We start from the raw sequence: 71,455 nt of genomic DNA, 5'->3' as shown, positions 1-71,455 counted from the left end.
TCACATTTAAGGCAGCGGCTCTAACGGATACGCCATCTGCTGTCGTCGAACTTGTTTACGTCCGTCGTCTTCGCCTTTTTGGATCAAGTGGTCAATGGAAGGTGACTCAGAGCTCCCTGCCCTCCCTCTTCCGTGGTTGCAGAGCAGAGTGAAATTCACGAGTTCCCCAGAGCTGAAGCAGGACACTGGCTTGGGGGGGGGTAAATTCCAAAGATGGAGTTTGTGGTGGGGGTGGCGGAGCTGGACGGACCACAGTCACACGAAAGTGACTAATATGATTCCATGGTTCGTCTTCCTTTATCCCGCGAAAACTTTACCTACAGGAAAGACCTCCGAGAATTAAAACGTGGCTGTTCTGGACTCTTCTCTGGACGCAGGACACCGCGTCCCATCTGGAGTCAATTGCCTGCACGTGTTTTTGTGCGTGTGTGTATTTAATGGGTTGCGCGTGTTTCCGATGGTGTGGGTATTGACCACGTTCGTGTGTCAGTGTGTGCTCCGATGTCCCGTGCGAGGACTGCAGCTGGACGCCAGGTGCCCAGGTTCTGTTGTCCTGTCCTGCCGCAACCCCCACCCCGATTCCCTTGCTGAGTCAGCGCAGTATTATCACACCCCTAGTGGTGGGCCGGGGCACGGCGGGGCAGGGGGCCGCTCAATGCCAAGCTGAGGGTCTTCAGCTGCCACTTTGGGGGAGGGGGTGTCCAGCCTTCACAGCACATTGTTGAGAGCACTGAACACACAGACCAGGAGGACGCCAACGTGTCCCTTCACATTACAGACGGCCCTCCCGTGTCCCGTGTTACACTGGGCACTGGTGGTAAGGAAGGGCAAAGGTCGAATCTGGGAACTGGGGTGTCTGGTCACTGTCTGGCCATGAGCAGCCCCCCTGGGAGGGGGGTTAAATGGGAAAACTGGGAGCCGTGGCGACTGAAAGTTTATTTACGGTAACTAGGTGCGTGAAAGTTAGGGACACGGAGTAACTGGGTGTTGCTGTCAGCGTGCTGCTGTGTGTGTGTGTGTGTGTGTGTGTGTGTTAATAAGGGTTACAGTCCCCTGCCTTTGTTTTTGTGTGCCGTCACACGATGCCGCGTATGGTGTGTTCATCAGATGTGAACCATTAACGATTTTCCGCTGGCAGTCATGCAGGACGACAGCTTCATTCATGACTACAGTCACATGTAAGGATCAGTATTGGACTCTTTGTGTAACTCTGTGTGTGTGTGTGTGTGTGTGTGTGTGTGTGTGTGTGTGTGTGTGTGTGAGAGAGAGAGAGAGAGAGGGGGGGCGCTGTGGTTTCTCTCTGTGCCCCTATAGCCCTTGTCTTGTGCACCTCCGTTCTTCCGGGATTCAAGAGCCAGTTAATTAAAGGCTCATCGGTGATGCCCCCCCCCCCCCCCTTTTCCTCCCATCCCCCCCATCCCCCCCAGGCCCCTCCGCCTTTGTCTCCTTAATTCCGATGCTTTCATCTCCCATTAGTGCTTCCAGACAAATACAGGCAGACTTTCTTCCCTGTAATGAATAGTGCCTCCAGCCTGCACACACATGTGGCATGAAATAATTTTCTGTGTTGGTGTGTGTGTGTGCGTGTGTTTATGTGTGTGCGCCCAGTATCTGTTACATACATCACATTTACAGTTATAAATTTATCTGATTCTTTTCTCCGAAGTGAGTTACATTGTTGGGGTACCTATAATTATTTACCAGTTTATATAGCTGGGTAACTTTTTACCTCATCTCATTGTATGTCCCTTCACTGATGTGTTTCTCTGTCTCTGTGTGTGTGTGTGTGTGTGTGTGTGTGTGTGTGTGTGTGTGTGTGCGTGTGTGTGTGTGTGTGTGTGTGTGTGTGCGCGTGTGTGTGTGTGCGTGTGTGCGCGCGCGTCATTTAAAATTTGTGTATTCCTACAATGGGGGTGCGGTGGCGCAGTGGGTTGGACCACAGTCCTGCTATCCGGTGGGTCTGGGGTTTGAGTCCTGCTTGGGGTGCCTTGTGATGGACTGGCGTCCTGTCCTGGGTGTGTCCCCTCCCCCTCCGGCCTTACGCCCTGAGTTGCCGGGTTAGGCTCCGGTTCCCCGTGACAAGTGGTTCCGAAAGTTTGAAGGGGGCTTGGTGGTGCAGCGGGCTTGGCCGGGTCCTGCTCTTTGGCGGGTCTGGGGTTCGTGTCCCACCTGGGGTGCCTTGCGACGGACTGGCATCCCGTCCTGGGTGTGTCCCTTGCACCCTGTGCTGCTGCATTAGGCTCCGGTTTGCCATGATCCCGCTTGTCACTGGTAGCTTCCGCAAGTGTGTGTGTGTATTTTTTTTTTTTTTTAAAATTAAAAATGGGGGAAAACATCTTCAGATCTTGCATTATCTATAAAATCTTGCATATGAAAACATGTGCAGTATTTGCAATAATGCCGCAAACACACACACTTGTTTACTGGAGGCCCAGCAAGTGCTCTGAATATCACGCTCGCACAGCGTGCGTCCAGCACTGTGGGGTCTCCTAGCAACCAGCCGTTGCTCTAACAGCGGTGACGGTCTGGCGTCCAGTCTCCGGCGGAGCGTCGCGGCACCTTGCTCGGCAATACCCCCCAGTTTCTCGCAGCAGAAGGAAGGGAGGCGTTTCCAAACGCAAACAAACAGGTTTATAGAAGCTCGGTGTGAAAGAGGCGCCCAGATTAGTGGTCAACATGTTGGAGCGCACGACTGCACGTTTTTAACGCGGTAAAGGGAAGCAGAAGGCCGTTTTCACACTAATCGCTCGGCGCCGACCACCTGTTGCCGAGTTAAACAGACGCCGCGTTTCGAATGTGCAGAACAGCCCCGTTTGGCTCTTTATTAAATGTACAACACGCTAAGTGTGTGTGGAAGTGGTGACATCCTTGCGCTTGCAGGTCCAGGTGACTTCTCTGGATGTCACCATGGCGACACCCAATCTTGTTCATGACACTGCTGTCAGGGAGCGATGGGCGATCATGTCAACTTTAGATATAGAAACATTTTTTCTCCATTAGTTACTATGGTTTATTATTGAAACCCTATTACCGTAACCCTTGTTACCCTAATTGTAACCTTTTCCTATAATTTAAAAAAATTTTAGCGGAGAAAATTTCAGCCACGTTGAATGCTCCGTGTTGGTCTTTTGTCTTTGTGAAGATCGGTCACTCAGGAGCTTGTTTAGCACCATGTGCTCCGTGCGAATTTCCTGCAAACGCTTCCGTGGTCGGAAGGCGCGCAGATGTTGACTGCGGTCAGCGGTTTCGATTTTGGCCGCGTTTCGGTGACGCGAGCACATTCCACCGCGGTCCGGGCCTCGGTTAATGACGGAGATTTTTCACGGCGTTAAATCCTGAAGGCTTTGCTCTTTTTCGTCTTCTCTGCTCGTCATCGTGTACCACATTTACATTAATTCATTTAGCAGATGCTTTCCTCTAAACCGACTCAAAGCTCAGAGTAAAGAAAAGTGCATTTTGCCCACAGATGCACATGATTCTTGACATATTCAGTCATAGTCATTTACTTACCCTGAATTACTCCAGTAAAATTACCCAGCTGTATAAATGGGTAAATACTTGTAAGTAGCTTAACATTGTAAGTCTCTTTGGAGAAAAGCGTCAGATAAATAAACGTAAATGTACTTTGTCTCCGTAATGAATAAGTGTACGTTTTTGAACAAGTAACGCAATGCAAAATTTATGGAGCAAATAAGAGATGATGATAAAAAGGTGAAAGAGAAGCATTTTTGGAACCTTCTTGATTTTTGATAGGGATTCAGCAGCTATGAGTGACAGAGGGAGCTCATTTCACCACTTTCAAGTCAAAACCAAAATAACTTTTGAGCTACATCACGCATATTCACATGCTATAAATACATGTGGTACATGACGTACTGAAAGCAGAAATAAAAGCGACAAAAAGAGTAACGGATGGAGACGCTGAGATCAGTGGCGCACGGGCGTATGTGTGTCACGTGTGCGTTGGAGGTGTGAGATGGACTATACCTGCAAGCTTGTGAAAGGAACGCGTTCTGGAAGTCACGTGGTTGAGGGTGTGCGGTTGAAGCCCGCTCTCGCCCAGTCCCACCTGACCCATTTACACTCCGCCGTGCCGCTTACTCCTTTGTGTGGCCCTCTTTCCCTCTCTGCGCTCTGGCCTTAAATCCCACCATCTGCTCTGCTCCCGAGGCCATCCTGAACCGATTGCCTTTTAGATTCAACATGGCAGAATCAGGGTCAGGGAGTGAGGAGAGGGCAGATAGTGTACGAGAGCTTGGGTTTGAGCGCTCTCTCTCTCTCTCTCTCTCTCACACGCGCACACACACACACGTCCTCCGCTACCTCTCACCTCCTCTTCTCCACATTGCTTTACCTCCCTGCTCCAGTAGCATAACAGCTAACGTGCGACTTGGTGCTTCTCTCTCCCACCCACACAGTCACTCACACTCTCTCTCTCACACACACACACACACACACACACACACACACACACTGCATTCAGGAGATGGCCACTTGGAGCCAATTCTGTGTCAGACTGTTCCTGGCGATCTGAATGAGCCTCAATACAATTGTTCACCAGAGAGGTTCCAAAAAACCAAGAAAATAATAGATAAAAAAAAAATGTAATAATAGAAAATTTACATAATAAAATAGATTTATGGAATTAATAAATGGGATTAAATAGATTTAATAATTTAATAGATTTAATAATAGAAAATAAAAGATTTCAATAACGGAAATAATAGACTCAAAAAGAAATAGCTGAGAAAACGTTTCTAGAGAAAACTGTGTGAGCTGGACGAGTAAACAAGGGGGCGAGAATCTGGTGCAGAGATCCACGCAGAGGGGATTAGTCCACATTTTCATACAGATGGCAATTCCAGCTGCTGTTTTTTCCTCCTCTCCGTCCCGAGCCTGAGCAGGAAGTGTCTCCATGGTAACAGCAGGAAGTTAGTTTGAGCGACCAGCCCGGCGCCGGGTCTCCACGGCAACCGGGCCGGGCATCCGCTCGTGACGAAACCGCGGTGGAGAAGGAGGAGGAAGTGAGGAAGCAGGAGTGCGGGCATGAGGATTAGACGGAGCTGCTTCCCTGCTGAGTGTTTTCTTATTATTTATAGCTTCTCAATTTTTCATCATCAAAATGTCAAAATCCTTTTATTTATTTAGCACACGCTTTTCTCCAAAGCAGCCTAGTTATGTGCTTGAAATTATTTTTATTCAGTTTTACTGTATCAATGCAGGGTGAAGACTTTGCTCAAGGGTGCTACAGTAAGAGGTGTGATTTAAACCCGGGTCTTTCAAGTGCAAGGGCCCTGTTTTGCATTTACATTTTTTTATTTAGCAGACGCTTTTCTTCAAAGCGATTTCCAATGAACTCTATGTAGTGTTACCAGGCCACACACTTTATTCACCGTGGTGACTTACACTGCTAGATACACTGGGTCACTCACCCATACATCAGTGGAACACACTCTCTCTGTCACTCACTGTGGGTGAACCTGAACGGAGCCTGTCTTTGGACTGTGGGAGGAAACCAGAGCACCCTGGGGAAACCCATGCAGAAAGGGAGAGAACGTGCAAACTCAACACAGACTGAGAGGGGGTCAAACCCACGTCTTCTCTCGCCACCCAGCCGCTGTGAGACAACAGTGGTACTCGCTGTGCCACTGCGCCACCCTGTTTTAACAGCTCCCTTTCTTTCCGAACCCAGAGCAGTGTGATGGACTGGCATCCCATCCAGGGTGAACCCTGAGTAGCCAGGTGCCCCGTGCTTCCAGGATAGGCTCCAGACCACCATGGCCCAGCTTTGGAAGCACAGTTAATGACGCTGAATATATTGGATGTCAAAAGCTGACGCAAGACTTTGCTGACGCAGAGAGACTGAAATCAAGACAAATCATACCAGACATTTTTCACCTGTAATGTGATCATGTTTCAAGTTTATTGTCATAGATACAAGTACCATGTACATCATGTATCATGAAAATCTTCCTGAATGCTTCTCCACAGACTATGGACAAAGACAATCAAAATACTGCACAAATAAAACGATGATAATGACAGTGAGTAGTGCAACAGCAATAGCAATAAATAATGGTAACAGTAGTAACATTAATGCCAGTTGACCATCAGAGAACTCAAAATGTGAGAATGAGAATGCTTAAAGTGACAGTGTAATTTACCAATGTGCTTGGGTGGAGCAGTCCGACTCTAGTTACTAAAGGTGGCACATTGGTTAGTGTTGTATACTCTTACAGCAGTGGGGTAAAAGCTGTTCCTGTACCTAGCTGTGCGGGTTCGAATAGACCTCAGCCGTTTTGCAGATGGCAGAGAAGAGAAAAGTGCCCATGCGGGGTGACTGTGCTCTTCCATGATGCGCATCGTCTTTCTGAGGCAGCGTGTGGTGTAGGTGTCCTGGACCGCTGGTAGCTGTGCGCCGATCATGAAACAAAACACTATTTAAGAGGTCGGCTTTTAGGAAGAAGAATTGAGAACAGAAAACTTATATACACACACACCATCTGAAACCGCTTGTCCCACATGCAGCCTAACCTGGCAACCCAGGGCCTAAGCCTAGAGGGGGAAGGGACAGACCCAGGACAGGATGCCAGTCCATCACAAGGCACCCCAAGCGGGACTCGAACCCCAGACCCACCGGAGAGCAGGACCCGGTCAAACCCACTGCGCCACCGCGCCCCCCAAAACCTGTGTGGTATAATAATAAAAACCCTTCTTATAAATCGGTGTATTGTGCAACTGAGGAATTGGAGGTTTTTCTGTTATAATCACCTTTTCCTAAAGGTGATACTTTTATTTCCGGTAGGGTGTGTACACTCCTGATACCCACTGTATGAGGGTGTGTTTGGAGTTGAGTGGAGCTGGCAGTGTGTACCGTGGTGCAGCTTGTACTGGGATTGTGTGTGTTGGGCAGAGCAGTTTTAGTATCACCAATGATCAGTAAATCACACTCCGGCAGAGTGTTGTGTCCAAACGGCATGAATATGTTTGTGTGTATAGCTGGGATTTTGACTAGAAAGTAAAAAGAGTGATTTAGCCATAGCATTCATGATGATGATGATGATGATAATAATGATTGATAATCAGTTTTCAATGACTGCTCTTTCTGAGCGGGGTCACCGTAATCCAGAGCCCATCCTGAAAACACTGAGCAGAGTCTGACGACGACGGGGGGGTACGCCCTGGACAGGATGTCGGTCCAACACATGGTAGCTACCCAAACACACACCCATTCATACACCACAGGACATTTAGTGTCACCAATTCACCTGACCTGCACGTCATTGATGTGTGGAAGGAAACCAGAGCACCCTGGGAAACCCATGCAGACATGGGAAAAGCATCCAAACTCCACACGGACTGAGCAGGGATCGAACCCACGTCCTCTCGAGCCACCCAGGAGCTGCGAGGCGGCAGCGATACTCACTGTGTCTAATAATAATAATAATGATGAGGATGATGATGAGCACATTGAAACACTCGTTAGAGGGAGTGATGCTGCAGCGCTGAGCCTTTGCATCGTAGCAGAGAAGAGCAGCCGTGTCTTTGGACCGGTACCGAGAAGAGGCCCCAAAGAGCCGACTTCGGTCGTTAGTTTGCATGTCTTTGCGGCACCGAATTCTCAGAATGGGAATGAAATTGTTTTTCGCTGCAGCGTAACTTTGAATCAAGTGTCGCCCAAGCGGTGAGACTTGGGGGAGCACGCGGGGACTCGGTTCCTCAAAGAGCGGTTCAACGGCGGCCGAGAAGGGAATAGGGAAGTCGGGGAGCGAGAAGTGGGCAGAAAAGCTTGAGAGTAAAAAAGCAGGACGAAACCAGTTAGACTAGTAAAAATTGACCTGTTCCTTCTCTCTCTCACTCTTGCTCGCCCACTCACTCTCTCCATCTCCTACCCTGTGATGTTCATCCTAGGTGACATTTTGGAATTTGCTTTTTTAGCACCTTGATGGACCTTGGTTTTCCAAAATGCCGGGGGGAGGGGGGCAGGCCGCTGGCACTTGAACCCCAGAGTTTTTTTTCCTCCGTTTTCATTCAATTGGAATTTTTTTTTTATTTTTAAAGTATTTTTTATTCCTTTCCATTGTGTTGAGTTGGCGCACTTACAGTGTTGATAATTACCCAGTTATTGTACTAATTTAGTCTATTTTGTACTGCAGTTCATTTGCATTACGTCTCCGAACTTTTTGCTCAACACTCAGCGTCCCTGTGAGATCAGAACTGTATGAAATTACATTGAAGTTTTGCTTTCAATTCCATTTTAAGTTAATTTCAGCATTTAGGGTGCCTGGTTCCTGTTCTCTCTGATGTTTGTGCAGCCTCGTGGTTTTACCCTCAGGGCGGATGTGCCTGCGCTCCACGCTCATTTTTATTTTTTGACCGTCCACAGCGCAGGGACGTGTGACCTGTCCACCTGTCCACCTGTCCACCTGTCCAATACTGTAAAGTATCAGAAGGACCCAAATGAGATTTAGAATGTCCATTAATGGGCCGGAACTCAACACAAACCCGCTGTTTGCAGGTTTACCGGCTACATGTTGGCTTGCAATGCAGTTTTAATCCAGAAATAAATTTTGCTGAGAACAACTTTAAATGCCTGAATATAGAGTTAAACGAAGCATCGAAATGGACCAAAATCACATGCCACCCCCATCAGTGTTTCCTTAAAAGAAATCCCCTGAAACGGCGAGATATAGGGGCCGTCCTGCTGCATTTTTGAGATATTTTGGTGAAAATTATTTTGAAAGGAAAATGCGGAGGATGCATTTTCACTCAGATTTCTTAATATTTTACCGTAATTCATTTTTGTATTTTACCACCTGTCCATCTGACACCAGTAGAATGATTGTATTTATGAAAATTTGTGCAAATTACCTGTCCCAGACAGTCAGAACTGCATGCATGTATTAGGCGCGTGCACACACACACACACACACACACACACACACACACACTGATAGTAAGCCACACATACAACAGCCTTGTTCCCATACACCGGTAATGAAATGGTTATTTTTTTTTTCCTCTTACCCCTTGAATAAAAAAAAGTAGGACGTTGGCCTACATTCCAGAATTTTTCCAGGCGTCTCAGCGTATCAGCGTGTTATTCCTTTTCCGAGGGCCACACACATCCCGTCACACTCGCACACTAACCAGTAGTGACAGTCATGCACAGTGACCGCAAAAGGAAACATATTGGCTTTGACTCCCTGCGTTTAGACTCATCTGCATTTTATTTGTTTAGCAAAAGTGTTCAGGGGGCAGCGTGTCAAGCACTTGAGGGCCTTATCGTTTGGTTATAGCTAACATGTGAACTTGTGCTTGGGGTATCGGAGGGTCATTGGTTCAAATCCCATGAGCAGGGCGCCGGGCTTTTAAGCAATATTCAGTATTCGTAACCAGGCTGGACTCTGGGTGACAGTACTATCAGTACTCACAAGGTAAGATGCAGACATTGTACAAGCAGGCAGGTTATGTAAACCTTGGGCTTTCCCCATTTATTTAATAATATTAATGATGATGATAATAATAATAATGATGATGATTATTATTATCATTATTATGTCTATGTGGTGAAATGAGCTTCCACTGCCACTCAGAACTGCTGAATCCATTCAGCTAAGGTCTTGAAACACATCTGTTTCAGGCTCACTCCTCCACCCCCCGATTTCCTATGTGCTCGATAAACGTGTACCATTACTGTATTTTCTGTTTAATAATTTACAAAAAAAAAAAAAAGGTAAGTTAATGAACTTGGCTTATTGTGGTGGAATCAAATTTGGGAAGTGACTCACACTGTGTAGTGCTGCTATTAAAGCTCTGTAACACCTCTCTTGCGCTTACCGCTGCGAACACACAGCCCGAACGGGACGTTTGCGCAGGTTTCTGCTCGGATTCCTGCTCTGGATCTTCTGTCTCCCTGGTCATCATGGTTTAAGTTTTCAAAGCAGCTTTTCAAATATTTTCTCCATCTGATGTCCGCCAAGCTTTTATGACCACATAAAATGCTGCGAGGGGCAGAAGTGTCTATGGGCACGGAGGAAACGGGAGGGGGGGCACCGTAGATGGAGAACGTGGGACATGTGTGAGTGTGACTCATCAGATGTGTGAGAGCAGATTCCTCAAGGGCTCTGAGTCACGGCGCGGCGCTCTTTCAGGGAGGGCAGTGAGAGCAGTCGCATCACATGGCCTCTCTGCAGGGAGTTGGGAGGATGTGGTCTGTGTGTGTGTGTGTGTGTGTGTGTGTGTGTGTGTGTGTGTGTGTGTGTATGTGTGTGTGTCTGTCCATTGAAAGGGCCTTTCCCCCTTTCTCTATCAACTTTTCTTCCACTCTCACTCCTCCCCCAGTTTCCCCACTTTCTCACCATCAACGTCTCTCTCGTACCATGAAGCTCTGGCTGTTGCTAGGTAACAGTCTCCTCATTGAAAGGCTGAGCGTGCCTGGTTTCCATGGCGATGTCAGTGGGGTAAAGAATGAATGGAGTCAGGTTTGGGGCAGGGGGGCTCTGCTTGTACTGGGATGCATGCGGGGACTGGGGGCTAGGGGTGCGACACCCCCTCCAGTTTCTGTCTGTCCCCAAGTCTTGTAGGGTTTTATGAGTGAACTTGAAAGAGGAACCATAGTTATAGGGTTGCCATGGCAATGACTCCAGCAATAACTGCACACAGAAGGGAATTTTGTGTTTTTAATGCATGTCAGCACGTCTGTTTCAGGATCTGTTTGTGAATGTGGACAGATCTCGATTTGTGCGCTTCTGATTTTCATTTCTGTCTGTGTGTGTCTCATGTTGGTGTTAAGCTGCACTGCAGAATCCCCTAATGCTGGAGACTCGATTCTGCACAGCGTATCATTGAGATCGTGTTTGATGATATTGCGACTTAGTGTCAGCAGGTGGCGCAGTGGTTACACCTGCTGCCTTTGGATTGCAAAGACCCGGGTTTGATTGAAACTCCTGCTATAATTTCGCTCAGAGAGGTATTTACCCCGTTTCACCGCAGTTAAAAAAAAAAAAAAAAAAAAAAAAAAAGTCAGATGCACACATGGGCAAATCAGTGTAAGCAGCTTCACCTGGCAAACGTGTCCCCTAAAAGGTGTCCCTGTCCCACCAGACCCACGGCGATCATCAAATATTCAAAGACTGAAGCTGTGCAACGTTCCTGTAACCATGGAAGCATCAGATGTACAGTACAGCGCAGTAGGAACGGAGAATGTCGGAACACTTCCAGATCTTTCCGAACGCTGCTCTCCGTAGAGCCTCGTTGTCGTGTCGCCACTAATACTGCTGCAGTGCAAAGGCTGTTATGGTTGTTTATGCCTTTTTATGACTTTAACGGCTAAATATGCTTGTAGGGAAAGACCTGTGTGTTTGCGTGTGTACGTGTGTGTGGTCGTATGGGGAAATGAGTGTGTGCAGTGGCTTGACCGACATTTATATTTATTTATCTGATGCTTTTATCCAAAGCAACATGCAGTGTTAAGCTACTTATAATTTAATTATAATTTAATTCTTGACCCATTTGTACAGCTGGGTAGTTTTTACTGTATCAGTTCAGGGAAAGTGTCTATTCAAGAGTTCTGCAGCAGCTGGGGGTAGAACCTTTGTGTGTGTGTGTGTGTGTGTGTGTGTGTGTGTGTGTGTGTGTGGGTGGTACCTGCTCATGAAATTTAATGCGAGGAACAGAAGCCGAAAAGTTACGATGAGTAGAACATTATCGAGAAGCAAAACGCACAGCACCTCTGTGTATGAATTATCATACATCATCACACAGCTGTAGGAGCCCCCCCACCCCGGACCCTTCTCCCAGTGGCCCATTCGTGCGCGTGTGTGTGTCCGTGTGTCCGTGCGCACGTTTCATTAATGTGTGGAGATGGGGAGGTCAGGCGAGGCCAGGCGTTGCATTTAAGAATTTAGTCACGGCGAGCGGAGATGGGGACGGGGGGTGGTTGGCGGCTGCTGGCCACATCCCCCCCTCCCCGGCATAAGCAAGCCGATGGTACGAGGGAGAAGAAGGAGCGATGAAAACAAAAGCACGTCTGTGTGTGTGTGAGACTGAGGAGGCCTGAGCCTTGGAGCGACACAAAGACAGCAGGAGAAGATAAAGGCCGGGGCTGGAGGTTTGGGGGGGCCGGAGCAAAGCTCAGCATGTGTGTCGCGCTCAGCGATGACGTGAATAAATGATCTTTTTCTTTTATTGCGTAGAACCGTGCGGGGACAGCAGGTAGCGCTGGTGCGGCACCTCGAGTTCGGGTTGGGATGTCACTTCAAATCCCGATCGGCGTGTGTGCGGTTTGGATGCTTCTGCCGGGTTCCTCCCGCGGTCCAAAGACACGTTTCGGGGGAAATGGTGACAAAATTATTATTATTCATAATAATAATGCAATAGCGGACTGAATGAGGTTTACACACATAAATGGGTGCGATGCGATTTTTTTAGGAGGTAATATACAAAATGTGTAAAATTACATTATTTCCAGGTCCATGCAGTGCTGTTTATAGATTTCCTCCTAAAGAATTCCTATAAATTCCTCACATGTACAATGAGTGCCACAGCACTGCTCATAAGGTGCGATTTTACCCTCGTAGAAATGCTGCCCCCTGCTGGTAGGAGGCAGAAATTTTCCTGCTTGTTTTTAGGTCACAATGTTATTTACATGTATATTTACATCTTTTGCATATATTTAATGGAGAGTTCTCCAGTCAAAAAAAAAAAAAAAAAAACAACAGCGCATTACACCAAGAGAAGGGGAAATCTGGATACGGATGTGATTCTTAAATGCAGTCACTTCGTTTCAAGGACAGTTGGTACAGTAGTGGTTACAGCTGCTGCCTTTGGGCTCAAAGGTTGTGGGTTTGAATCCTGCCTCCAGCTGTCATACGCTTGAGATAGTGACTTATCCTCAATTGCTTGAGTAAAATTAACCAGGATGGATAAGTAATTGAAATTAGCTTAACATTGCAAGTTATTTTGACAAAAAGTTTCAGCTAAACGAATTAATATACCACGATATGTGCCATTTTATCAGTATACATTACATGAGTATCAGTGTGTATTTAATTAAAAAGATTAATTTTTAATTATTTAAATTTAAAAATTATATGTTAGACCAAGCACATCGGAGATCGGTGGAGAAGTGAGTCCAAAGGAGGCGAACTTTGAGACACTTCTTAAATGTTGAGAGGGATTCAGCAGTTTTGAGTGACAGTGGAGGGTTATTCCACCATGTTGAAGCCAAAACTACAAACCTTTGTGCTTTAGGTTTTGGACCTTTTGTGTGTGTAACCCCTAAGCGGGCAGAGGTGGAGGAGTGTGTCAATCTGGTTGGGATGTAGTGAGTAAACAGGTCTTGTAGATTTTGGAGAGCAGATCTGTTTATGGTTTTGTAGGATGTAGCCACAGTTGTCAGTTTGATCTTTCTTGGGCACGTCAAACACAACTAATGCACTAGCGTTATCTATCAGCTGGAGAGGTTTGATGGTTGAGGCCAAAAGACCAGACAGGAGAGAGTAGCAGTAATACAGGTGGGGTTTCACCATGGCCTCCACCAGGAGTTGCTTAGAGTCTGTCATGAGATAGGGATTCAGAATTTAATTTAAAAGTGATTTTCCAAGACTAATGGTGCACCACTAGCAACCATGTGAACTTGCTAAGGGTCCTGAGTGCGTGGCACGTGTTCCGTTTGTTTGCTTTGGTTCTGCTTTGTCAAGAGTTGACCTATTCTCTGGGGCATCTCATCTTTTCAGGTTAAATGTCAGATGCATCTTGTCCATTTTAATACAAAGTTAGGAATGAAGACATCACTGAAACTTTTTGTATGTAGAAAACATGTATGCAGATGAATCTGTTTCACCAAGAACATCTTTTTGTCATTAACACCGAGTCCATTTATTGGGACTTACCTACCAAGGTCATGATATGGGTCTTCTTCCTGTGGTGTTTTCTAGGCCATGTCAGAGTACAGCAACCTTCTCAGTGACCTGTCGGAGAACATCACCAAAGAGGACCTAGACCAGCTCAAATCTGCCTGCAAGGAGGACATCCCTGAGGACCAGAGCAATGCCATCACCACTTCCTCTGAGTGGTTCAGCTACTTGGAGAAGAACGAGAAGTTGGCTCATGGTATGTTCAAGTTGTAAAGGCGATGAATAAATTGAGGGGACAGACAGATGTGAGAGGGAAAGAGCAGGAGGCTGATTGTCAGGTGAGACAGATCTGTGTGCTTTTCTGACGATTAATCTTTAGTGGCGAACATTGAAAGTAACCGAAGTTCTTATTTGTTTACTAACATGTCAGTTTATTCTGCAAAACCCCTGCATTAGCTGATCTTGTAATATTTATGCTGAAAGCTTCTGCTAGTTTCTTTTAGTTGAAGTATACTCGTACCTCATGTTACAAACATTCAAGTTACAAATTGTCAAAGGTATAAACATTTACCAGTTTATTTATTTTCAGTTGCGCTTTCTCCACCGCTCTGTTTTCTGCATTTCCGGTTTTCACCATTAGTTGGCAGCAAAAAGCTTTCAGGATATCAATAAGGCTGTGTAGGTCTATTTTTTTTATTATTATTACCGCTGTACACAAGACTTTTACAAAAATTCCACTGCAAATAAATAGAAGTATGAGTGTATTATTACTTTTTTGACTGAAAATTTTAAATTCGGCGTGTTGTTCCCTACTTCATGTCTGCTGTTTCCAGGATAGAGAAATGCTGACAAACTGCACTAGATGTGTTGTTGATGAAAGTATAATAGATAAACAAAAGGTTTACAACAGATTTTTAATTAAAAGCTTCATCTGATTTTGTTACAGAACCTAATCTGTGAATAAATCACAGAATTAAGCTACATTATTAAGATTTTATTGATTGTGACATAGTGGTTGGACTCATGAACAATTTGAGGTGAGATCGGATCTCTGGTTCCGGTTGTGTTCGTACATTGAGGTACAAGTGTGGACAATAACTGGGTGTTTATCTCCACTTTTATTTGTGTTTGGGGAGAGGGCGGTGTAAACAAACACAGCATGTCAACAAAGACACCTGTGGAATAACTATGAGGATCTGTGATCTGTATATCATATATATGATATATAACTATGTTCGTCTTTTTGTCCACAAAGACAACCTGTCTTACATCGAGCACATCTTCGAAATCTCGCGGCGCCCCGACCTGTTAACGCGTGTCATTGAGTACCGGACCACCGTACTCAAGATCTCCGAGGATGAGGAGATTGACACCAAGCTCACCCGCATTCCCTCTGCCAAGAAGTACAAAGGTAGACGAGTCCTTGGGTTGCTGGGGGGGGGCAGTAAACAGTACCCTGGCTATTGACTTTTAATATTGTTTTCTTCACATATGTTCAAAAATGTGACGTAATTGATGTAAAATTTTATGTAATGCACTCTTTCTTTTGTTCTTGGATGCTTGTCACTTGGGAGAAAAGCATCTGCTAAATGAAAAACGTAACTGGGGACCTGAGATAGCTGGTAGTGCAGTGGCTAAAGCTGCTGCCTTTGACTCTATGGATCCTAGGGTCAAATCCCCCCTCTAGCTGTGGTATACCTTGAGCAAGGACCCTAAATTGTTCCATTGCCCAGCTGCATAAATATGTAGGTAATTGAATGTAGCTTTAAAACTGCCAGTTGCTTTGGAGAAAAGTATCAGCTGAGTGTGTTAAGAAAAATGTTTGCAGTGGAGCAAATATGACCTGTGTTTATACAACCAGCCAATAGGTGGCAGTAAAACACAGCCAACAAAAACAATGTAGCGCCACCTCAATTTAACTTAGCTTCCACAGTGTTTATAGATTGCGTGTGGTATTTGTGCTAGTCCAAGTTTTTTTTTTTTTTTTTTTAAGAAAACTAATCTGTGAATTACTTAAGGGATTTATTTATTTCAAACTGAGGGATAGTTAAGCTTTTATTGATTGTAACTTAGTGTTGAAACTGACTTTGGATTTATGAACAAAATTTCTGGACAGGCTTCAGTTCAGATGGTGATAATGGCAGATAGTGACAGTAAATATGCATCATCTCTGTTTGATACTAAAAAGTTATTCCAATGAGTCTCTTACCAGTGAAAATGAAGGCTGCTTCTGTGTACCCTGTTATATACCCTGTTATATCCCCTGGAGACAATCAGGTATGAGTCTATCATTGATGTCTTGCTCCAGACATCATTCGCCAGCCATCGGAAGATGAGATCATCAAACTGGCCCCTCCACCGAAGAAGGCCGTGTGAAGGCCTAGTTCTACAGCAGTGTATCGCACCCGATCACCATAGCCCCGCCGCCTTCCACCCCGCCCCCGGTGCCGCTCCCTGCCTCCACTAACACGCCGTAGTGGCACTAACAGCCGCCGCCCAACCAGCCCATCAGATTTTCGACTAGCGACCCTTCTATGGACCCAAAAGAAGAATGGTTTGACCAAGGGAGAGGAACAGAGGAAAACCACTTCCAAGCCCCTGTGCCTGTGGACTTCCATCACACACCATCAGCAAAGACGCGTGTGTTTGTGTATGTGTGTGCATGCGTGAACCCAGGAGTAATTGCCTAAATATATATCATAGCAATGTGCTGAAACATTAAAAATGCATCTGGCAAAGTCACGTAACATCGTGACATGGGTGACCTTCTGTCGGCGACCCCTGCCGCGGAGCCGAGGGGCTCCTGCCTCGTGTTTCCGAGAGCGTGGGATCGGTGTGTCGAGCTGCTTTTTCGTGTGTTATACATTTTATTCCCACTGACACAACTGATGTGGCCATCTGTTTAAACACACAGTCCCCGCAGATTAAAAGTCAAACGCAAAATCAAACGTGTTTCACTTTAACGTTTAAAACCGATATTTGCCTTTATTGGGGTATAACCATCCCAAACTGTAAAATCCTTTATTATGCTGACTTGGTATGGCTGAATATGACATAACTGGGTGAATATCATGAACTAAGAGGAATAACCATTATAACCTAAATAATATTAACATACTGTAATGCTTTATAATATATGAATTACCCGATATATCAACTGTTGACTGTGACATGAATACTTTAAATGCATATTGTTTTGCACAGTTAACAAGCTGGAATGTAAAGTGTTTTTCTCAGCTTGTACGATTCCACATTTTGTGTTACGCTGCCATCGCCGCCCTAAAGTGGACCTCAACCACTTTTTAATCTACTTTACTTTAAAATCCAGGCTATAAAGAAACAGTGCGAAAACGATTCTTTTCATAATATATTGAAATATTTCGCAGTGCACCCATGTTCCTTTAAAATGAATATGTTCAATAGGAGTAAAATTCTGAGATTTATTTTTTAAAAATGTTTCAAGGGGAAAGACGTTTATCTGCTTTCTTTAACTCGATTCAGAGCAAGGCAAATATATGGACGCATATGAACATGCGTTCCTCCCGGGGGCTCATGCCAAGAAAGTGGAGATTTAAGAGCAGACGTGCTATTGGTCCGTTGAGAAAAATATTTTTTGGCCGTATCTTGTAATGATGAAGTTCAGCTGGGAAGTGCACACTAGAGCAGATGTGAGATAGAAAAAAAATATACGCACTGTGTATCGGTGGGGATTTTCTTCCTGTTCTGAACGTGTAAATATAGTGTTTCTGCCACAACTTAGCCATTAGTACCCTGTCCTTTTGGGAAGAGGCTGTGTGAGCCGGGATTCAGCAAGGAGCTGCACTTTCTGACCGACCCTCTGTTAGTACACTGATGCATCGTAGCCAGACTGTTGAATAAAACACTCGATCACTGTGTCTTTAGCACGCGATGAAGCCTTAACAGATTTACCTGTTCACCCAGCCCCCCCCCACCAACCCAGCTGCCGCACCTGGTGCCAAGGATCCAGTCTTGGACTTTGATTTTCATTTTCTGCTCTGAGATCACAGTTGTGCTTCTTGCATTTATTGCTGCAGAGGGGACTGTCAGCAGCTCCACCCTCTATGCATTGCGGTCCGTGCCAGGCGGATTACCGCGGTGTCTGGTGTCCCACGCATGCCTGCTGCTGTCCGTTTTACGGTTCTCGCTCTCGTACTTCGAGAACTGGGGGGGGGGAAGAAAAACAAAAAAAATCTGCAGGCAAAACCACGGGTGCCATATTTCTCTGCCCACCGAGCTTCTTTACCCCATTTTGTACCATTTTACCTTATTCTGGTGGGTTTTTGTACATTCAAACCGCAGCAGAGCTAAATTATATAAATTCTCCACAGAAATGGCTCTGATGGCTGAACATGGTGACGGTAGGCAGGTGGAAAGGTGCATCCTGCCGTGATGTGGTTCACGTGTGACTGCATGGTTCATGTGTGACCGCATGCTTGGTTCTACAGAGGCGTGTGATGTCCCACAAGTCCGTTCAGGGTAGAGCGCTTCCCCTTTGCTTTCCTTTACCCTGGTCGATGGGGACGTGCGCGTTGGCTTGTTCCACGTATTTATTTTCATTGAGTGTAAAGGATTTCTAATTGTGTCATTTTCTATTTTTGTGCAGCGGTGGTCTTAAAATCTTCAGCGCTCAGTTGAAGGACAAACGTATTTTTAGGAGCCTAAGCTTAGGTCGTCGTGAGGTCGACAGTGGAGGTGTTCTTGTCTTCTAAGGTGTTTGTAAGTGTCAGATCTGTGGAGTTTGATGTTTGTGCCGAAGTGATAGATATTTTCTTGCACTAAAATCTGCCCAGTGGATGTATGTTCGACAGCACTGTGTCATACCTTGTAGTTACGTAGATTTAGGAGACGAAACGCACACGTTTGTTACAGGTGATCAGGGTTAGACTCGAACGTTAAGGCAGCGTAATACTGCGTTCAAACCGTGTGTCCTAATACAGGTCAAACATTAGAGGTTAGAAAAAAATTTAAATTCTGGAAAAATTTTGTAGTCCGCTGTAGTCGGTGAGATTAGACGTAACTTGAAGGACCGAGGACTTTGACTGTAATATTGAGTTGTTTTTATGAGTTGAGCACGTTGAGAATCTGTAACATCTTGATTTTCTGTATTTTGTCAACCGACGAGCTCTAAACAAATTTGTTATCCGCTTAAACATTTCCAGCGTTACAACATATCACTTTTTTAATCTTATATCATTGGTAACTGAAGGCCCATTACACTCATAAACCAGAATTGCAGGTTTTGTTTGTTTTTGTCTGAAGAAAACCCACCGTAGTTGTATGTTTTTGCTTTTTATTTAGCTGTACGTACTGTGACTTTTTTTTCCTGTGTGTTTTGTTATTGACTCGTTTATTTAATGCAAGTATGTTTTGATATCGTGCATATGAAGTCGTAACTGGACACAAATTACGGGGACAAAGAAAAAAAATGCGAGACATAATCCTAGAAAATTTAAACCAATGTTGAAAACTTGTGAACTCGAGCTGGACAGTTGCTTTCAGGATATATTGTATCGATACGCTGTATTAGTTCCACTCGTTGCTTGATGAGATTGTGGTGATAAATTGCCTTGGATCACAGCAAATTCCAGTAAGTGTTTTTGATGCAGTTTTTTTTTCTTTTTTAAAGTGTTTTGCATGAGAAGAAGGAAATAGTTTGGAAGGTTATGAAGAACAGCCTGCTCATCTAAAATCCCCCAACACATCTTCATCAGAGTGTCAAAATGGCCATGAATTTGTTTACACTGGGACTGGCGGTCCATGGGTTGTGGGAAGTGTGATTTTTACTGTGATTGTCACTGTTGACTAGAAGGACATGAAGCTGTGACAGGAGGTGGCACTTTAATAGTTTGATGGGTCAAGTTGCGTTCGTGTGAATGTGCATGATGTGGGCGCATCCCTCCGCATACATGAATTTCATCTGCGGTTATTACCCCGGCAATGGCCTCTAACTGGTGAAAGCTAGAGCCGAGGTGCGGCGAGACGACAGGTGGCAGTCGGCACGACTCATCGCGTCCGGTCCAATTGTTAAGAATTGGCGACTGAGGAATTCAAGATACTGTGGAGACCTAATAAAAGTCCCCGTGGATACAGCTCGACTCCAATGCCGTCTGATCCCAGCAGGCGCGCCTCATGGCGCCAGTTATGTGCAGAATACTGGAGAAAAGAGAGGGAAGAAAAACGAATAAATTATCATTGCGTATTAATAGGCGAGACGCGCGGCCCCGCCGCCGGAGGTCCGTGATTTGAACGGTTGAGACTCCGAACTACTTAAAATGCAAATTAAAGTTTACAGCGAGCTTTCGTGCCAGACGGATGTGCCAAGTCGCTTTAGTTGCAGAACTGCAAGTATCACTTGAGCTAATAATACTATTAGGTCTGCAGCTCTCCAAGGAAAAGGCCGGAGAAGCAGCACGATAACCAGAGAGATTTCAGTGTTTGTTTACTTATGTAGAATTAGTGTCTCGGTGTGGTTTGTGCTGCTCGTTGTGTCCCGCTCACCTCCAGCAGATGCTCCGTGTCTTTCCCACGTGGGAAGGGTACCCAGGGTGTGGGCTTCTTCACTTAACACGCAAACTGAACCGCATTTGCTATTTCTACTATTCACAGTTATGGAGTTTTGGGTTTAAATTATGGCTGTAAATGTTTGCCGTGACCGTAGACAGACGTATGAGGTCAGCAAAGGCGTTTAGAGGGTTAGATTATGGATTATTGAGAATTAGATGATAGATTATAGAGGGTTAGATGAAATATTAATGAGGGTTAGATTATGGATTTTTGAGGGTTCGATGATTTTTTTATCTTGCTCTGTATGGAAACTGAGGCTTGGAAACTGATAAGGTGGGTTTTTCACTGCAGCAGGTGTCTGTCAGTGCAATGAAGGGAACGTGTAGACAATGAGTCCTCAGTTAGAGAACCTGAAGGTGTTTGTCACAAAATGCAAAAGTTAAAATATTTAACACACAGGGGAGGTAAAAAAAAAGTTCTGGAGCAGTTCCGGAAATCCTTTCCTTTTCCCCAGATTTAAACTAAGAGGAGAAATGGACCTGTACGGCAGACTCTGGGTTCTTGCCATTCTCTCATTCCGAATTTGTCCCTCTTTTCCTGCACGGTGGTCCCTGCTGAGGGTCCAGGTGGGACGTGAACACAGAGCGCTGCCTTTCCTTCTTAACTCCTTAATGCAGATATGAGACATTTCATTCCTTGTCGCCCCTCACAGGTTGGACGTGGTAGCGGACATCCTCTGCGTGTGTTAATTTGTTTTTCCACTGGAGAAAAGAAATATATATTTTGCATTGATAGAAACTAGAAAAATAAATATTGAGAACAGTTTAAAAATAATTTTATTGTGATTTAAATCTGACTAAAATGAAAAATGCCATTTTGTCATTGTGCTAAAATGAATATAAATGCAATATACAGTATAAATGCATATACATATATGTATGTTTACATATATGTATATATACATACAGTATATCAACATATGTATATTAAAATATATTTGCTAACCTACCGTATTGTGTTGTGTGTTTGTTTTCCATTGGTTCTGCATTCAAAACCCTGAATGTGTGCATTTGTGACGTTGTGTGTGTGACACAGACTAGTGGTATGTTAAGTGTGTTGTTTCATGTACGGTTCCTAGCATGGACCTTGGACCACCGTAACGATAAATGGTTGAGCGGCAACATTTTGACACATTTTGACAGTTTCAGCCACTTTATGTCAAAAACTGTGTAGCCATTCAGATATAAAATTATAACAACATTTTAATATTTCTTGTTTTTAGAGGTTTTATTTACGACATGATGTGGTGTTGTGAAAATGCTAAGTAAACAATTTGGAGTCCTAAACCAGTTCTGTCCCAGTTCCCAAAGTGAAGAACCGGCGGTACCCATTAGTGTGGCTGTTACGCGCAATGTGTCCACCAGGGGGCAGAGCAACTACAGCAACAGCCGCTCACATTTTTCCCGCTTTAATTTCTTTTTTTTTTATGGTGCCTTTCATTAAAATCTTGATGATTTGGACTTCATCGTCATAAATTCTTTGCCACCATCTCTTACAGCTTAACTGCTAAAAGATTTCTCAAGCTGTCACCTTTGACAAATCTCACACACGCACACACGTCTCATTCTTTTACAAATCTTCCACTGTAAAAATCTGTAAGATTTTTTTTACAGTATTTTTTTTTTGCATTTTTTTTCCACTTTCATTTTCTAGTTAAATTCAATTCAAAGGATGAGAAAGGATCAGAGGAATAAAACAAATAAATGCTCGACTATACATTAAATTACTACAGTAACTAGGAAATTATTAAAGCTGTAAGTAAACTTATTGGTCTCGGAGGAAAGGAAAACTGAAAGTCAAAAAAAAAAAAAAAAACTTCTGCGGGTCCAAGTGCCAATGGCTGCTGCCCCACCCTCATACGAGAATTAGAAAGACTTTTAAGACCACTGTTTATAACATTGCTGGTCAGAGCTAATAAATCTGTGTCCTGGTTAACATAGAACATAGTTCTGGCAGGGAATAAGAGAACATTTCACACCATTATGTAGGAGGTTGTAGAGATTTTGCACTTTTTTCCGGGGGAGGAGGGGCTTTAAATTCCTTTTCTGTTGTTTAAAGTAATAGAATCGGGTGTAAATCATAGTGATTTATTAATTTTATCAGTTCATTTTAAGATTTCAGAATTACAGGATTACAGGATTTATGACCATCCCTACAGGATTCGGTTACAAGCAGCACTGCAACCAATCAGCAAAGCTTGTTGTGAAGGTGCGGAGCAGCAGCTTCATGGTCTCAGAGTGGGATGGACCATGGAAGCTACCAACGAATTCTTCAGAGACCTACAGTGGAGTACAAGCAGCACAGACAGCAGAGTAGAAGTTCAACCAGAATATCTCACTGTGCTTAGAAGATCCTGGAAATACCAGAAGATCATGAGCAGAAGAGTGAGCTGGAACATCTCGCTACCCCACCGGAAAGCTCATGCCAAAGCGTTGCAGTTTTATTTGAAAACTCTGCTTTTCCACTTGTTCTTTTTGCTTCTTGAGCTCATCTGTCTGCTTTTGTAGCTCTTCTTCTTGTTTCATTATTCGGAACCTCAGCCTTCTCATCTCCTTATGCTTCTTATGCAGTATTTCATATTGTATCTGCAGATCCTCCTCTTCCCTCCTTATTTTAAAGCTCTGTTTCTCCAACTCGCTGTCTTTAATTGTAATTTTTTTACACAGGTTTTGCTGTTCGTCCAGTTTACACCTTATTTTACACCTCAGTTGTTCCAGCTCTTCTTCCTCCTTCTTGATCTGACCCCTCTGATGTTCCAGTTCTTCGTGTATTATTTTTATTTTACATCTTTCTTTATTCTGCTCCTGAAGTTCTGATCTTAATTTGTTTTTCTGCTTTTCCACTTCTTCTTCCTGACTCTTTATCTCTTCTCTCTGTTTTTCCAGTTGCAGCTGCTGCTTTTTTATTTCCTCTATCAGAATTTTTAGTTCATCTTCCGTTTGTTTCTCCACCTTCAGCTGCTCTTTTAACACTTTACCATTGTTGTTCGCTGCACAGAAACAACAGTTTCAGAAGAAATTATCACTCTTTCTTGATGCAAGAAAATCACAAAAAAAAAAAAGTTGCTATTTGAGAAATGTTAGATTTGTGATCTTTTTAAAATTTCATTTCTGACAGTAACAGGGAATGGGTTAAATCCTTGAGCAATTAAGGTACATTATATATTTATATTTATCTGACACTTTTCTCCAAAGCATCTTATAGTTATTGACCCATTTATACAACTGGGAAATTTTACTGGTGTAATTTAGGATAAGTACTTTGCTCAAGGGTACTACAGCTGCAGGTGGGAATCGAACCCACAACCTTTGGATCCAAAAACTGTAGCGCAAACTACTGTGGTGCCAGCCGTCCCCGGTACGTGTATAAAATATGCGTCTATAGCCGAAGGAAGATGACAATAAACATACGCTGGAAGAAATACTCATCCGATCAACTTTAAAACTGTTTTAGGAGGCAAGTTAAAGTGTTTTGGTGCAAAACCAGTTTTTTTGCACAAGTTTGTTTTGGATGTTCATAAGAAACCAAGTGGTACACCAGTAGTGGTACTCTGGTAGTGGTTTTATTTCATGGAACAGGCAGCTGAAAACTGTATTTTTAGCATGTTGTACTTTATGTGCTTGGTCAATTTGAGAGAAGTGCCACCGTGTTGACTATTAAAGCAGAGTAAAAATATAGAAAATGATCGACGGAAAAAAAAATGAAATATTTTCTATATATTTTTTTATATGTAAAATATATATAAAAATGAAATACCTCAATGTTTGTAAATGTATAATGTATACAATGTTAAAAATATTATTAACACATACATTTTACATTTTTTTGAGACTCTTTCTACACAAGGACAGCATGGTGGTGCAGCAGGTAACACTTGCAGTTCTGCAAGTTTGAAGATGTGTTTCAGGTGGACTGGTGAATCGATTCCCCAGTGTGTGTGTGTGTGTGTGTGTGTGTGTGTGTGTGTGTGTGTGTGTGTGTGTGTGTGTGTGTCTACCCTATCTAGGGTGTACCTTTACTACTCTAGTGCCCTGCACTTCTACGATAGGCTCCAGACCACTGTGAACCTGATTTAAACAAGGCGCTGACGGTAGCGAGTATTTCCACACAACCCCATGATACTGTAATATACCCTGTAATGTAAAGAAAAGTAAAACATCAGCCAGTTACCATTTTTGCTCTTGCACCAAAAGTAATAAAGACCAGTGCCAGTAGAAACGGCTCCTGCCACCAGCAACAACGGGAAACGAGCAGAATCTGAAGAGGAAAAAGAAAGTAAAATCAAGGACATTCAGTTTTACTGTCAATGTCTTCATCATCATTTTTGTCAGTTATTTATGGATTTATTTGTTTATTCTCTTGTGTAATGCCACTGCTAGAAGGAATTAGCAATTCAGACAGTACTAAATTGTAAATTATTTTAATTGTCTCTATAGCTTCCATAGCTTTATTTCTGTCCATAAATACCTTGATTTTGCATGACAGCATTTTCCTTTTAGTTTATAAGGTCATAATGTAGATGTACAATATTTTGCAGATTGATCGTTTACGTCACTCATGTCCAGCACCTCAGCATTCAGTGCACAAGCACATATTATTATGTACGTTTACTTTTCCTTTTAAGCTGCATTTTTAATTTTCAATTGCAATTATAAGGGCCTACCGGAGCTTGTACACACACCTACAGGGAAGCTGCAGGTAAGAAATACAGGTGTACTATGTGCACAGTGTCATTGCACTCTGCAGTGTAATATGAATGTATACCATGTATACCATGTCCATTACATGATGCACTGCATGAAGAAGTGTTACCTTAGAAAGCGTAAAAATAAATGTAGCACGTACTTCCAAATACTAGGGTAATTAGGTGAGAACAGCTCAAGGACAGCATACCTGATATATTCATTAAAGTCTGTGCATTCTCTGTTTCTCTTTAAATATGAAATCTATTAAATAGTTAAGTATGAACTGCTGTCTGCTTGCCAGTAAGGGCTTTTACAGACTGGCATATGTGTCTTCAGCACACTGAGTGTGTATCTGTGTTTGTTGTGCTTGTTGCCATGGTTCCAGCCACGTGATCATTCGGGGGATCTGTGACGTCACTGAGTCACGTGGCCACTTCACTCGCGGACTCTGTAAGGGCTTGTAACACCTGTTGTGATATAAACACAGATTTAAATATGTTCCAGCAAATTTTTAACATAAAAAAGGGACTGGAAAAAAATCAAAAGAAAAAATGTGTTTAAGAAAAAATTTTAAAAAGCAAAAAAATACGCCGTGAACTTATTTCACTTAGCTTAGGTACTGCTATTCATTTACTCATCTGTTTTTTGTACTTAAATATAAAAACAACATATTATTATTATTATTAGTATTATTATTATTATTATTCTTGTTGTTGTTGCTGTTGCTGTTGTTTTTTTTATATAATGTATATCTTAAATTCCTGTTAAAAACAGTCTACATGTACTGTATCTAAGGAGAGGGTTGTGTATTGAAGGTATTTGAAATGTGTAAATGTGAATATGTGAATGGGTGAATGCCCTGTGACACACTAGTATACTGTGAAGAATTTACTCTGTTTTTTTACATACTATGGCTCCTTGCACTGGTCCCAGACCACCAGGAACCTAAATATGATTAAATAATGAAACACATGAATCAGAGAAAGCTCATAAAGCTGTGCAGGGATGTGAATGGAGACATGTGACAAACTGATAAATCCTGATAGTTCTGGATAACCTGTCCACTGATTAACGATTCTATCTACTGTCAGTGATGTCTACTAATTTTGATATCTAGTGAGAATGATGTCTACTTGTAGTGGTGTCTGCTGATGGTGATACGGACTGATACCGATATCTAGTGATGGTGATGTGTACTGATAGTGACATCTGTTAGTTATATTAGCTGTTAGTGCTATGTAATGATAGTGTGTCTACTGATAGTGGTATCTCCTGATCCTAAAATAAACTGATACTGATATCTACTGATGTCTACTGATAGTGATTTCTAGTGATTGTGATGTCAGCAGCAAAACTGAGAAATCAGATGGACGACCGCTACCGCTCCCACACCAACCTCCATCATCAAGTGCTGCCACAATCCCAGCGATGGACCCCCCCCCCCAGCTCGCCACGCCCATGTGCTATGATGGCAATCCAACCTAAGTGTCAGGGCTTCCTGCTGCAATCTGAGCTGGTTTTCTCCAGCCTTCCGCATATTTATCAAACGGATTCCAGTCATGTGACTTACCTTGTGTCGGTGCTCGCCGGCCCAGCTTTGGACTGAGCTACCGGCGGTTTGGAAACATTGCTCGCCCATGTCTTATGAACAATCCAAAAAGCAATTTGAGGCGGGTCATCCCGTTGCTGGAAAGGGGGCCAGCAGTTGTCTGCTGACTCTGCAACAGGACAACCGGTCTGTCACCGAATACTCCCTTCAGTTCCGGACCCTTGCCAACAAGACCCGGTGGAATGCGGTGGTGCAAGTGGCATGTTTTCAGCAAGATCTGAACCCCCGAATCCAAGCCAAGCAAGCTTACCAAGGTGACGATTGGACCTTGGATCAGTTTACCGAAAATGTTATTACCCTGGACAACTTGGCCCAAGAATGCCTCCAATGCCCCTGGCATGTCCTGACAGACTCTAGGCCTCTCTTCGACCCCCCCCCAGAACCAATGCAAATTGGCTGAGGATGCCTGACCCCTCCCGAGAGACAAAGGCGACTTATTGAGGGCCTTTACCTCTACCCCCGGCCGGTTCTGGATGGCATGCCCTGAGTGACTCTCTTTAGGACCCCCCCCAAGTACAGCAACGGATAAGTGACCCCTTCCATCTGGCCTTCCAGCTCACAGTGCCGAATGTCTTGTCATGGGTGTCAACCGGGTAACTGCACAAGTGTTTGTGGATTCCGGGGCAGCCAGTTGTCTTATGGACACAGATTTTGCTAACTCACAGGGTATTCCCACCCGTAACTGTGATGTAATGTTATGAGTTAGTGCACTCGATGGACAAATGCTAAGGACAGGTGTTGTGGAGTTCTACACCAAGTCCTTGGGACCCCAAGTAGGGGCTTGTCACAAGGAAAATCATTATTTTTTTTCTCATTAAGTCCCTTGACAACTGGATTATCCCGGTGTATACCTGGCTGGCCCAAACTGATCCAGTATTTTCTTGAAGCACTGGGGAGCTTGTCCCTTGGGGAGCACAGTGTGCCACCTCCTGTCTAGCACTGCCCTGTAGAACCACCTTGATTGAAAGCCCTGAGCCTGCAAACCTGTGGTTGTGCCGGAGGAGTACAAAGACCTTAAGGAGGTCTTCAGGAATGGAAGGGCATCTGCTCTTTCCCCGTATTGGCTGTGGGACTGTACCATTGACCCCTTGCTGGGGACCTCTCCTCCAAGAGGCCAAGTTTCTTGTTTTATTGTCGCTACCAGGGCAAAGGGCCACGGAGGAGTATGTGACTAAGGCACTAGCTTCAGACGTTATTAGACAGTCTACTTCACCAACCTCAGCAGAATATTTTTTATACGGAAGGATGGGGGGCCTTGCCCTTACAGAGACTACCATGGAATTATCAAAATAACAGTAAAACACCCATATCCCTTGCTCTTGATCACTGCAGCATTAGAACAAGTCCATAGAGTTTGGTGTTCACCAAATTAGACCTGTGTATTGCTTACAACCTGATCCTCATTAAAGAATAGTAGGGTAGTCACACACGGTAATAGTCACACAATGAACAACATTTAGAGCTAACAATTAACTGGAAACTCCTGTCTTGGGACTGTGCCAATTCTGAGTAGTCTTGACAAAATCACCACAGTCTGGCTACAGCTTGGAATGACGTACTTACTGGTGGATTCCATACATTTTGTGTCTTCAAAATCTGGTTACAGCTTCAGATTGCCAGGAATATTGATTTGTTTTTATTCAAACATGAAACATTTCTTTGGTATGCTAGTTAAACAGTGGTTTTAGACAAAGTGACTGTACTTTGAAGAGTATTTGTTTTGTTTCTATCCCTTTAAATGAATAAATTTGAAATTTAAATGCTGTCGTTGTATCTGTAAGTTGAATGTAATATACACACACACACACACATTTTCAGAACCGCTTGTCCCTTACGGGGTCACGGGGAACCGGAGCCTACCCGGCAACACAGGGCGTAAGGCCGGAGGGGGAAGGGGACACACCCAGGACGGGACGCCAGTCCGCCGCAAGGCACCCCAAGCGGGACTTGAACCCCAGACCCACCGGAGAGCAGGACTGGGGTCCAACCCACTGCGCCACCGCACCCCCTCTGAATGTAATATATTTTTTGCTAAATCTTTGTGTTTTACATAAACCATTACAATAATTAACAATAACTTGTTATTAAGTTATTAATCTATAAAGGGACTGTTATTAAGTGCAGCTCTTCTATGTGATCTTTAAGTCTTTAAGTTGAGCTTTATTGTCATTCCACTACATGTGTGGACATACAGTGGGACGAAATGTCGTGTCTCGCAGGACCACGGTGCTGTGTAAATAAGCATAAATATAAACATACAACACTAGACATAAGGAAAGCTTTTAGACCTACATAACTAATTAATAAGTCAGTATCTGAAATTAGTGCAAATATACATATACTATAAACAGTTAACTATACAATACAAGTACTTACATAATAACTGTACATGATATTGTGATATCTAGAGCGTAGGGTACTTTTGGTTATGTAAACTTTTTAGAGATTTATAACAAACACAGACGGAAATGTAAACTCCAGTAACAGGTAAGTTTTCAGAGGCACTTCTTACCCCAGTTGTGCGCTAATAGGAACTCATGTTGTTTGCAATATCTGTACTACACTGACACACTGAGTCTCTGTCCTCAGATGATGTGACTCTGGACCCAGACACAGCACACCCCAAACTCAGGGTTGATGAAGATGGGAAATCTGTCTCAGGTGTGAACAAGAATCTACCTGTTGAACCCAACAAGAAGAGGTTTGAAGACAATCTATGTGTCCTGGCTAAGGAGGGATTCATCTCTGGGAAACATTACTGGCAGGTTGAGGTGCGAGACAAGACTGCCTGGTACATCGGAGTTGGCAAAGAGGACAAGGACACGAAGGAAGTTTTCACCCCTGAGGAAGGATACTGGATTTTACTTTATTCATCACCTGACAAGTTCTGTGCTACCACTGCTCCAGAAACACACCTCCCTGTAGCCCTGACACCTCAGAAAGTGGGAGTGTTTATGGACTATGAGAGGGGTCACATTTCCTTCTACAATGTAGACGAGAGAAGTCATATCTACACCTTCACTAGTTCATTTAAACAAAAGCTCTTTCCATTCTTTGGAACATGTTTAAGATGTAAACACCCACTCGTAATATCTCCTGTGGAGTAAATAAAGACTCCAGGATTGACTGTAGTTTGTATGGATTATGGTAATATTCAATAAAACCTGCTATGGCAACATGTTTTCAAATTAATTTAGCAGCAGATGAAGTTTGCTAGGGGGAGGGTGTGGTGGTGCATTGGGTTGGACCAGGTTCTGCTCTCTGGTAGGTCTGGGGTTCGAGTCCCACTTGGGGTGCCTTGCGACGGACTGGAATCCCATCCTGGGTGTGTCCCTTCCCCCTCCAGCCTTACGCCCTGTGTTGCCGGATTAGGCTCCGGCTTTCCACGACCCGTATGGGACAAGCGGTTCAGACAATGCCTGTGTCTGTGAAGTTTGCTAGGGGGATGGGGTGATGCAGCAGGTTTGGCTCATGCCTGCTGTGTTATGGGCCTGGGGTTTGAGTCCCACTTGGGGTGCCTTGTGATGGACTGGCATCCTGTCCTGGGTGTGTCCTCTCCAGCTTTCCACCCAGTCTTGCTGTGTTAGGCACTAGTTCACCGCAACCCTGCTTGGGACAAGCAGCTTCAGTCAATATGCTTGTGTAAAGTTTGCTATATACTGCAGAAAACTAAAGAAATAAAATTTTATTAATTTATCATTCTCAACTTCATGTTGTTTGGTTTCAGAAGTGAGCAGAAATTCATAAAGTTTCAGAAATCTTAAATTGTGTGAAGTGCCTTTGATATGTTGTTTATATGTGTTCATTTTTTATTGTGTGTAGTTTTCAAATAAAATATTTCAATATGGGCAAAATGGTCTTCATCTGCCATGCAGTTAAAAGATTCAATGGATTGTAGGTTAGGAGGAGAACACCCTAGATGGGGCACCAGTCCATCATGGAGTAGCTACACACACACACACACACACACACACACACACACACACACACACACACACACACACACACACACACACTCTCTGTCTCTCTCTCTTCTGCCCTGCAGAAGAACTTAATTGCATATTTACCCTAAAACCCTTGGTTGAAAAAGAAAAGGTAGGCAGATACTGAAAATATTTTATTGTTCTGATAAGAGCTGAAAATAGTTATATTTATATTTGAAGAATATTTGAATAGGGATAACAGTAACACGTGTGTAAAAGAAATACAGACTTACCAATATCTGTTTATTACAATTAAACATCACAAACAAGATTGATCTCATTATACAGTACTTTGAATTAAGTGAAATGAACTGGTTGAATCTCCATGTGCTGTAAAATATAATTGACAGAGTAACAAAATCGAAAGAGGAGGTAGCGTAACTCTAGTAAAACAAGTAACGGTGTGGTCATAGTTTTTACCTTGATAATTTAATAAATCTGTTAAAATTATAGCTGGCCTTGTGCCCATAAAGTTACAGAAATCTTAAATTGTATCAACATATGTGCTTTTAATATGTCATTTCTGATGAGTTCATTTGTTCATGTTCTTGTTTGTTTTTTATAGACTGCATTAAATACTGTTAGTCTCATGACCTATCAATATTCAATAGCCCCTGCAAGGATTTTGCTAATAAGAACTTCTTTAATTTTTTTCAGATGTACTTATAAAATCTCAAGATGTGAGTGTAGAGCAAAAAAGTCATTAAAAGTGTTTTAACCACACAAATTTGTGGTTAAAATAAATATTTTATTTATTCGTAAAATATTTTTGCGTGTGCAAAGTGCTGGTAATTAATATCCAATTTTTAATGTTATTCATCCTTGAGGGGTATATTACTAAAACATTTTAGTACCGATACTAATACCAATATTAGTACTATTAGTAAAGTATTTTCCTACAAATATTAGAATACGTTTCAGGATCGGCTTTTTAGGTTTCACTGATGGACTGAAAAAATATAAACCACAATCCATACTCTCCCAGTCTGTTTGATAAATTCGTAATATTTTGATTCCACATAAATATTTTGATTTGTTCAGCTATGGTGACACATTTTGATTATATTCTAGTGTTCTGAGGAGGTTGTAGATACGAGTTTGAGACTGCAGTTATCAGAAACAGCTACTAAACATTCTGTCATGAGATGTGCTGTCAAATACGAGGTTTCAGTTAATGTAGAGGTTAGAGCTGCTGCCTTTGGACCCAAAGGTTACAGGTGTGAATCCTGTTTCCAGCTGTAGTATGCTTAAGCAAAGTACTGACCCTGAATTGCTCAAGTAAAATTGCCCAGCTGTATTGGTAATTCTAAGTAGCTGAACACTGAAAGTGGCTTTGGAGAAAAGCATTAGCTAAATGAATGAATGAAAGCAAAAATGATCAGTAACTAGCTACTGTAGTGTGCCCCCTACTGGCTGGAGGTGGTATGAATTGTACATAGATAAAATGAACAATCAGAATCAGAACAAGCTTTAATGCCAAGTATGTTCACACATACAAGGAATTTGTCTTGGTGACAGAAACTTCCAGATGAGAAGATAGAATATGTGAATAAAGGATAAAAAATACATAAAAAATATAAAGTACACAATATACAAAAAATAGTCCACAATATACAAAAATAGTCACTAGACATTATATGTATGTACAGGTATGTTCTATACAAATGCAAGAGAATGTTACATTTATTCATTTAGCTGAATTTACTTCAGTGTAAAAGTAAATTGAGTAATGTTAATTAAGGTAAGGGGTTTAAGAACTCGTGTAAAAGACGAGAGTAAGGTGCCCTTCCAAAGGAAAAGGGATCCCTCAGATGAAGAGCAATATTCCGTTGACATAGATGACACAGATATCTCTCTGTATTGTGTGGTATTCTAATAAATGTCCAGTTATGGATTCTGTCCATGTGTCTTTGTTTGTTTTGTCTACAGAATACTATACTGCACTTAATTGCACTATTTTTAAAACTCTGAAGAATAATTTCAGTGTATATTGGAGTATGAGATGGTGACCTGGCACTGTCCTTTCAGTTTAATAAGGTAAAATATGAACAGGTTAAATAACAAACATTCTTCAGAACTAAAAAAGATAAATTAGTTATACATCTACAACAATAATAGGTAAAATGTTCTGATAATTAAAGTGCAGGTCTCTGAGTGAGGAATATGATCATTAATACATAGCAAATAAAAGCACTAAATAAGTCAGTTAATTGCTGAAGTTTTTCTCAAATACACATGGGAAAAAGACCTACAGATGTTTTTTTTAGCAGACCTTTAAATTTAAACTTACATGTGAAATTAACAGTGACTCAGATATGTGGAAAAGAATGAAAATGAATTCCACTGTGTGTTGCGTTGGATGAATGAGACAAAAGGGAAAACAATCAAAAAGACGGAAGACTGATTTTAGTATGTGGCATGATAATCAAACCCGAGTTCTTACAATGATTAAGAGGAGGATATAAGGATTAAAGAAAAACATTCCACTGTTTTTTTTGGTCATTCACCAAGATGTAACAACACTGTCTCTATACTACAATATCCCTGCAAAAGGTCGTTGTTGATCATGTATTATTTACATTGAAAAATGTGTTATTTATCTAGATCTATCTTAAAAGCTACACTGAAGAATCACACATTTACAACTATGTCTCTCTTTGTGCTAATGTAATGAAGACATTGTATTTTCTATGAGATGTACATTGCTTTGGAGAAAAGCATCTGAAAAATGAATAAATGTAAACGTAAAACTGAAGCAGCACAAAAGATAACTGAAGTTAATTTTCAATCTGTTTAGCTGAAAAACCACTATTAACATTAGAGACATTTCTTCCACCTAGAAATTAAACATAAGAAAAACAAACTCAGACAGCCTTAGTCTCAAACTTTTTTAAAAAAATAATAGTTTTCCCATGAATCCCCCTTTTATGTTAGCCCACTCGTTCGAAAACTCTAGAGGAACATCGCATCCAGAATTACTTAACGTAGAGAGCCTGGGGGAACTAAGCAGGCTGGGAAGGCTGGCTGAAGGCGCAGCTCCTGAAGGAAACGGGGTCTTTGGACCGGCAGCATTATTTCCCTGTTTCAGGACTGCTCTTCCCCCGCTGCATGACATCTACACCAGGAGATGCAGAGCGAGGGCTGACAAGATTCTCAATGACCCCAGCCATCCTGCTAATTCACTTTTCTGTCCGCTGAAATCTGGAAGACGCTACCGTAGTCTGATGGCCAGAACTGAGAGACTCAAGAGGACCTTCTTCCCTCAGGCCATCAGACTCCTCAGCATGGACACATCCCGTACTTTAAGGACTCTGGTGGCACAATGTTATTCATCCATCAGTGCTGCACATTGCACTTTATTATTGCATATTCAATACCTTGCACATTTTTTGTTCTCTAAATCTTAATTTTAGTTTTTTACATTTTAGCTTTAATTCAGTTCCCTGTATATTTTCTTCTTTCATTTAAGTTAATTATATTCTCTTGTCTTTTTAAAATATTTTTCGCTTTTAAATATGTTGTCTTGTTTGCACAGTCTACAGAGCTGACTAGATTAACATTTCACTACAGGTTGTATGTGTGTATAACTGTGTATGTGACAAATAAAATCCTGAATCTTGAATTTTGAATCTTGCACATCTGAGGCTAGCAATCTGTATCTACGGTATCAATGGTATCTATGACACACACATCATGGATCGCCATCAGTACCATTATAAATGCAAAATAAATGTGTTTGCCATGTAAACATGAAAAAAGCAAAAAAATGATAATTAAAAGCAACAAGCAAGAAAATTAAAAAGGAAAAGCTAATAGAAAAAGCACATGAGGCTCCCCTAGAAATGTAATACCCAAAATCAGATGATGGAAGAGCAGAAAGATGTCACTTGGTTTGACAGATTGTGGTTTCTGTTGACAAAATATAACAGCATTTGAACAAGTTATTGATATAGGCTTGCGGTGGTGGAGTAGCAGTGTGATGAGTGTTTTCTTGTCTCACATGAGGTGTCTTAGTACCAACCGAATAGTTTGGATGCCAAAGACATCCTAACCTTCTTAGGCAGGATAACATACGATTCCAGACAACTTATTTCATTTGTGTTTGACAGTTATACTCTCACAAGGTGAAACAGATTTCCCACCTGCAGTCACAAGATTTGTGGTCCTCAGCATTAAGCTGTACAGTCACATCATCTGAAGACAATTATCAAATGCAGATTAGATTAGATACTGCAGTAAAAAAAAATGGCGGAAAGTAATGGATAAAATCCATTCAGATCTACAACCACATCACCTGAGGACACAGAGTCAGCGGACAAATGCAGAACAAACATTGCATAAAAAAATGTCAGAGAGTGATGGATAAAATCCTCAGTTTTTCAGCATCATTATTCCAGGGAGAGAAAATGGGACGAGGAGCTTTTTCACAACCAGGCCCATCAGTGAAAGTGTAAATATGTGAAAGATTCTCTCCATCTACACTGTAGAAGGAGACCTGCTTCTCCTTACAGTCCAGATAGATTCCCACTTTGCTTGGGGGTTTGATGTCAGTGAGAACTTCCACCTTCTCACCCAGGGCCTTCAGACTTCTCCCATTTGAGAGCCTGATTACCCAGAATCCTTTGCTGGGGCTCATTGCAAGCTGCCCCTTCCTACCGACTGAATCCAAGGCTACACCCAGTATCCAGTCCTCCTTTCCCTCCACACACACCTCCCAGTAGCTCCTCCAGGAGCGAACCGCAGTTCCCAGTACAAAGGGCTCTGTATCAAACCTGTTGCCCTCCTTAGACTCAGTCTGTACTCCTTCCTCTATCCACTGCACTTCTTTACCATCATGTGAGATCTTCAGTTTGCGGTGAGCTGTGTCTTTATCCAGGATTACATCCGCTGTGCAGGAGAGAAAGATGGAAACCAATCAGACTGAGCATTCAAACCAACACTTAGTACTGTGGCCTAGTTAACCGTCTTTTTAGTATTTTTCTTGTGAATTTACACATTAAAACAGAAAAAAAGATAATTCTTCTTTATGAGAAAATTATTTTCAGTAAAAATCAGAAGTAATTGTATTTTTTCTTAGAAGTTACACTATTGTATATATTCTGTTATCTCATGTACATAAGTTTAGCTGAAAAAAAGTTTTAATGAATAATTGCTGTTTCTGGCCCTTCGCTTTATGGACCACTGAAATGAGCATATATGTGCTAGAGTAAAATAGCATAACATTATGAAAAGATATACAAATGAGGACTAAGGAGCTGTCCTGGGATATTATTTAAAATGTATAAATAACTTAAGACGTATAAATATGCATGTCTAACAACAACTTGTAGTCACTGTTCAAAGTGCTTTAGTATCACACTGAAAAAAATGATGAATTTTCTTTATACTTGAAAAATTGAATCATACTATCAGATGTGGTGCCTCAAGATAACAAAGAATTTTCCCCACAGTTCAGCATCCAAACAAGAAGCGGACTAATAAGGGAAACCACAAAAATGTACACATTTGTCAGTCACTATGACATTGAGAAGTGCAAGTATAAATCAAAGATGGTAGATTACAATGTTTCTCAGGAGTGATCAGATGCCAGAGTCCAAGTCCATTATCAGAAATAATATAAAACTGTAAATTGTCATTGAGATTCAACAATTACAATTTTACTTAAAAAGAAAATTCATCACTAGCATCTTCCATATATAAAGGAAAAATTCAACTACTGGCTACAATTTACTACAATAAGGATTTTTGGACAGGTCCACAAAGTAGAGCTTCTGACCAAAATTCAAGCACATGGACAAAAAGATATCGGAATGGTTCAGGGATAATAACTAAGAACCCTGAGGGACCCACTCAAAGTCTTAATCTCAACCCCAACAAGAGTGTGTGGTACGATCTGAAAAGTCTGGTCCACAATCACTTTCCATGAAACATGGATGAGGTGGAATAAATCAGCTAAGAGGAATGGGAGAGCAGTGCTTGATATGGAAAGCTGGCAGACACTTTCATGAGAAATTGAGTTTGAGAACTCATTGGAAATTCCATCAACAATTGATAGCTTTCAATGGGTCTGAGCACTTTTGCAACGCACTGCAGTTTAAAGCGTTATTAATTAATGTTGACCACATTTTTGGGACTGGATAGCAATATAATGTTTGGTCCACAATGTGGTAAAATCAGCACTCTAGTATTTCTCATTCTCACTCTGACCTGTAAATAGTATTTTGGAGTTCATATCATCCTGGTTTCTGGCCCGTTCTTCCTTATGCCACTGTTTTCCCAATTCCTCATTTTTCCTTCTCCTTTCTTCCTTTTTTCCTACTTCCTCCTTTTCCTTCTTTATTTTCTCTCTCTCTTTTCCCACTTCCTCCTTTTCCTTCTTTATTTTCTCTCTCTCTTTTCCCACTTCCTCCTTTTCCTTCTTTATTTCTTCTCTCACTTTTCCCACTTCCTCCTTTTCCTTCTTTATTTCTTCTCTCACTTTTCCCACTTCCTCCTTTTCCTTCTTTATTTTCTCTCTCTCTTTTCCCACTTCCTCCTTTTCCTTCTTTATTTCTTCTCTCTTTTTTCCCAGATCCTCCTTTTCGTTCTTTATTTCTTCTCTCTTTTTTCCCACTTCCTGCTTTTCCTTCTTTATTTCTTCTCTCACTTTTCCCACTTCCTCCTTTTCCTTCTTTATTTCTTCTCTTTCTTTTCCCACTTCCTCCTTTTCCTTCTTTATTTCGTCTCTCACTTTTCCCACTTCTTCCTTTTCCTTCTTTATTTTCTCTCTCTCTTTTCCCACTTCCTCCTTTTCCTTCTTTATTTTCTCTCTCTCTTTTCCCACTTCCTCCTTTTCCTTCTTTATTTCTTCTCTTTCTTTTCCCACTTCCTCCTTTCCCTTCTTTATTTCTTCTCTCACTTTTCCCACTTCCTCCTTTTCCTTCTTTATTCCTTCTCTTTCTTTTTCCACTTCTTCCTTTTCCTTCTTTATTTTCTCTCTCTCTTTTCCCACTTCCTCCTTTTCCTTCTTTATTTTCTCTCTCTCTTTTCCCACTTCCTCCTTTTCCTTCTTTATTTCTTCTCTCTTTTTTCCCAGTTCCTTCTTTTCCTTCTTTATGTCTTCTCTTTCTTTTCCCACTTCCTCCTTTTCCTTCTTTATTTCTTCTCTTTCTTTTCCCACTTGCTCCTTTTGCTTCTTAATTTCTTCTCTTTCTTTTCCCAATCTCCCATTTTCCCACTTAATTTCTTCTTTTTCTTTTCCCAGTTCCTCCTTTTCGCTCTTTATTTTAACCATCTCTTTTTCCTCTTCAGTTTCAATTTTTACTTCCCTCTGGTTAACTTGTCCTTCTTGTTGCCTCTTCTCATTTCTCAGTTTTTTCCACCCTGTAAAAGAACACAGCAAAGGAAGTTTAAACAGGAATCTGCCAATTCTTGTTTAGGTAATTCATGGGCAGCTGGTAGTGTAATAGTTAATTCTTCTGCTTTTGAACACAGCAGTTGTAGGTTTGATTCCTTCGTCTGGTTCTAGTACCTTGGAGCAAGGTACTTACCCTAAATTGTGTCAGTAAAATTACTCAGCTATCTAAATTGGTAAATAACTGTAGGTAGATTAACCTTGTAAGTCAGCTAAATGAATGTATGTAAATGTAGTTAAGGAGCTTGTAAGTGCTTTTCCTTGACTCTTCTGCCCAAGATCATCCCATACAGATTGTGTGAAATTATGGCTGGACAGTGTAGTGGTAAGATTGCTGCCTTTCACAGGGGAAACTGGGGTTTGAAGCCTGCTCATGGCCTTCCTCCAGTGGGGGGTCCTAGGCAAGACCTCCTTATGCTTGGCTCTGCCTACCTTGGATATGAGAGTGAAACAAACAGAGTCATGCTGGCTCAGATGTTGCCTGGATTAACAAGGTCTGTGCCAGATGTTGGGGAACCAGGATATACTGATTATAAGTGGGCTACTGGAACTAGAACAAGGCATGCAGCACTATGAACAATCCCTACTGTGACCATCACTGAGACCAACCAGCTGATGTACAACACAGCAACAGTGATCCTTGAGATGCTTGGATACAAGATGAATACCAAGCCTAAAAAGCAGTATCCTCCATGGAAAATAAGGCAACAACAAAACAACAAAGCCCAGTGGCTAGTGGAACTAAGAGTGGACCACAGCAACCTCCCTGAACAGGATCCAGTAACCATCACAGTGGCAGACATCCAAGAAAGAGTCTCAAGTATGAAGAACTGGACAGCACCAGGCCCTGACATGATCCATGCCTTCTGGCTAAAGAAGCTAACTGCACTCCATGAGAACCTGGCAACACAAATGAACCAGCTGCTAATGGATGGGACCCACCCTGAATGGTTAACAGAAGGACCCCCAGAAAGGAGCAGTCCCATCCAACTATCGCCCGATAACCTGCCTCTGCACAACATGGAAGCTGCTCTTGGGTAACATAGCGGCTAAGATGAACAGACATATGGCTCAATACATGAGCGGGGCCCAGAAAGGAATTGGTAGAAACACCAGAGGAGCAAAACACCAGCTACTGGTAGACAGAACAGTCACTCGAGACTGCAAGAGCAGACAGACCAACCTGTGCACCGCCTGGATTGACTACAAGCAAGCCTATGACTTGATGCCTCACTCATGGATCCTGGAATGCTTAGAACTACACAAGATCAACAGGACACTAAGAGCCTTCATCAGGAACTCAATGGGGCAGTGGAAAACAACGCTAGAGGCCAACTCCATGCAAATTGCGCAAGTCACCACCAAGTGCGGCATCTACCAAGGAGATGCATTGTCCCCACTGCTGTTCTGCATAGGCCTGAACCCCCTCAGCCAGATCATCACCAAGACTGGTTACGGATACCGACTACGGAATGGAGTAAACATCAGTCACCTCCTCTACATGGATGACATCAAGCTGTATGCCAAGAGTGAACGAGACATCAATTCTCTGATCCACACCACCAGGATCTACAGCAATGACACTGGAATGTCATTCGGATTAGATAAGTGTAGTCGGATGGTAACAAAGAGAGGGAAGGTAGTCGGAACTGAGGGGATTGTACTACCAGAAGGCAACATAGCAGATGTTGAGGACAGCTACAAGTACCTTGGAATCCTGCAGGCGCATGGGAATCATGAAGGGGCCGCAAGGAAAGCAGCAACTGCCAAATACTTGCAGAGAGTAAGGCAAGTCCTGAGAAGTCAGCTGCATGGGAAGAACAAGGTTCGGGCTATCAACACCTACGCCCTGCCGGTCATAAGATACCCTGCTGGCATAATAAGCTGGCCAAAAGAGAAAATAGAAGCCACTGACATCAAGACAAGGAAGCTCCTGACAATGCATGGAGGGTTTTACCCCAAATCCAGCACCCTGAGGCTGTACACTAAGCGGAAAGAAGGAGGCCGAGGACTAGTGAGCGTCAGAGCCACTATCCAGGATGAAACAACAAAGATCCTTGACTACATCAGGAAGATGGCCCTGACTGATGAGATACTTAGTGAATACCTCAGGCAGCAGAAACCTGAGAAGGAGGACGAGGAGGAACATGAACCATCATGGATGGACAAACCCCTACACGGTATGTACCACCGGCAGATTGAAGAAGTGGCTGATATTGAAAAATCATACCAGTGGCTGGACAAAGCTGGACTGAAAGACAGCACAGAGGCACTAATCATAGCAGCACAGGAACAAGCTCTAAGTACAAGATCAATAGAGGCCAGGGTCTACCACACCAGGCAGGACCTCTGGTGCGGGCTGTGCAAAGATGTCCCTGAGACAATCCAGCACATAACAGCAGGGTGTAAGATGCTAGCAGGCAAGGCATACATGGAACGCCATAACCAAGTGGCTGGCGTAGTGTACAGGAACATCTGTGCCGAGTATGGGCTGGAAGTCCCAAGATCAAAGTGGGATACATCCCCAAGGGTGGTCGAGAATGACCAAGCTAAGATCCTGTGGGACTTCCAGATCCAGACTTACAAACTGGTAATGACTAACCAACCGGACATAGTAGTGGTGGACAAACAGAGGAAGAAAGCCATAATGATAGATGTTGCCATCCCAAGCGATGGCAACATCAGAAAGAAAGAACATGAGAAGCTTCAGAAATACTAAGGACTGAGAGAGGAGCTAGAAAAGATGTGGAAGGTGAAGGCAACAGTGGTCTCCGTGGTAATCGGAACACTTGGGGCTGGGAGAGTGGCTCCAGCAGATCCCGGGAACAACATCCGAGATCTCTGTCCAGAAGAGCGCGGTCCTAGGAACAGCTAAGATACTGCGCAGAACCCTCAAGCTCCCAGGCCTCAGGTAGAGGACCCGAGCTTGAAGGAGTAAGACTGCCCACAAAAAAAAAAAAAACAGGGGCGAGTGGGGAATTTTTATATATATATATATATATATATATATATATATATTAGCTGATGCACATATAAACTTTTTTTCTGAAGAATCATAATTTCAAAAAATCTTTAATCTCTTAAATTAAATTTTCAAAAAAACTTGCATATTTAACTTTCGTTTGCTTTCATCAAGTATGTGACAAGACTTGAACAATTCATGTCTAAAAATGTGTTGCACATTTAGTGTCAAACTACATACGTGAACATGTCCAACGCAAAACGACCATGAAGAGGAGAAACGTCTCAACACAGATCCAGCAAATCTCTAGGGGAGAACCAGTGTACTGTGGTAGTGAACCCTGAAGCTCAATCATCATCTCATCCCAAGGGATTTTTCCTGCGTTACAATATAAGAAAACAAATGATTTCATTGCTTAGACAACATGATCCTTGTAAAAAACATTTCTTTCCTTAGTTGAAATTTTACTTAATTACCTAACATTGTTTTCATGTTCTTAATCTATGTAAATGCAATCTATAGAAAACTGACCAACCGTGACCAATGTACCTGAATGATGCCACAAACTCAACAGATGTGAGATGAAGTCAAACTTGCTGTACAGCACAGCTCCACTACAGCAAATGACCCCCAGGATGAACAGTTTTATATCTGAATTAAAAAAAAAAAAGAAAAAAAAGTCACATTGTAGTTCTGACATGGTGTAGCATTTTTTTTGGATGTCAAAATATGACGTTGTCCCACTTACCCAGTGCCTTCGAGCAAATGTAGACAAGAATAGGAGCTGAGTACATCAGAACCCATGTACAAACTGATGAAAAATGTTTTTTCACGCACATCCATAATGGTACAAAGAAATGCATTTGTAAATCAAAATTAGTAGAATTAACTCCTAAAGAGAAGGAATTGAGAATTTTTTAAGAATATATTTACACTTTCAGCTAAGCACTGCAAATATCTATTCATACACCATGTGATCTTGTCCACCAGGTTGTTAACCATAAACAATATGAAATCCCTTTCTGTTTGGCAAAAGAATTTCCAGTAACTAAATAAATTAATAAACAAAAATAGTAAGAATGGCATAGTCATAGCTATCTTTTTAAGCTATCTTCTCACTCCTTAAAACTTCATTATTTTTTTCTTACTCACGTCTGACTTTTAGCTGGACGGAAAGTTCCTGAAACCAGTTGTCATAGCTAACATGACACCTGTACTCCCCTCCATCGGTGAGCCTGATGTCTCTGAGCAGCAGGGACACGTTGCCTCTCAGCAGTTCCTGGGGGAACAAAGTCACCCTGTTCTCGTACCCCCTTCCCTTCTGCACGTTACCAGCCTTGTACAAGTACATGAACTCCTGGTATTGATCTCTAAGCCACCGGATCTCCATGGCAACAGCACTTGTTTCAGGTGAGAGGTGACAGGGAAGGATGACATCACTGCCAATGGAAGTGAGTAGAAGTTGACTAGAAGGGACCACCAATGTAGAGGCAGGATTTTCTACAGAACAGCAGGGACAATTTTGTAAGGATATGTGCAATTATAGAACAGAAATAAAATAACAATCCAAAATACTATAAATATACACAGTATAAAATGTCTATACTGTGGATTGTACCTTATAGAAATTCATATGAACTCCAGGTCAAAACTAGAGTAATAAATAAATACACACACACACACATTTTCAGAACCACTTGTCCCATACAGGGTCGCGGGGAACCGGAGCCTAACCCGGCAACACAGAGCGTAAGGCCAGAGGGGGAGGGGACACACCCAGGACGGGACGCCAGTCCGTCGCAAGGCACCCCAAGCGGGACTCGAACCCCAGACCCACCGGAGAGCAGGACCTGGTCCAACCCACTGCGCCACCGCGCCCCCCAACAAATAAATAAATAAATAAATAAATAAATAAATAAATGTATTTAACAATCTTTTGTGAATATTTTTATGTAATTTCTATTTATAGAATTGTTACAGAGCAAGATATTCCATTTTGTGTCATTTTAAATACTTCTAAAATATCAAATTAGTTTTGAGATTACAGCTTTTACAAGTATTTTCCTAACAGGCAACTTTGTACTTTACAGGCATTTTGGTGAATTTCTTTTCACGCGGAGATTTATTCCAACACACATTCGACCAGAGGTATCTAATCTGTAGTTAAACTGCATGTGGTTCTTTATGATATCCTTAAAATGCACAGCACAGCACAATGTATAATGCTTTTTACATAAAATATCATTACTCACCCTTGACTTTCAGCTCGATGGTGTGTTCCTGAGACCAGTCATCAGTGCTCACATGACACTTATAAACCCCTTCATCTGTCACCCTGATGTCTCTAAGCAGTAGGGACATGTTGCCTCTCTCAAGCTCCTGAGTAAACAGGCTCACCCTGCCCTCGTACCCCCTGCCATCTCTCTCATTTCCAGCCTTGTACTGATAAATGTATTCAGAGTACTGGTGTCTAAACCACCGGATCTCCATGGCACCATCGCTTCTGTCAGGTGAAAGGTGGCAGGGCAGGACAACATCATAGCCAACAAAGGCAATTGTAGGAACACATGGGAGCTCTAGTAGCAAGAACAAAGACAAAATACACTTTCAGACACAAAAAGAGTTGGGGAAAAGCAAAATTATACTCAGAAAGGAACCTTCAGCTACTGATTACATGTTTATGAGAAACAGTGAATTTATACCTGATTGAATCACATTGTTTTTCTCTGTGACTATATTTACCGTCTTCCTTTGGTCCCAATCAACCTTCTGGACCAACAGACAAAAGACGGCGCTTATTAAAGCGTGGCGCTGTAAAAGAATGTGATTTTTTATCAGATGCACGTAAACACATTCACAGTTCGCTGCAATCCACGTGACCGATAAGTTACGTTTCACACACATCAGACATTTGTTATTGTACTAGCAACAAAAATCTTGCCTTCATGAAGTTTTAGTTCCTGTGTATTAGCCAAGCTGGGAAATGGAAAGAGAATAAACAAAGAGATCATATATTTCACAGCAAAAGCACATGCTCAGTTTTATCTTCTAACATTTGATAAAAATTACTGCCTTTAAACACTCAATACAATTTGGGAAATAATACAGATGAATTTCATGTTAGATAAAATCCCAAGCAGAAGCAATAAATGTTGTTTTTGCCTTCATTTCACTTCACAGTGGTTACTTACAAAGGTGTATCTTGTGCAAAGACTCAGAGAAAGTGAAAGCAACCACCAAATCCAGTTCTTCCAGGTTAAAGAGCAGATCATGTCTTTTACAGGTTAAAAAAAGTCGATCACCAAGGTGGCGGGAGATGGTGGAGGTGCAAACACTTCCTATTGGACTTTGTACTCATGTGGAGAATCTCTTTATTTATGCATTGAACATTATGCCCCCTATGTGCAACAGAATACATGTTTATCATAGAATACAATACTCCTACTGTTTCTTAATCTAAATAATTTATGACAGATATATTTAAAAGACAAATAAAAATATTTACAAAGATTTAAAATATTTTCATTTAATCTTTTTATTAATTAAAAATACATTTTAAAATATGGGCAAATTTGATATGGGACATCAGTAGATTCAGTTGGGTTTTTAATGGGGCAGGAAGTGACCCAGGAATTAAAGCTTCTGCCTTGTCTTCCAGGGTCCAGATTGACTCCCATCTCCTGCTTCAGTACCACCAGAAAGGTTCTTACCTTGAATTGCTCCAGTAAAAATTACTTAGCTGTATAAATGTACAGTATTTCAATTGTCTCTGTCTTGTCCAGAGTCTGTGGAGAAGCATTCAAGAAGAATTTCGTGATACTTGTACACGGTACTTGTACCTAAGACAATAAACTTGAAATTGGTCAATAACAGGAGGTAGATTAACACTGTAAGCATAAAATTAAACACAAATTAGGAAATTTAGAGTTACATTGAAATTTCTGGGCACAGAATGTATTCTTTTATGGTTGTCGTAATTGCATATCCGGATAGTGAAATGTCATAAATTTAGTAAGGTTGTTTTATTTACTTTATTCTAATAATGCCATAGTAATACAATTTTTTTTACATCTTAATAATTCATTTTAATTATATAAGCTGAATGTGAAATATTTTTTGCATTTTGAGATATTTAGATGAAAATATGATAATTCAAAGGTACTGTGTTAGTTTCCACCCTATTATGAACCCATGCATAAATGTACACATAAAAAAACTGTTCTTCATGGACTGCTGTTGTGTAAGTTGACATTTTATATTATAGTCTGGTTTAATAGCAGTATCTGCACTTTGAACATTAGCATTAATATAAACATTAACTTCAGGAACCACAAAATTCCAGCCTAGGGGAGTATCAGATCAAAGAACAATGCAGAACCACATGCAATTCACAAAATGAAGTATGTTTTCACAGCAATTCACTCTGGAGTTAATTTTTAATCTCTAGGCGCCATTACATGAAAATGAAAGTATTCAGACCTTCATCTTAGATACAGTGAAGCATTAAAGAGGTAAGAAAATTTTATCATTATTACCATTGTAATTTTTTTTTGTTTGTATATACAAGCCTGTCTGATGTTATATGCTGTAATATCCATCCCTGTTTGGACTGAGACACCAGTGTTGAAAAGGAATGTGAAGATGAGTAGTAATTTGTGTGCAAGTTCTTGTACTCCGTATATATTTTTATGTTCATCCATCACTCATGTTAACAATGTTTAAGATCTATTTGTATGTTCTGAAGGTCAGAGAGGTACACTATGGGAATCTTCAGCAAGAATGGTCTCATGATAAACCGTGTTCTGCTCTTCATCCAGTACATCGTGTTTGCAGGTATGGCATTTTTTAATTTACATGTAATGAGCATGACTCGGGGGGTACGGTGGCTCAGCAGGTTTGGCCGGGGCCTGCTCTATGGGGTTCAAGTCCTGCTTGGGGTGCCTTGCGGTGTACTGGCGTACCATCCTGATCGTGTCCCCTCACCCTCCTGCGCCCTGCGCTGACGAGTTAGGCTCTGGTTCGCCACAACCCTACTCGGGACAAGCGGTTAGAGACTTTGAGTGTGTGTGTGTGTGTGTGTGTGTGTGTATGTATGTATGTATGTATGTATGTATGTATGTGAGAGAGTGTGAGTGAACATGGCTCAATTAAACAATATGGACTCAATATTAGAGAGAAACAGCAATAAAATTCACTGTAATAATTCAGGAAAAGTTATCAAAGACTTTAGGCTCCTAAATGAGATGCTTAAGGATCCCTTTCAGTTCACTTCCATTAACAATTACAGTACAGCAGGTGAAGGAACCTCTGTGTTGGTCACTTGTGTCTAGAGCTGACTATGAATATTAATCCCGCTGTTTCAATAGATTCTTTAAACCCTTAAGAAAAAGGGTTTAAAAGCATCAGCTGCCATTTACCTTATTAAAAAAAAAAAAGAAAAAAAAACTATGGGATTTTTTTTTTTTCAAACAAAAATGATCTTTAAGCAGTGAATGTGAAACTTTTTGGATGTAATAATTGGCAACTATGAAATAAAACTAATCTGTGGCAATATGATTGGCATTGCTATGACTAGCTAAACAGTTAGTAGTGGAAATAGTGCAACGAAGTAGCTTCGATGACAATTTTGCCAATATCTCAGACAATGGACTTTAAAAAATGGTGAGAAATGTAAATTTTAAGTTTAAAAGAATGGTATAATAAAGAATGAAGAAATGTCATTCACTGGCATTTCTACCCTTCAATTCTCTGTAAGATTTGTTGAGAATACTCTGAGGATATTGACTTTGAGGTGTCAAATGTTAATTTAGCTCTTACATCACATGGTGTTCCACTGGACTTTCTCTGTGCAGACACTCAGTTGACACTGGTGGTCCCCTCTTCTCCTGTGGCCACCTCCACCCACCAGGATGTCCTCCTGCCCTGTCATCTCTCTCCCGAGAGGAGTGCTGCTGATGCAAAGGAGATCAGATGGTTTAAGGAGAGCTTCAACAATCTTGTGTACCTGCATAAGAGTGGGAAGGTGACAGAAGGCAGGGGGTACGAGGGTAGGGTGAGCCTCTTCCCCCAGGAGCTGCAGAGAGGCAACGTGTCCCTGCTGCTCAGAAACGTCAGGCTCACCGATGGAGGGAAGTACAAGTGTCAAGTGAGCTTTTCTGACTGGTTCGAGGAGCCCGCCTTGCAGCTGACAGTCAGGCGTGAGTATAAGCTTCAGCTTTTATAGGATCCACAAGCTTTTAACTATGAAATATATTACAAAATCTTAAATTGTGTATTGACTCTACTTAATGATTTGGTTTTAAAAAGAGAAAAAATGCACAGGTACAATTATTCAAAGTATATGCTTATTTCTGCATTTGCGTTTTCCTTAAAGCTCATTTAAAAAACAAAACAAAAAAAAGATTAATAAAAAGATATTGTGTATAATATCTTCAGTCAGTGTTGTGCAGTAGGCTTGTGCTTTTTGCACTTTTTTCAGGGTTAAATTCCTTTTTAATTCCAGAACCAGGTAGCAGACCCTTGGTAGAGATTCTTAGGCATAACAGGGATTGTATCCAAATGAGCTGCAGTTCCAAGGACTGGTACCCAGAACCCTATATGTTCTGGATGAACATCAGAGGCAAGAAGATGGAAGCCATAATTGAGAAATCTAAACAGAGTGGAGGGAGTGGAGTCTTCAGCATCAGCAGCCAAATAAGTTTCTGTAAGTTAGATACAGCAGGTGTGAGGTGCGTTGTAGGACAGCAGGACCAGGAGCTCCAGTTTGAGTCTCTTGTGAAAGTTACTGGTGAGTCGAAACTTTATTTCACAGACATATTTAATGACAAAACTGTATTTTCTATTTGGTCAAAAATTGCGCGAACGATTTCATGAGGCAAGAATGTTAATAGCAGGACTGCTTACAATCTAAGTGTATTGGCAAAAAATTTAAAAAATTTTGTGAAATTTCTTCACAACCTTCCAGTTTATTAGATTTGTAGAATTAAAGCAATCAAATCATATCACGCCTGAAAGAGTAATACAATAAAATTATTATTTCTTAACCTTAACTTTTATGTTAACACTTAAACACAGAGAATAAATCCTCTCATTCATTTTTTGGACAGATGAGTTCTTCATGAGTACCCTGCCAGACAGATTGCATGTCTCCGCTATTGTGATTCCAATAACTTTGGGCCTGGTGTGTGCGCTCATAGCTGTTCTGCTATTTATCAACCAGAGGAAAGGTACCGTGCTCTCCTTTTACATTTTTTAAAATGAAAAATTAGTGAACGGCTGACAGCTGTTTCCGTATTTATCTTTTCACAGTGTGTCGGGAGAAACTTAAGGACTTTGGTAAGATTTGTACACTGCTACTTATTTCCCTCTTGAGCTTAAGTTAAAGGGTTCATTCCCAATGAATAATACAGTCTAAATCTATATTACTCAAACTTTAATATTTAAGTTTTTTACAAATTATTGTTTATGGAAGGATCCTCTCAAAGTACTGTTTTTGAAAGGGGTGAAGAAATGCCTTTATTTGTTATAGTTTGTTATTGTTATTGTTTATTCATCTAAACCAACCAATACATTTCAACATCCCCTTGTCACTCTTTATTTAAATATTAAATAAAAAGAAATTATATTTCAGTTTGTAATTATTAACTTCTAGCCACTTATTTACAGTTGATGCCAAAAAACAACTGATGACGCTAAAGGAAGGTACTGTTGACCGTTAACATTCATTTAAATGGACCATTTGTCCAAGATGCCATACAAAAGCAACTTTCCGTTAACAATGATTTTCATGTTTACTCAAGAAGGTATTTTTATTGAACCAATTCAAGCCTTAATCAAACCTCAGTACTTCAGTATATGTAGTATTCCAACCAGAGCCCATTCAATCTGTATCTTTTCTCAAATGTTTTCTCTTTGAAATGGATCCTGAAGTCATTAATTAATGAATGTATTTTATTTCCACAGAACACAACACAGAGAAGAAGATTAACAGTATGTAATTTATGCAAATTAAAAAAAATCATTAGAAATAATTTTTTAGAGCGTAAGAGCATTCATTTAATACAGTAGTTTAATACTTCTGCATCATAACTTTCTCAACAGCAGGTGGGTTGCTGTGTATACTGATATATGCTGACTGACTGAGTCCTTGTTCCTCATTCTTCTTTCTGACAGTTGCTGTTAAATTCATCCCTGACTCAGGTATTGAAAATTATTTTTGGCTCAGAGTGGTTCAGTATTTCTTCCAAAACTTCTGGTTTCTAATGTAAGGTCAACTGATAAGACACTAAGCTTCAAAGAATTTCTCAAATGGAAAATAAATAAATTAAATTAAATTTAAAACCAAATTGTCAAGGTAGCAAATAAAATATGATGTGCAGTTTTCAACAATTCTGTATTATTTCACACATCAGAGACCGTGTTTAGTAATAAATGCAGAGATATAATGACATATTATTTAAATAAATTAAATGGTGAACAACATCTTTTTTCCCCACAGTGTGGTGTTACATCACTGAATGCTCAGGTAATATGAAAAATACAAAGCTTTTTTATCAGTAAATTTGTGTCTTTTCAGATGTGATTTTAATGTATACTGCAACATTATTGTTATTGTCATAATTTTCTATAATTACTTTGCAAAGCAATGCATGTGTGCGGTTCATGTTCTTTCATTCATCGGTATGAACTCTGAAGTTCTATGGCTGCACATCAACAAAAAGCCCTGACTCCATAGCTTTGTACAAAACGTTATGTTACACCCTTAGGCCCGAAACAGTCATAATTAACTCTACAAGTACTTTCAATAATGTAATTTTGAATGTTGCACATCTGGGGGCGGGCAAAGAGTAAGAGAAACGTGGACACCTGAAGCAGGACTTGAACCACATACCTGCTAAGAAGTTCAGGAGCACTGAGGGTTTTACCTTCTGTGCCGCCACATCCCTTAATTTAGTCTACAGTGGAACAGTTTTATATTTTATGATTATTTCTGACATGACTGTACCTCAAGAAGAATGACTTTTTAATTACAGCAAAAATATTTGTAAAACATGCCAGAGATGCATTTTTGCACTAAAAACAAAATAAGAAAAGTCACAAAATGACCGTAAAACTTGACAGAGGTTTAAGGTGCAACAGGATTTCAGTTTCTTTTTGGGTTGATGCCCCTCATACAGGGCATTGAATTAATCTTTCAACTTTGCTATTCACAATCCCTATTTCCTGCACATGTTAACATTGTAACTGTAATTAAACATTAATGGAAAATTGTCTCTTCCTAACTTCATGCAGTGTGTGGACTGCTGTTGACCATCTTCTCTGTCCTCAGATGATGTGACTCTGGACCCAGACACAGCACACCCCAAACTCAGGGTACATGAAGATGGGAAATCTGTCTCAGCTGTGAACAAGAGTCTACCTGTTGAACCCAACAAGAAGAGGTTTGATGATCATCTGTGTGTCCTGGCTAAGGAGGGATTCAGCTCTGGGAAACATTACTGGCAGGTTGAGGTGCAAGACAAGACCAGCTGGGTTATTGGAGTTGGGAAAGAAGACAAGGACACGAAAGAAGTTTTCACCCCCGAGGAAGGATACTGGACTTTATATTATTCAAAAAATGATGAGTTCTGTGCTGTCACTGTTCCAGAGACACCCCTTCCTGCAGACCTGAAGCCTCAGACAGTTGGGGTGTTTATGCACTATGAGAGGGGTCAACTTTCCTTCTACAACGTAGATGAGAGATGTCATATCTACACTTTCAATGGCACATTTCAGGAAAAGCTCTTTCCATTCTTTGGAACACGTGTAACATGTACAAAGCCACTCGCAATATCTCCCGTGGGAAATATAAACAATTGAGACCTATAATCATGTACAGTCTGCCAAAAAATCTAGTGACAGAAATTTCTACAAATATTTGTTTGTCTCAAAATAAAGAAAATGACATGTACTGTAATATTAGCAATACTGTTAGTACAGTATGTAAGTCTTATATATACAATTTGTAAAACAAACATGAAGTTAGTTTTTTATTTGTTGGATTCATTTTAGTTTTTTTTTTTTTTTTCTTTTTTACAAAATACTGTATATATGTAAAATTCTATATATACCATCTCACAGGAGCTGGAAAATTCTGTGCCTCATTTACATGTTTTCTCCATGTTTGTGTGACTTTCCTCCCAAACACATGTTTCAGGTGAATTGGTACAGAATTGCCCTGTACTGTTAATGTGTGCTATGTTACTCTGGTCTATAGATGAGAAAAATGACTCTAGGGAGTTTAATGCAGTTTATCCAGCATTGCAGGTTACCTTGGATAATGGTATCAGCTAAATTCAAAATACCATGCTGCTGGACAACAGCTGGAAGAGCAGCCTCTCTTAAACACAGCTCAGGCTGGAAACACAGGTGCGCAACCTGGGGAAGAGCGTGCCCTCCCAAAAGTGACAGGAAGGACCAGGGAGACGTTGCAGAAACTATGTGTCCAGGCCGAAAGAAGCCTCCCTGCACCCCAGGAGGAGAGAGACCCCCCATGGACTGCTCAGTTCCTTGGAGTGTTAGAGCAATATTTTTTGTGCATTTCCTGTGTCTTACCTCCAAATGTTGCAAAAAACATATTGCAATGGACTGTCCTCATTCTTAGCAGTTATATATATTTTCTTCTAGGTTCCTTCAGTTTACCATCTTCTCAGCAAAAGCAAATAAAGTTGTTTTGTCGAATAGCATCTGTGCGGTTAATAATTACCTAGATCACCGGTTATTTTATGACTTGGAGAAAATGCAAGTGTTCCTCAGTGATCCATCTTGGATACACTGCAGCTTTAAAAAGGTAAGATGGTTGTTGTCATGATGCATGTAATTGTCATTTCTTACTTTTTGTTGTTGAAATGTACGTTTTATTATGTATGGAAAGCTTGGACGTTAGCGGGAATCTGCACTTTGAGTTCGACAATGTTGCGTGAACGTCTGTAAGTCCATTTAACGTCCAACCAGAGGAAAGGGCAAAGAGTTCCCCTATGCTGACAAAGAAATGCTTTTTTCTTGCTGTTTTTCTGTTAATGTCCTGCTCATTTTTAGCAGAGATAATATTGAAAAGTTCTCTCTGAAACATTACTCTCCAAGCGCAATAAAGGCACATTTTCTGTTGGAGTCTACATAAACATTTATGTTCTCAATGAGAAAATTAAACAGGCTAAATTGTGTCCTTTTAAACATTATTTATTCAAGAAGTTGACAGTGATTGACAAATTGGCTGTATTTTAATGAAAATACATCTGAAAAGTTTTTTTCACAGTTTTTGTTGTAATGTAGGGGCCACGGAGAGAACGACACATGGTGGAGAAATGAAGTGCAAGCTGTGGATAATTGGAGGGCTTTTACTCTTTTTTCTCTTTCCACTTTTATTTGGATTACTAATTTATTTCGACATCTCACTTCCAGAACTGAGTAAGACGTAATATTTTATTATTGAAGCCCATTTGATGAAATACATGCAAGGGAATGTTGATGAGTTACTTATTGTTTTTATGTGATGTTGGGGAAGATGTCGATCACATGGCTGACGATGACAGGTTCATAAAATCTTTTTCTCCCCTCTAGAGTTTAGAGTTCTGTCGACTCTGGGAATAGCTGCTGTTGCTGTTGCTGCAGCACTTGTGGCCTGTGTATTTAACTTTTTAAGGACTACCAAGCATGGTAAATGCTTAACGTTTGAACGGCATAATTTTATACATTTTCAAAGACAGTGTTGAGATGGATTAGGTGAAGCTTAATTTTTTGTACTTGTTCTTGCTTTAGTGTAATAGAAGAGGTGTGTAAGAAATTGAATAAAATTTTCAAAAACTGAAATAGTTTTCATTCTGATTAAATGTAGCAAAAATTAAATCTATTCTCTCAGCTGTTACGAGCATTTTCTCCATGTAGCAGTAGCAGGAGCATCAGGTGGTGTAGTGGTCAATACTCCAGACATGTACTCATGGTTTGGATCCAACTTACTGTTGTATAATCCTTTAGCCCTCTGAATTACTGTAGTAAAAAAGAGCAGTATAAATGTGCAGGGTATAGCCTGTCACTTTGGAAACGTTCAGATAACTAATGTATTATTCATACAGACAGCGTGAATATGCTGTATACAGTGATTTATCAAGTAATAGAAGTAGCCTTTTTAATGTAATTACTGCAAAAAGTTACTTTACAAATTAAAAATTAAAACTAGCTCTGCATGGTATGTCATTGGAACTGATTTTATTTTCCTTATCCAACAGCAAATGATCCTGAGCAAGGGACTGTACCCAGTAAGTAACATCTGGACACTGGTAGAACAGTGATATAACACATTCTAAATGAATTAACTGCCAGCTGGTAGCGCAGCAAAATCACAGTGCTAATCTGAGAGTTGCTGTCTGATGCCCCGATGGGGTCCTGTATTTAACACATTCAATACATGTATTTGTTTCTTCGCAGTTCTTGGGAATTCGTATGAAACAAATGGTATGTTGATTTTGAACATTCAGTGTAGTCATACATAGTTCTCAGTGTGGCACAACATTATTATAGAACTTGTTTCTATTATCTGGCCTGATTGTATGATAATAAATAAATAAATAAATAAATAAAAAAATAAATCACATTTTTTTAGCTTTTTTCTACCGATTGAGTACTGTACACTTATGTGGGTATGTACACATATTTACATTCCTTTTATGTATTAATGGGAGAACTGTCGTCACTGTATTCAAGGGAGTAGTGTGTGTACAATGTGTTTAACACAAAGTCACTTTGGACAAAAGTGTCAGGTAAATAGTTAATATTCACTTTAATTTGCTGGTAATGTAAATGAACTGCACTTGCACTGATCAGCCGTCAGGAAACCCACAAAATCCAAATTCAGCACGTCTTCATGAAGAAATGTATCATAAGATGATACAGAGGGATCAAATAAAAGTAAAATTGTTGTAACTTGTGCATGTCTTAGGGTAAAGACTATTTGGAAGCTGAAATAAGTCCATTATTAAAAAAAAAACCTCATATCTGACAGTTTTTCAGCACAAACTGTAGAATGTATGTGTTCAAAACATGGCACATGCTGGCAATCATATTTAATGGAAATTATTCAGGGATGCTTTCAATTCTTATATGTGGAACTTTGTTTCATCCCACTGCAGGTGCTGTAGGGCAGAGTGGTGTGTCCTGTAAGTGAAATATAACATTAGTAAAATTGAATCAAAATAGCTAACAATTTTTATTGTTTAGTTTTACTTTTTTTCCTCGTTTCTTGTTTCAGCAATTCTAAGAAGTTTTTTTGGACAACCTGGTATGGTGATTTTAAACCTATAACTAGCAGTTCTCAGCAATGGCTGATATGGGCTGATAATGTGCTAACTTTGTTTACATTAAATACTTAACTGTCTTGTGAATTAATATTAAAAAACCTAATGGTTTTTACACCAGGCTACATAGAAAGTTTTACACAATTATACTGCTGGGTATTTTTTACCAGAGTAATTTCAGGGTAAGTTCCTTTCTCAAGGGTGCAATAATAGAGCAGAGAGCTGCAAGACATTCTGATTAAAAGCCAAAGTATATGATTCAGCCACTTCAAATCGCAATAAATTTGCAGTTTCAGAGACTGTTATTTTATAAATTAATGTCCACCACTCATTTTCTTTTAACTTCTTCAAAACTCTTTTCCATCTCTCCTGGGTATAGACAAGTACCAGACTGATGGTGAGTATATAAATCAAAATGAAAGAAAATGAAATGTGAAGAAACTATCCAGCCCATTCAGGCACTTTGTTTTATCAGTCCATAGTACTACTGTGAAAAGCATCCAGCTGATATCTGTGTCTTTTTAGGACACTCTGAACACAGATTTTTCTTAATGATATTGTATGAAATGTTCCCGCCTGCCAGCTTCCATGCAGATCATTTCTGTGTGTTAGCTACCCCTAGACACCTGGTGATTAGGTGTATATCAGGTGAGCAGTGACCAGTGGTAGCAAGGGGCCAACAAAATCACACATATAAAATGATGTTGTAAGTATTGTGTCCTTTACTACTGTGTTAATTGGTGCAGATGTTCAAGTGGCTATTTTCAATATTTAAAAAACAGACAGTATCAAACCAAACAAATGAGGAAGACAAAACAAAGTATCACAAGTTGGATGGATGGATGGATGGATTTGTTTCACTTTAAGGCCTTACAAGCAAATTGCATTATGAACGCAGCTATTATATCATTTTCAATCCTAAATTCAGCATTTAAATAGTTTTTATGTACAGAAATTTGTAAAAATGTCATTTTTACATTTGTGCCCTGTAGAGTTTTTATTTACATATTCATTAGTTGACTGTCTTCCTTGTTTGTATCTGTTTGTCTTGCACTGTGCCTGTGTTAAAGCACTCTGTGTCACTGCGTGAGAAGAGCACTCTATAAAAATAAAATGAATTTAATTGAACTGAAATCAGTGAAATGCAATGTGTTGAGAGCTGCACAAGCAATTATAAATCTGGTTTAAAAAATGCAACCATTAACTATATCTCTCTTTTTTCAGAATTTCTACAGGCAATTCTATATAAAGGTATCTTTGTTTATTTGCATAGACTGACTGTATAGAAGGTATTAGTGCCTTTCTGGTAAATCACAGCTTTGTCATTATTTCCTCTCAGTCTTCTGTATTTTCAAGAAATATTAGAAGAAAAAATTTGTTTCCAGCACCAGCACGGATGAGCTTGTGTGCAGTCTTTGTTCTCTCACTGATATATACCTGTACAAAGTAATGTTACCCTTGAAAAAGATGGTTACACCCTCAACTGTCAGTGTAGAAGAAAAGCTCCATAGTCAAAATTGTGTAACATTTCTCCGTTATTATTGATACATGCACTGATTATCAAAATTAGTCTTTTCAATTTTTTTTAACTGAATTTTAACCTTATTGATTTTGTTTTATCTCTGATGTTTTTTTATTGATTCTTTGTTCTCTGTGCAGCGGATGTAACCCTGGATAAAGACACAGCTCACCGCAAATTGAAGATCTCAGATGATGGTAAAGAAGTGCAGTGGATAGAGGAAGGAGTACAGAATGAATCTAATGGGTTCAACAGGTTTGACACAGAGCCCTTTGTGCTGGGAACTGTGGTTCGCTCCTGGAGGAGCTACTGGGAGGTGCGTGTGGAGGAAAAGGAGGACTGGGTACTGGGTGTAGCCTTGGCTTCAGCTAACAGGAAGGGGCAACTGACAATGGGGCCCAGTGAGGGATTCTGGGTAATCAGGCTCTCAAATGGGAGAAGTCTGAAGGCCCTGAGTGAGAAGGTGGAAGTTCTCACTGATATCAGCCCTCCAAGTACAGTGGGAATCTATCTGGACTGTAAGGAGAAGCAGGTCTCCTTCTACAGTGTACATGGAGAGAGGGGTTCCCATATTTACACTTTCAAAGATGGCCCAGGTTATGACAGTAATGTCTGCCCCATAGTCTCCCCTTGGAATAATGATGACAATAAAATAAGAATTCTTTCTATCACACCCTGACAAAGGATTCTTTCCCACATTTTCCAAAGTGCTGTATAGCTCACTGTAAATGTTTCTATTTGTATTTACCTACAACCTTACTTTGTCAAACTGTATGAATGAAAGTGTGCCTCAGGCCTTATAATTTTTTTATCTATTTCCACACCCAATAGAATAATATTCCAGTGCTCCAAAACTATCAATAAAAGGCCAGCTATAATTTTAACATATCTACAAAATTAAAGGTAAAAACTATGTCCACACCGTTACTTGTTTTACTGGAGTCACCCTACCTCCTCTTTCAACTCTGTTACCCTGTTACTTAAATTTGACAGGACATGGAGAACCAGTTGGTTCATTCCACTTAATTCATAGTACTGTATAATGAGAAAAATCTCGTTTGTGATGTTTAATTGTAATAAACCGATATTGGTAGGTCTGTATTTCTTTTACACATATGTTACTGTTATCCATATTCAAATATTCTTCAAACGTAAATAGAACTATTTTCAGCTCTGATCAGAACAATAAAATATTTTCAGTATCTGTCTACCCTGTTTCTTTTTCAACCCAAGGGTTTTAGGGTAAATGTGCAATTAAGTTCTTGTACAAGACAGCATGGTAGTGCAGTGTGTGTGTGTGTGTGTGTGTGTGTGTGTGTGTGTGTGGCTACTCCATGATGGAGTGTTGCCCCATCTACAGTGTTCTCCTCCTAGCGAACTGTCCATTAATTCTTTTAACTGAGAGAGGATAACAATTTTGTGCATATTGAAGTATTTTATTTGAAAACTACAGACTACAAAAACTGAATAACACATAAAAATGACATCAGTGGCACTTCATAAAACTTATACTTCTAAAAGCATGAATTTCTTCTCACTTCTGAAACTGACAAACTTTTCTGAAGTTACAGAAAAAAAAATGTATTTCTGCTTTTATTTACAGAGGGAATTTTTTTTTTTTAGCTTTCTGCAGTAAAAAAAACAAATTTCATCTGCTGCTAAATTAAATTAAAAACAAGTTACCACAGCAGTTTTTTCTCTACACTCTCACCTTGAATTTTTATAAATACATATAAAAAAATTAAGAGAAATTGTTAGCATAATCCTTGCAGGTATTACCGAATATGCTAACTCTTGATATAAGCAGTATTTAATACAATAATAAAAAACAAAGACATGAACATGAACAAATGAATAAATGAACTCATCAAAAATGACATATTGAAAGCACTTTATACAATTTAAAATCTTTGCAACTTTATGCTGATCACATCTGTATCCATATATTTTGACAACAAATCAGAGAATTGAATTGATTTATTTTTCTTTTCACTATAGTATTAAGCTCATTTGTTGTGGAAACAAGCAGAAAACATGGTACTATAACAGGTATTACTGAATATTACCTGATACAAACCACACTCAATCCTGGAGTGTTTATTTACTCCACAGGAGATATTACGAGTGGGTGTTTACATGTTAAACGTGTTCCAAAGAATGGAAAGAGCTTTTCCTGAAATATGCCATTGAAAGTGTAGATATGACTTCTCTCGTCTACATTGTAGAAGGAAACGTGACCCCTCTCATAGTCCACAAACACTCCCACTTTCTGAGGTGTCAGGGCTACAGGGAGGTGTGTTTCTGGAGCAGTGGTAGCACAGAACTTGTCAGGTGATGAATAAAGTAAAATCCAGTATCCTTCCTCAGGGGTGAAAACTTCCTTCGTGTCCTTGTCCTCTTTGCCAACTCCGATGTACCAGGCAGTCTTGTCTCGCACCTCAACCTGCCAGTAATGTTTCCCAGAGATGAATCCCTCCTTAGCCAGGACACATAGATTGTCTTCAAACCTCTTCTTGTTGGGTTCAACAGGTAGATTCTTGTTCACACCTGAGACAGATTTCCCATCTTCATCGACCCTGAGTTTGGGGTGTGCTGTGTCTGGGTCCAGAGTCACATTATCTGAGGACAGATACTCAGTGTGTCAGTGGACTACAGATACTGCACAACATCTGCTGCTTGTGCTATTACTGTGGGAGGAAGAATTTCTGACAACGTAGCTGTAATTGCGGCATTTGTTTCATAATAGTTGCACTTACATGTATTAATTTGGCTGACACTTTTTCTAAAACGTTAAGCTACTTACCCAGCAGTAAATTTACTGGAGTAATTTAGGATAAGTACCTTAATCAAAGGTTTCACAGCTGGGATTAAAACCTTTGACCTTCGGATCTAAAGGCAGCAACTGTAACCAGTACAACACTACACATCCAGGTGTCCATTAGGGAGTTTAAATTGAAATACGTTCTATAAAGCTTTGCTTATAATCAACATACATCATTACATTTTACAAGTTATTTACTATTTATTTCTTTATCAATATGATTTTACCAGAACAGGTTTAAATGTTTTGTGAGGAGTGAATGGCATTGGGAGAAATTTCCCAGACTTATTAATTTGTAAGTGGAATGGAATGGAATCATATGGTTTACCCAAGTTATCATAGGCAGTAGTAATATGAATTGTCTGTGTTTTCTACATTGGTGTAATTGTAGATTTTTCAACAAAGTGACACATAACAAAAACTTTTCATCTGCTGCCTATATTGGAAAAAAGCTAATGCTGTACTATACTAATCAGTTTTGATTGTGGTTATGAGTTCTTTATCATTTATCATTTCAGTAAGCTTACTCTGAAAAATATACTAGAGTTGTTTTTTAAAGAATATCTCAAGACCCTTAGTAAAGTTGTGGTGGTGCATCAGGTTCAGTCAGTACCCACTGTGTGGTGGGTCTGGGCTTTGAGCCCTACTTGGGGTGCCCTGTGATAGACTGGTGTCCCGTCCTTGCTGTGTCCCCTCCCCCCTTGGCCTTGTGCCCTTTGTTACTGGGTTAGGCTCTGGTTTGCTGTGACCCTGCTTGGGACAAGCGGTTGTTGACGATGGATGGATAGTCAAGTTATTTATTTATTCTGTGTCAGCTGTTTGACTTTTTTTGTTAAATAGAACACATTTTAAAGTTGTGAATTCACCCAAAGACATATTGGAAGTGCAGCATAACTCAGAATGCATGTACTGTACAGAATTAACAATGAATTGTGAAAATGTTGTGCTTTGTACAAAATATAAATATTACCTGCACATTTTGTGATGTAGCGCCACACTAGAAGACAAGATCAATATCTTATTTATTTGCTAACTGGTTTCTGTAGCTCAAGACACAGTAAACACTGACACTAATGGTGGAAAAATTAACTTGCAAACCGAAAGTACATGGATGTGGAACAGGACTAAGAACAATCATCAGTTACCTGAGTCTGGGATGAATTTAACAGCTTCTGTAAAGGGCAACAAATGCAGTTATTGAAATAAATCAGTCTGGATCAAAACAGCAAACAGCTTCCTGCTCTTTGAGGGAATGTATTATTGACAATAAGTGATGTCTACGGGGGTCAGATGTTCATTATGTGTATCGTGGAGAACTGCTTTATTGGTGAAATTCATACCATTTATCTTCTTCTGTGTGCTGTGCTCTGCAAAAAATACAAGCATGCATCACTGTTTGATTCATTCTCTATGTTAAGGAGCCATTTGTTAAAATCTTAAGGGATTTTACTTTTTTACCTTCTCGCAACTGCTTCAACTGTCCTACGACATTGTCTGTAATGAAAGAACAGAAAGTTAGTGTTTTGTGGATATGTATACTTAATACACTACTCCTTCTAACGACTTCCACCACTTTCAAAGATCTACACACACGCGCACACACATTTTCTGAACCACTTGTCCCATTCGAGGTCGCGGGGAGCTGAAGCCTAACCCGGAAACACAGGGCCTAAGGCTGTAGGGGGAGGGGACACACCCAGGATGGGACGCCAGTCCGTCGCAAGGCACCCCAAGCGGGACTTGAACCCCAGACCCATCCGAGAGGAGGACCCGGTCCAACCCACCATTTCAAAGATCTAACATCAGTTATTCAAATTTAAATTTAAACGCAATAAATAATAAAAGATATTTAAAAAGAGCCATATATAGTACTCTCTTTAAATTCCAATTGCAATAAGATGATAAAAAATTTTAAGAATAAAATTAAAATTAATAAAATTATTTTTTTTAAAAGGGGGTGCAGTGGCGCAGTGGGTTGGACCGGGTCCTGCTCTCCAGTGGGTCTGGGGTTCGAGTCCCACTTGGGGTGCCTTGCGACGGACTGGCGTCCCGTCCTGGGTGTGTCCCCTCCCCCTCCGGCCCTACGCCCTGTGTTGCCGGGTTGGCTCTGGTTCCCTGTGACAATGTGACCCTATGGGACAAGCGGTTCTGAAGATGTGTGTGTGTGTGTGTGTGTGTGTGTGTGTGTGTGTATTTTTTTAAAATATGTATATAATTATAGAATTATGTAAATAAATATTTACAACATATTGTTATACACTTTGAACACCGGTGACAATTGAGGAAAATCTTACCAAAGTCTTTAAGTTTTTCCTGGCGAACTGAAAAAGAAAGGAAAAAAAAAAATCGAAAAAATATTAGCCCTCATACACAGATAATTTTAGGAAATGGTGTAAAGTCGAACCTTAGGAGAGCTCTGTACCTTTCTTCTGGTTGTTCACCATTAACATGGCCACAATCACACAAAGCAGCCCCACAGCAAGAGGTATGATAACAGCAGAGATGTACAGTCGATCTGGCACTGTGCTCATGAAGAACTCATCTGTCCAGGGAGAGAAATTCGGACAAACAGGTTCTTGGACTTCCATGTTACCTGACAGAGTACTAACACAGGAAATTAAAAAATCTTCAAAAAACTCCATGATGGGTATCATTCTCAAGTGTCTTATAACAGCAGGCAAAAAGTGGAGAAAAGCTCACTTCGTGTTTATTTACTTCAGACATGTTTTGACAGTTTGTATCAAATATTTTCTAATAATATTTTCTAAATATTTTTTAATAATTATGTGCTATATACAAAATGTTTAGGAATGCAGTTGGGGAAAATAAACACACACACACACACAAATACACACAGACCTAAAGTGCACAGATATGACCATAAAGTGAACTGACTCACCACTGAACTTGAGCAGAGACTCAAACTGGATTTTCTGGTTCCGCTCTCCTGCAACACAGCTCACGCCTTCTGTCTCCGACTTATTGACACTCGTGTAACTGGTTATGCTGAAGACTCCACCTCCTCCAGTCTGTTTAACCTTTTTTGTCTCTGCCTCCATCTTCCTGCCTCTGGTGTCTGTCCAGAACATGTAGGGTTCTGGATACCAGTCTTTGGAACTGCAGCTCATCTGGACAGAATCTCTGTTGTGTTTGAAAACCTCAATCATGGGACTGCTCCCTGGTTCTGTTCAAGCGGAACAATAACAGAACTTCAATACTCGACATGGTAGAAATATGTCATACGGCTTAAAAAAGACAGAGAATCAAATAAAAATGCATAGATCACAGTCATGTCAGTAACATCATTTCTGAATTGCCCTTTTTATAAATCCATTGGCCTGCAGGAAATAGTAATTAACTTCAGAATTTAATTTATATTTATTTCATGTTTACTGTGCCATGGCCTTCCAGTCTTTAGAAGTACACTATTATAGTCAATCTTTTCACTGAGTCAGCAATAAATGTGAAGAGAATTGTATTAAAGAATGTTAACATGGACTTACTTCTTCCCCAGGCACTCTGTGATTTTATGATATAAAATAAAATTACATTTTGCACCTCATTAGAGCCATGGTTGACAGTATTCCATGCAATTGCAAAAAGAGAATAGTTGGACCCAATTCAAGTCACCAACTTTCCTACTTGTTTTAGCAGCTCACAGTGCTGTCCTATTACATTTATGTATTTGAATACTGTATAATCATCTTTAAAATAAAAAAAAGCAGAAACCTAGCGAAATTAAACATTTTACTTACGCCTGACTGTTAGCCGAACGATGGGCTCCTCATACCAGCTGCTGAAGCTGACATGGCACTTATATTCTCCTCCATCATTGAGTTTGACATCTCTCAGCAGCAGGGACACGTTGCCTCTCAGCAGCTCCTGGGGGAACAGGCTCACCCTGCCCTCATACCCCTTTCCACGTTCCTCCTTACCAGCCTGGTACAGGAACACAAACTCCAGGTATTTATCTCTAAACCACCGGATCTCCATGGGAACAGCGCTCTTCTCCGGAGACAGGTGACAGGGTAGGAGAACGTCATGGCCAGTGGAGGTGACCACAGGATCAGAGGGAACCACCAGTTTAGGATTAAGATTTTCTGTCAAAGAAGGACAACAATGTTGCAATATGAACAGCGCACTTAACAGAACAGTTTGAAAAGAGTACATAAAAACATAAGCATCTACAGCTTTTTCATGGTTTTGGACTTCTTTTGATTTATACATATCCCATATTATAGTTACATACATTTTTGGAAAAATGTTTTTTTTTACAAAGAATGATTGGCAATAAAAATTGTATCATCACTTGTTAAGACTGCAGATAATGATTTCTTTATACAGGCATTTTTCGATTTACAAACATTCTCCAAAGTTTTGGCATAACAGCCATTGACTTTTAATACCCAATTCCTGAATGAAAAACTAATATGATAAAATTTATTGGAAGCCTGTCAAAAAAAAAAAAAAAAAAAACGAAACAGCCGCACATTGTTGTAATTAGCATTAATGTACTATCTGCTATTATCTGTTGGTCTAACGTTTCTTTTGTTTCAATGCGTTTTTGTGGTACCAGTGCAATAACAACTGCCGAGCCTTCTCCGACCATAACGCACACTCACATCTTTTTCTCAGTGACTGAAGTAACAGTTCACTTTAGTAGATTGCATAGTTTGCATATTTTAAATTGTTAAATGCACTTTTTTCAGCATAAATTTCATTATCAAATGTTTGATGCCATCTGCTGGATCTGAGGACAATACAATTTGTTTACAATGATGTCATTAAGGGTCTGAGACATAAGTTATTGGCTTTGTGTTTTATATCATGCTGAAATCACGGGATCATTTTTTTACAGTGATTTTAATAATATTTAACGTGAAAATACATTTACTCATTTAGCTCATGTTTTTCCCAAGCTGATTTAAAATGTTAAGGTATCTAATACTTAACCCATTTATACAGCTGGGCATTTCTCTACCGGTGCAACTTAGGGTAAGTACCTTGATCAAGGGTACTATAGGTGGGATTCAAACCCACAACATTTTAGTAAAAGGACGGCAGCATTAACCACTAAACTACCAGCTGACCTGCCTACAGATACAGATCATTACGTCATTAACTTTTCCGAACAACCACATATGTATGCATCTGTTTACCTGTGTGTATCAGTATATTTGTGTGGGCAAGAAAATTTGAAATATGATGAGTTGTAACATACTAAAAACACATGTTTACATTACAAATTAAAATACATATATATGAGAATTGGCAATGTGCTATCTTTTCCTTTCCTTTCTTTCCAGTTTTAGTCTTATTTTCTTGCATCAGCTGATGCCACTTTGGGGTTCAAAATTTTTATGAAGTCGGGAGTAATTTATTACTGAACTTCATCTATTCACATGATCTCGAAACACCTGACTTACGCTGTTCAGCTCAATAAAATGAGTACTTTTTTCCTTGAACAGACCTATTATCTAGCTCTGTTAATCATTCTTAGGATTTATTACCTTTCAGATTATGAAACTTGAACACGCACAAAAAATTTTTTCAGTTTTTTTTTTTTTTTTTAACTTACATATTTTTTTTCATTTATTTGACAATGATATTTTCAATTAAGCACAAGAAATGTGTTCTGTTGCAAAAGTCTTACGTGTGTAAGCTGGGTATGAGATGGCGAGAACAACAACCCATGTTTGCACAAGGCCTCCAACACTGAAGACTGCCATGAGTGTTCTCGTCAAGGTGTAACAACCGCAGACTAAACACCAAGCTAAACTCCATTCAAGATAAAGAGACGAGTCGTTGTCGTATTTTTTGAGACTTTACTGATGACTCCTTCACCACATGGAGTGAAAACTATAACCAAAATACAAAAAAATTAAAGAAAATCAATTTACAAAAATAGTCTATATCATTATTTTACATAACAAAACATTATATTATAGGTGTGGCAAACATTAACAAAACCATACAGCTTACATGTACATGTTCGTTTGTAAAAACATTCTTAGAACGTAAATTATTCTATATTTTTATAAAATAATTCTTAATATCCTATTTTTAAACTCTAAAAAAATAAATTCCAGTCACTTACGACATTGATTTCTCAGTTCTTAGCTGTGGATACAATCAGATCCTTGTACTGCTGGCCAAGTCGGTTCCTTGCCTTTCCTGGTCTGACAAACAGAAAGTGATGCTCTTGGACAAACAGGAAGTGATGCGCTCGGACAAACAGGAAGTGATGCGCTCAATTTTTAATGAATTTTATCGAGAAAGGAAAACGTTCCAAACCCCAAAAATGAACTAATAATGTCTTCTAGACATGACAATGCACCTGTTAGACCCTATAAACAGACATGTGCACACAAATCCACATGCTGACAGCTCTATAAATTTCACACTGTCTTTATTGTAATTAAATGAGCAGTACATAAACATACAAAAAATAATTCTTACTAATATATGGGCATTTTTAAAGCTTTACTCGGTTTAATGCAGAAGTACAAAACTCCCAGTCAGTTGACACCAACCGCGGAAGCCTACGAGTTTTAATATTTTCAAAACTTCTTGAAAAATGATTTTAAACACTTTTACATAACACTATACAAATGAATATGAAGACACACAGTCTTTTTCTGTACCGTCAAACACTGCCTTATACAAAACCCCTGAGACCTTTAGACACTTCACAAGTAACTTATTAAACCGCACCCAAACTACACACACTATCTACAACAAGACAGAACCTGCAAAAGTTCAATAAATCTAATCTCATAATAATATAATATATAAATAATATAAACTATAATACTTATAGTACAAATTAAAGTACTTTTAAAATCTACAATTTTAAATATGTTTATCAATGTTTGTTGTTTCCGTTTCAATATATCTTTTTTTTTTTTAGAAAGTCTTCATATAGGCTATTCTTTTTATATTGACAATTGTGGAAAAAAAGCAAGAGATGTTCATCCATACTTACAAAACTTGCACAGAATTTGAAAGTAGTGAGCTGTAATAAAAGACATAGTGTTAGAACATGTCTGCAATCTTCAGGAGTTTTCTCCTCATGTGGTAAAGCTAAAAATATTGAACATGAAAAATATTTATAATAAAATAGATCTGAATTTATGACAAATATATGACAGCTGTATTACGGCAAACCAGCCAAAAATTACTTAATAAGTAAAAGAACAAAAAACTATCTTACATTAATGTTGCATCTTATTCAACATGGAGATCAAAGAAACACTTTCATTTTCAGCTTCTAACAAGGGCATTTCAGAAATAATTTAGATTAATATTTAACCCACAGTAAAAGGAATAGTACATCTCAGTCTATTGACTAATAAACACTAACTGAACAGGGTTGCTGGATATTGATGTTTCTGTTATTTGAAAATAATCTTTACTAGCTGTAAGCATGAATAAAACTGAATAGTGACAGAGGGCTACAAAATAATTTTACAGTACATTAAAAAATTGTGATTTATATTTTTGTCATAAGAAATACATTGAAATGATTCTATGGTTCATTTATGTGACTGAGGAGCATGCAACAAAGGTTGAAAAAAAACCATAAAAAGTATTCACCCCTAAAAATTTTTCATGTTTTACTATTTTAAAAAACAGCATCACAATAGTTTTTTTTAGCTTTTTGAAACAGATTGATTTAAGAAAGAAGAAAACATCATTTCAACATGAAAATGTAACTCACACACATAGAAACCACTTATCCCAAGTGGGGTCACAGCAAGCTGGAACCTAACCTGACAACACAGGGCATAAGGCTGGAGGGGGAGCGGACACACCCAGGACAGGATGCCAGTCCATCGCAAGGCACCCGAAGCAGGACTTGAACCCCAGACCTGCCAGAGAACAGGATCTGGTCAAACCTGCTGCGCCACCGCACCCCCATAATAACATACCTCTACAAATCAAATCTGAATTAAATACAAATAGAAATTGCAAGATGACTCAGTCCATAAGCACTCGCCTTGATCCTCGATCAATAAAATGATGAATGTTCAACATATTCATGATTTTAGTCATGGGTCAGCATGTACAAGGGGCTGTAATAATAATTACATTTAAGGGGTGAAAATGTTTTTTTATTACTTTCAGTAATTTTAAATTAAATGTATCTCAGATGTAATAAAAACTGTTAAAAGGAAAAGTCTTACACATGATTTTTGCTGTCATTGGTACCACAGCCAGGTTGTCGAGGCTCTGACAGACTCAGTGTCAGGACACTGAAGAACCCGGTAACTAGCAAGGCGGATGATAACATTTGTCAGGGAACATGAAAGAGTAAAACAAGCATCCAGTTCCAGTTCAGGGCTTCTGGTGACAGTACAAGACTTATTGAGTTTTTCATGGTTAATTTTGGGAAGGCAACTTTAATTTCCAGCCGCTATCACAGATCCGTCTCTGAGTCCACACATCATACTGTCAGACACCTTTATGTAGATCATCTTGCTGGAGTTTTTAGTTTTTCAGAGGAACAGATGCAAGAGACTAATAAGAGAAAGATGGTAAAGTACGAGGAAATGGTAGAACAGTTCCGTTCACAAGGATGGAGCGCAAGGTGTGGACCCCTCAAAATAGTCTTTACAGGATTTGCAGGGAATCTTTGTGTAGGACGCACAGTGTGTTGGGTTTGAACCCTCAGCCAGAGGTAGAAGGTTATAACAGCCATTGAGGATGAGGAAAAGGTATCGCAATGGCTGTGGATCGAGAGGTGAATCATGGATTCAGGGTAGCCCACCCTGGATCCATGCGGGGCCTGAGAAACCATGGTTGGGTCAGTTAAGGGAGGGTGTCCAATGCTAAAAGATTAGAACACTCACTGAGTCCAGGTTATGGTGCCATTGGTGCATCCAGGTGTATCTCAAGGTATATGATGTATGCAAACATTTGAGATGAATGAATGGTGTGGGCTGTGAACCACCTGTAGTCTGCAAGTGAAAGTCAAATGCTCTGCTGAGTCATTATACCTGAAAAAAGTAACATTTTAATCATTCAGATACATTTGTACTTTATGCATTTACATGATTTAGAATTTTAAATGTTTAGAGTTTGTTCATGTAGAAATGTCGCTTACCAACTTATGTCATAGCATGAACTTTCTGTTATTTACATTTACATTTACATTTATTCGTTTAGCAGACGCTTTTGTCCAAAGCGACGTACATCTCAGCAAAAGTACAATTTATGCATTACATTAAGAGAAAGAGACATGGCTGCAGACATGTGACTCAAGGAAACGTAGTTTGTTGCCTACCACTTGCTGCACCGAGGTTCATCGTTCGAATAGGTGCATAAAACACAGGATAGACAAATTCTGACACCCTCCCACCATTTTTTTTTTTAATATTCTAAGATACACAAATAAGCAAGTACAATGCCGGCGTAGTGGCTGAATAAAGGTTATCACACCACCTTATTCTCCACTTCTTTTAAAGGCATTGTAGATTCTTCTTGTCACCATTATAGGCAATTTTAATGTACATTTTAAATGTTTTTAAATAAATCCATTAAATAAATAAAAAAATCTATGTATTTACCACAGAATTACCCTAAAAAGTGGCTGCAGGCTATAGGTAGTCTGCAGTACCACTCATTTTGGAGTGGTCCTCAGCCTGAATCAGTTTAAGAACCACTTACATAAATATTCAAGACTTTGACAAAACCTTTTTGTTTATAGGCACTTGTTGAGATTACATACTTTTATTTTCAGTCATTTTAAATGTGTTTCTATTTGAAAGTAATATGAATGGAATCAAAAATCATAAAACTCTTACATACTGCATTGTACTGGAGTCTTGTCCAGAGTCCATCCTGCTTCTGAGACACATTTGTTTAAAATTATATGATATAACAACTATAATGTTAGACCTTCGTCTGTGGTTTCTATAGAACTTAACCTGTTAATAAATGTATGTATGTATGTATGTATGTATGTATGTATGTATGTATTATTCAGCTTTTATTGACTGAGAATTTGTGGTCAAAGTTCCTTTACCCTCAGAGTTAAAAAAAAACTTGATCACAGCTGTATTTGGAAATAGAGGACAATAACTATCATTCTTAGCATTTAATATCTTTCAAATTAAATTGGAACAGGATCATATCTGAACTTGGACAACTTCATATCATTCTTTTTCTACATTTTGCAGAAAAAAAGGTTTTGTGTGGATACCATTCCTACATTCCTTGCATTTGTTGTTTTTTTTTTCTTTCAGTGATATTTATGGTAGATGGCAACAACTGCATGTAAGTCAAGCATTTACAACAGACTTTCACTGTCAAGCTTTCACTTTAGATAGTCTTTGAAAAAAAAAAAACTCATGTAAATTGGCAGGTATAACTGATTTAGTTAATGAATGGTTAAAAGTGTCTAGTAGCACAAAAACAATATTTTAGGGCAGCACAGTGCAAAGGCACAGCAGGTGGTGTCTAACAGTACATGTTCTTCCCATGTTTGTGTGGGTTTCCTCCCATAGTCCAAGTGAATTGGTGACTTTAAATTGCTGAAATTGTGTAAATGTGTGTTGCATTGTACTCCTATACAAAATGAATTACTAGAGAGTCTAGTGCAGCATATCCAGCACTCTAAGTTACTTTTGATAAAGTTGTCCACTAAATACTGTGGCAAAATCATTGTATGTTGCTTTTGGAGAATAAAGCTTTGAATGAATGTAAAATGAATAAATGCAAACTATACAAAAATTCCTTCTGTTGACGTAAATCACTAACTGTATTTTTCTCTGAGATGTAGGTGGTTTTGGAGAGAAGCATCTGCAACATGAATAAATGTCAATGTAACTGTGGTACAGAGTCACTTGACTGTTGAATTTTTTTTTTTTGGATGGATTATCTCAGACAATTGTTATAGATATTGGCTATAAATTTTTGTTTTACGTTTGCTATAAATTCAATATAAAACTCTCAGTCAGAAAGTGGTGTTCACTAGAGTTTCATTGCTCAAAGCAGTCCTGTCCTCACCACAGGACAAGTCTTGGCTGGACAGTACCATTATTTATCCAGTGTACAGATTTAAGAAAAAAAAAAAACAAATTTTTCAGTAAAAAAAAAAAAAAATCTGCTACTGCTAGAAACAAATATTTCTCATATCTCCATATCAATGAAACATAAGACAAACTCAGACACCTTTGATTTAGACCAAAATAATTTTTTTTTTTTTCATATTTCACACAAAGCCACTCCTTTTGTTAGCCCACTCATTATTATGAAGAATAATTCAGAAGCCAGACTAATTCTGAGTATATTGAAGCTTCTTGGAGGTTGTTAATAGATTCTCATTTTCCCCATTTTAACCTATTGCGATAATGTTTGCTTAAAGGACAGAAATAAAGACATGGTTTCAGGTGAACAATATTCACAAAAATAAGAAAAAATTCAAGTACCTTGGACACTAACAAGGTTTTTTTGCGACTTGCCATTGTTTGAAGAAACAGTGGAAGCACATTCATCCCCCACAAAGACTGGAGGTGTGAAAGATAGATTTCCCATCTCTTGTTGCCAGATTTGTTTTGTACAGCATTCAAGATCTACAGCCACACTATCTGAGGACACTGAGTCAGTAGGTAAATTGACACTGCATCAAAAAAAAAAAAATCTCAGAGAGTGATGGATAAAATCTTCAGTTTTTCAGCATCATTATTCCAGGGAGAGAAAATGGGACGGGGAGCTTTTTCATAACCAGGCCCATCAGTGAAAGTGTAAATATGTGAAAGATTCTCTCCATCTACACTGTAGAAGGAGACCTGCTTCTCCTTACAGTCCAGATAGATTCCCACTTTGCTTGGGGGTTTGATGTCAGTGAGAACTTCCACCTTCTCACCCAGGGCCTTCAGACTTCTCCCATTTGAGAGCCTGATTACCCAGAATCCTTTGCTGGGGCTCATTGCAAGCTGCCCCTTCCTACCGACTGAATCCAAGGCTACACCCAGTATCCAGTCCTCCTTTCCCTCCACACACACCTCCCAGTAGCTCCTCCAGGAGCGAACCGCAGTTCCCAGCACAAAGGGCTCTGTATCAAACCTGTTGCCCTCCTTAGACTCATTCTGTACTCCTTCCTCTATCCACTGCACTTCTTTACCATCATCTGAGATCTTCAGTTTGCGGTGAGCTGTGTCTTTATCCAGGGTTACATCGACTGTGCAGAGAATGAAATATTACAATTATTAATATAGTTTAAATGATAAATACTCACAGGGGGGTGCAGTGGTGCAGTGGGATAGACCACAGTCCTGCTCTCCAGTGGGTCTGGGGTTCGAGTCCTGCTTGGGGTGCCTTGCGATGGACTGGCGTCCTGTCCTGGGTGTGTCCCCTCCCCCTCTGGCCTTACGCCCTGTGTTACCAGGTAGGCTCTGGTTCCCCACAACCCTGTGTGGGGCAAGTGGTTCAGAAAATGTGTGTGTGTGTGTGTGATAAATACTCTTTACTTATCACTTCTTAATGTGTACATGGGGCCCTCATAGTTTAAACACAACCAGGAGTGGAATGTATGACTTCCATCAATCTATTAACAGGCTAGATTTTGTAAAACCCTCAAGTAAAGCTCTACTGCATGGAATAAGTGTTGCAAGATTTGTTGATCAATGTTTTTTTTTTTTTTTACGCAGAGTCTATCCTGGAGGCATAGAAAATGAAGCACATACCACTGTGGATGGGATGCCTGTT

At 40.2% G+C, this 71,455-nt stretch overlaps 5 protein-coding genes across 5 annotated transcripts in view; 3 read left to right on the top strand and 2 right to left on the bottom strand.

The window, feature by feature from the left end:
- Positions 1–21,210, top strand: part of LOC108941090 (astrocytic phosphoprotein PEA-15-like) — a 25,487-nt gene extending 4,277 nt beyond the window's left edge. Inside the window, exons 2-4 of the mRNA XM_018763570.2 lie at positions 13,941–14,115; positions 15,115–15,270; positions 16,168–21,210. Coding sequence (XP_018619086.1) covers positions 13,944–14,115; positions 15,115–15,270; positions 16,168–16,235 — 396 coding nt within the window. The 5' untranslated portion in view covers positions 13,941–13,943 and the 3' untranslated portion in view covers positions 16,236–21,210. The remainder of the gene's footprint in view (positions 1–13,940; positions 14,116–15,114; positions 15,271–16,167) is intronic.
- A 5,556-nt stretch (positions 21,211–26,766) lies between these two features.
- Positions 26,767–29,845, top strand: LOC108940948 (E3 ubiquitin-protein ligase TRIM39-like). The gene is made up of 2 exons (XM_018763349.2): positions 26,767–26,992; positions 29,328–29,845. The coding sequence occupies exons 1-2, from the start codon at positions 26,767–26,769 to the stop codon at positions 29,843–29,845; spliced, it is 744 nt and encodes a 247-aa protein (XP_018618865.2).
- A 4,713-nt stretch (positions 29,846–34,558) lies between these two features.
- On the bottom strand, positions 34,559–44,305 carry LOC108940947 (butyrophilin subfamily 1 member A1-like). The gene is made up of 11 exons (XM_029256384.1): positions 44,268–44,305; positions 44,018–44,052; positions 43,779–43,887; positions 43,329–43,652; positions 42,229–42,576; positions 41,825–41,968; positions 41,626–41,727; positions 41,317–41,454; positions 37,881–38,083; positions 36,929–37,085; positions 34,559–35,608 (listed from the first exon to the last, which is right to left on the bottom strand). The coding sequence occupies exons 2-11, from the start codon at positions 44,021–44,023 to the stop codon at positions 35,070–35,072; spliced, it is 2,070 nt and encodes a 689-aa protein (XP_029112217.1). The 5' UTR covers positions 44,024–44,052; positions 44,268–44,305; the 3' UTR covers positions 34,559–35,069.
- Positions 44,306–45,836: 1,531 nt separating this feature from the next.
- Positions 45,837–56,602, top strand: LOC114911898 (butyrophilin subfamily 3 member A3-like). The gene is made up of 7 exons (XM_029256382.1): positions 45,837–45,909; positions 46,929–47,273; positions 47,579–47,863; positions 48,183–48,302; positions 48,385–48,411; positions 50,405–50,887; positions 56,064–56,602. The coding sequence occupies exons 1-7, from the start codon at positions 45,837–45,839 to the stop codon at positions 56,600–56,602; spliced, it is 1,872 nt and encodes a 623-aa protein (XP_029112215.1).
- A 1,210-nt stretch (positions 56,603–57,812) lies between these two features.
- On the bottom strand, positions 57,813–64,540 carry LOC108940945 (butyrophilin subfamily 1 member A1-like). Its single transcript, XM_029256381.1, has 10 exons — positions 64,398–64,540; positions 62,500–62,844; positions 61,644–61,928; positions 61,167–61,286; positions 61,039–61,065; positions 60,203–60,238; positions 60,085–60,111; positions 59,890–59,916; positions 59,715–59,741; positions 57,813–58,542 (listed from the first exon to the last, which is right to left on the bottom strand). Exons 1-10 carry the CDS (start codon positions 64,471–64,473, stop codon positions 58,025–58,027), a joined length of 1,488 nt encoding a protein of 495 aa, XP_029112214.1. The 5' UTR covers positions 64,474–64,540; the 3' UTR covers positions 57,813–58,024.
- Positions 64,541–71,455: the final 6,915 nt, after the last annotated feature.

This window comes from Scleropages formosus, chromosome 11, assembly GCF_900964775.1.
Source record: "Scleropages formosus chromosome 11, fSclFor1.1, whole genome shotgun sequence".
Classification (NCBI taxonomy): domain Eukaryota; kingdom Metazoa; phylum Chordata; class Actinopteri; order Osteoglossiformes; family Osteoglossidae; genus Scleropages; species Scleropages formosus.
The sequence above is the reverse complement of the archived record's forward strand: the minus strand, read 5'-3'. Positions and strand labels throughout refer to the sequence as shown.

What these genes read in the sequence shown, in the direction of transcription:
- LOC108940948 (XM_018763349.2), top strand. Translation starts at nt 26,767, where the DNA reads ATGTCTTATGAACAATCCAAAAAGCAATTTGAGGCGGGTCATCCCGTT. An exon ending in AGCCAAGCAAGCTTACCAAG is followed by an intron (nt 26,993 to 29,327) that starts GTGACGATTGGA and finishes CTCTGTCCTCAG; the next exon opens with ATGATGTGACTCTGGACCCA.
- LOC108940947 (XM_029256384.1), bottom strand. An exon ending in CATCGAGCTGAAAGTCAAGG is followed by an intron (nt 42,577 to 43,328) that starts GTGAGTAATGAT and finishes GCTGTTCTGTAG; the next exon opens with AAAATCCTGCCTCTACATTG. An exon ending in CGTCCAGCTAAAAGTCAGAC is followed by an intron (nt 41,969 to 42,228) that starts GTGAGTAAGAAA and finishes CCTTCTCTTTAG; the next exon opens with GAGTTAATTCTACTAATTTT.
- LOC114911898 (XM_029256382.1), top strand. Translation starts at nt 45,837, where the DNA reads ATGGGAATCTTCAGCAAGAATGGTCTCATGATAAACCGTGTTCTGCTC. An exon ending in ATTTATCAACCAGAGGAAAG is followed by an intron (nt 48,303 to 48,384) that starts GTACCGTGCTCT and finishes ATCTTTTCACAG; the next exon opens with TGTGTCGGGAGAAACTTAAG. An exon ending in GGAGAAACTTAAGGACTTTG is followed by an intron (nt 48,412 to 50,404) that starts GTAAGATTTGTA and finishes CTCTGTCCTCAG; the next exon opens with ATGATGTGACTCTGGACCCA.
- LOC108940945 (XM_029256381.1), bottom strand. Translation starts at nt 64,473, where the DNA reads ATGGCAGTCTTCAGTGTTGGAGGCCTTGTGCAAACATGGGTTGTTGTT. An exon ending in GGTGAACAACCAGAAGAAAG is followed by an intron (nt 61,066 to 61,166) that starts GTACAGAGCTCT and finishes TTTCTTTTTCAG; the next exon opens with TTCGCCAGGAAAAACTTAAA. An exon ending in TAAATTCATCCCAGACTCAG is followed by an intron (nt 59,742 to 59,889) that starts GTAACTGATGAT and finishes CTTGTCTTCTAG; the next exon opens with TGTGGCGCTACATCACAAAA.